Genomic DNA, 72,089 nt, shown 5'->3' with positions numbered 1-72,089 from the left:
AAATAACTGCCCATGAACTGAGAAAAGTCAAGCGTGCAGCTGCCAAGATGCCACTTGCCACCAGTTTGGCCATATTTCAGAGCTGCAACATCACTGGAGTGCCCAAAAGCACAAGGTGGGCAATACTCAAAGACATGGCCACGGTAAGAAAGGCTGAAAGACGACCACCACTGGACAAGACACACAAGCTGAAACGTCAAGACTGGGCCAAGAAATATCTCAAGACTGATTTTTCTAAGGTTTTATGGACTGATGAAATGAGAGTGAGTCTTGATGGGCCAGATGGATGGGCCCCTGGCTGGATTGGTAAAGGGCAGAGAGCTCCAGTCCGACTCAGGTGCCAGCAAGGTGGAGGTGGAGTACTGGTTTGGGCTGGTATCATCAAAGATGAGCTTGTGGGGCCTTTTCGGGTTGAGGATGGAGTCAAGCTCAACTCCCAGTCCTACTGCCAGTTTCTGGAAGACACCTTCTTCAAGCAATGGTACAGGAAGAAGTCTGCATCCTTCAAGAAAAACATGATTTTCATGCAGGACAATGCTCCACCACACGCGTCCAAGTACTCCACAGCGTGGCTGGCAAGAAAGGGTATAAAAGAAGAAAATCTAATGACATGGCCTCCTTGTTCACCTGATCTGAACCCCATTGAGAACCTGTGGTCCATCATCAAATGTGAGATTTACAAGAAGGGAAAACAGTACACCTCTCTGAACAGTGTCTGGGAGGCTGTGGTTGCTGCTGCACGCAATGTTGATGGTGAACAGATCAAAACACTGACAGAATCCATGGATGGCAGGCTTTTGAGTGTCCTTGCAAAGAAAGGTGGCTATATTGGTCACTGATTTGTTTTTGTTTTGTTTTTGAATGTCAGAAATGTATATTTGTGAATGTTGAGATGTTATATTGGTTTCACTGGTAAAAATAAATAATTGAAATGGGTATATATTTGTTTTTTGTTAAGTTGCCTAATAATTATGCACAGTAATAGTCACCTGCACAAACAGATATCCCCCTAAAATAGCTATAACTAAAAACAAACTAAAAACTACTTCCAAAACTATTCAGCTCTGATATTAATGAGTTTTTTGGGTTCATTGAGAACATGGTTGTTGTTCAATAATAAAATTAATCCTCAAAAATACAACTTGCCTAATAATTCTGCACTCCCTGTATATATAATAATTGCCTTAGTCTGTATATATATAATATAATTGCCTTAGTCTGTATATATATAATAATTGCCTTAGTCTGTATATATATATATAATAATTGCCTTAGTCTGTATATATATAATATAATTGCCTTAGTCTGTATATATATAATATAATTGCCTTAGTCTGTATATATATAATTATTGCCTTAGTCTGTATATATATAATAATTGCCTTAGTCTGTATATATATAATAATTGTCTTAGTCTGTATATATATAATAATTGCCTTAGTCTGTATATATATAATATAATTGCCTTAGTCTGTATATATATATAATAATTGCCTTAGTCTGTATATATATAATAATTGCCTTAGTCTGTATATATATAATATAATTGCCTTAGTCTGTATATATATATAATTATTGCCTTAGTCTGTATATATATAATTATTGCCTTAGTCTGTATATATATAATTATTGCCTTAGTCTGTATATATATAATAATAATTGTCTTAGTCTGTATATATATAATAATTGTCTTAGTCTGTGTATATATATATAATAATTGTCTTAGTCTGTATATATATATAATAATTGTCTTAGTCTGTATATATATAATAATTGCCTTAGTCTGTATATATATAATAATAATTGTCTTAGTCTGTATATATATAATAATTGCCTTAGTCTGTATATATATATAATAATTGCCTTAGTCTGTATATATATAATAATTGCCTTAGTCTGTATATATATAATATAATTGCCTTAGTCTGTATATATATAATAATTGCCTTAGTCTGTATATATATATAATAGGGCAGATATAAGTCGCAAGCAAACTGTCATTCAGCTCATTTTAAATTAATCTGTATTTCTGACACTTACTTAAAGGGATATGAAAACAAAATAGTTTTTTTTTCATGATCAGATAGAACAGGCATTTTAAGCTAAGATAAATGGAGCCACCAATCAGCAAGTGCTACCCAGATTCTGAACAAAAAATGGGCCGGCTCCTAAGCTTTACATTCCTGTTTTTCAAATAAAGATATCAAGAGAACAATGAAAATTTGAGATAAGGAGTAAATGAGAAATTTGCTTAAAATTGCTGCTCTATCTGAATCATGAAAAAAAAAAATGAGTTCCATGCCCCTTTAACCCTTTCCTGTAGTTTACCCAAAGTTTTGTTGTTTGGTCATTTATTTCAGAAGATGTGCTCTGTAGCTGTCCCCTTAAGCTATGTAACTCTCTCCCAGGCAGAAGCTATACATCTTTATATGTATACAGTATACTGGGTGCCCCTTATGCTATGTAACTCTCTCCCAGGCAGAAGCTATACATCTTTATATGTATACAGTATATTGGGTGCCCCTTAAGCTATGTAACTCTCTCCCAGGCAGAAGCTATACATCTTTATATGTATACAGTATATTGGGTGCCCCTTAAGCTATGTAACTCTCTCCCAGGCAGAAGATATACATCTTTATATGTATACAGTATATTGGGTGTCCCTTAAGCTATGTAACTCTCTCCCAGGCAGAAGCTATACATCTTTATATGTATACAGTATATTGGGTGCCCCTTAAGCTATGTAACTCTCTCCCAGGCAGAAGATATATATCTTTATATGTATACAGTATATTGGGTGCCCCTTAAGCTATGTAACTCTCTCCCAGGCACAAGCTATACATCTTTATATGTATACAGTATATTGGGTGCCCCTTAAGCTATGTAACTCTCTCCCAGGCAGAAGCTTTACATCTTTATATGTATACAGTATACTGGGTGCCCCTTAAGCTTTGTAAATCTCTCCCAGGCAGAAGATATACATCTTTATATGTATACAGTATACTGGGTGCCCCTTAAGCTAGGCTGACCATATTGCCGCTTTAAGAAGGAACACATATGAAAAATACATATGTGAGGGTTCTTATACAAAACCATTTCTTTAAACAGCCCTGAAAACAGCCCTGACATATGTATTTTTCATATGTGTCCCTTTTTAAAGCGGCAATATGGTCAGCCTACCTTAAGCTATGTAACTCTCTCCCAGGCAGAAGCTATACATCTTTATATGTATACAGTATACTGGGTGCCCCTTAAGCTATGTAACTCTCTCCCAGCCAGAAGATATACATCTTTATATGTATACAGTATACTGGGTGCCCCTTAAGCTATGTAACTCTCTCCCAGGCAGAAGCTATACATCTTTATATGTATACAGTAGATTGGGTGCCCCTTAAGCTATGTAACTCTCTCCCAGGCAGAAGCTATACATCTTTATATGTATACAGTATATTGGGTGCCCCTTAAGCTATGTAACTCTCTCCCAGGCAGAAGCTATACATCTTTATATGTATACAGTATATTAGGTGCCCCTTAAGCTATGTAACTCTCTCCCAGGCAGAAGCTATACATCTTTATATGTATGCAGTATATTGGGTGCTCCTTAAGCTATGTAACTCTCTCCCAGGCAGAAGATATACATCTTTATATGTATACAGTATATTGGGTGCCCCTTAAGCTATGTAACTCTCTCCCAGGCAGAAGATATACATCTTTATATGTATACAGTATATTGGGTGCCCCTTAAGCTATGTAACTCTCTCCCAGGCAGAAGATATACATCTTTATATGTATACAGTATATTGGGTGTCCCTTCATCTTTATATGTATACAGTATATTGGGTGCCCCTTAAGCTATGTAACTCTCTCCCAGGCAGAAGATATACATCTTTATATGTATACAGTATACTGGGTGCCCCTTAAGCTATGTGACTCCCTCCAAGGCAGAAGCTATACATCTTTATATGTATACAGTATACTGGGTGCCCCTTAAGCTATGTAACTCTCTCCCAGGCAGAAGATATACATCTTTATATGTATACAGTATACTGGGTGCCCCTTAAGCTATGTAACTCTCTCCCAGGCAGAAGATATACATCTTTATATGTATACAGTATATTGGGTGCCCCTTAAGCTATGTAACTCTCTCCCAGGCAGAAGCTATACATCTTTATATGTATACAGTATATTGGGTGCCCCTTAAGCTATGTAACTCTCTCCCAGGCAGAAGCTATACATCTTTATATGTATACAGTATATTGGGTGCCCCTTAAGCTATGTAACTATCTCCCAGGCAGAAGATATACATCTTTATATGTGTACAGTATATTGGGTGCCCCTTAAGCTATGTAACTCTCTCCCAGGCACAAGCTATACATCTTTATATGTATACAGTATATTGGGTGCCCCTTAAGCTATGTAACTATCTCCCAGGCAGAAGCTATACATCTTTATATGTATACAGTATATTGGGTGCCCCTTAAGCTATGTAACTCTCTCCCAGACAGAAGCTATACATCTTTATATGTATACAGTATATTGGGTGCCCCTTAAGCTATGTAACTCTCTCCCAGGCACAAGCTATACATCTTTATATGTATACAGTATATTGGGTGCCCCTTATGCTATGTAACTCTCTCCCAGACAGAAGCTATACATCTTTATATGTATACAGTATATTGGGTGCCCCTTAAGCTATGTAACTCTCTCCCAGGCAGAAGCTATACATCTTTATATGTATACAGTATATTGGGTGCCCCTTAAGCTATGTAACTATCTCCCAGGCAGAAGCTATACATCTTTATATGTATACAGTATATTGGGTGCCCCTTAAGCTATGTAACTCTCTCCCAGACAGAAGCTATACATCTTTATATGTATACAGTATATTGGGTGCCCCTTAAGCTATGTAACTCTCTCCCAGGCACAAGCTATACATCTTTATATGTATACAGTATATTGGGTGCCCCTTATGCTATGTAACTCTCTCCCAGACAGAAGCTATACATCTTTATATGTATACAGTATATTGGGTGCCCCTTAAGCTATGTAACTCTCTCCCAGGCAGAAGCTATACATCTTTATATGTATACAGTATATTGGGTGCCCCTTCATCTTTATATGTATACTGTATATTGGGTGCCCCTTAAGCTATGTAACTCTCTCCCAGGCAGAAGCTATACATCTTTATATGTATACAGTATATTGGGTGCCCCTTCAGCTTTGCACACTGTTCCTTTTTTATGTTTATATAAATAAAAAAACATAACAATATTTTACATGAGCTCATTTTTATTATTGCAAACGTATTATGCCTGCTGGAAAATGCATAATATCTACCGTACATGTTCAGAAATATGCTCGTATTAAAGATTAATCAAGATCACATAAACCAGGTAATTGTTATGGCAGAAAAAGAAGCCTCTAAAGTATAATTATGAGTTTGACTTCTTAATAGCTCTCAAAGAGTTTCTTTAGAATTATTTCTGAGCACAGAACATGACAAGCTGCCATCCAGATAATCTTTGTGATACGCGTTAACAGTTCCCCTGCTCTAAAACACAGTTATTATGCAGTGACAGCATTAATTAAATTAAGCAGGGGAAGCGTTACGGTGGTTACATTGAATGGAAACACCAAGTTGGGAAAGTGAGTGAAATATTAAGTTATTTGGAAGGTAACTGGTTTGCCCAGTGAAAAGTGGTTTCTAAGGCGAATTCTGGGATATCTCACAATAATGTTACTAGGTGTGCGCTCTGTCCGCGAGTCTGTATACACAGCTATCATCTTCATTAGATTTTAACCTTTTTTTTTTTTCCTTTTATATAAATGTTTTTATTATATATTAGTACTCAGATTCCCTATTAGTAATATGTGACCATTTCTGGCTAGATTACAAGATATAATTTTTTGTTTGCACGAGTGGCAATAAACAATATAGTGACTGCGGCCCAGGGGTCAAGTCTTGCAGGAACGCATGGGAACGGAGTTCCTGCACTTTTTTTCCAGGATTAACTAAGTTCCCCCTGGACAGAGAATATAAACACTTCAGTAAACACTGCTGCTGCTGGCGGGAGGAGATATAGTGAGATCCTCTAGTAATGGGCAGTAACACTTCCTACAATACACTAAATGCAACCCTGTCAGCAGTCCTACTGTGTGATCATCCCGCACTGTGTGGAACACATGGTGCTTACATTTATGTTAGGCTTGATGTGGGGTTATTTAGCTCCCCCTAGCAGAAATAGGACTATTGCACCTTAAATGGGTGAGATTCTCAGGCCCAAAAGCAACCATTCAACCCTTCATTGGTTTCAATTTGCTTTCATTAACTAAAGTGTATAGATTGTATACATATAAATATAGTGTGTGTGTGTGTGTGTGTATATATATATATATATATATATATATATATAAACAATATTAATTGTGAGGGGATGGATGTCGTTGTAAGTTCCCACACTTTTCTTTGTAGGACTTTACACCTTATTCGCGCTAACTTGCACGCATATTGTAAGTTTAAAGTAACACGCTTGCTCAAGAGCAAACAAAATTTGCACTTTTCTAGTTAGCGTGACTGAAGACCTAGGGGCCGAATTATCAAGCTCCGGATGGAGCTTAATGCCCCTGTTTCCGCGCAAGCCTTTAGGCTCCCCGGAAACAGTAGTTATGAAGCAGCGGTCTAAAGACCACTGCTACATAACATGTCCGTCTGCTCTCAAGCTGCGGACATCAATCTGCCCGATCATATATGATTGGGCTGATTGACACCCCCTGCTGGCGGTCGATTGCCCGCAAATCTGCATGGGGCTGCATTGCACCATGTGAGAGATGAACAAGTGGCTGGGCCCAGTGGCAGCCAGCATAGAGCTTCACAGTCCGGGAAACAGAGGCTCACATCACAGGGGAAAGCCAAGCTGACTAGGGAGGCGAGATATACTAGGGAGGAGAAGGAGGAGGCCCTCATAGAGGCTTATATGGAGAGGGCTAGGAGGCTGCAGGCTCAGAAGGTCACCCCTAGGGAGAAGAGGAAGCTATGGCTGGAGATCACGGATGCCGTTAATGCAGTGGGGGTCCATAACAGGGATGTCAAGTCCATACAGCATCGCTACCAGGACTGCAAAATGGAACTCAAAAGAAAGCTCTCGAGGGAGAACTAATATATATCAGGGACAGGTGGCGGTCCACAAATGATTGTGGAGTATTCCCGATGGCAGGAAATGTTGCATCCCAGCTTCTCCGAGGTGGCCATAGTCAGTATCGGAGGAGTCGATACAGGGAACCTGCCACATCTCATCATTTAATAATCTCTTAACCATTGTGCTGGGACAGACATACTGATTTGCTGCTTAGAATAGAAGTCCTTTACTGTAACATATGAGCTTCAGGTAAACTCTTACAATTACTTTAGGGAGATTTGCGCCTAGATTTAGAGCTTTGTCGGTAAAGACCCACGTAGCTAACGCTGCTTTTTTCCCAGCGCACCCTTAAGACAACGCTGGTATTTAGAGTTGTCTGAGTGGCTGCGTTAGGCTCAGAAAAGGGAGCATTGAGCCTAACTTAGCTCCACTTCAACCCTCAATACCAGCATTGCCTACGGTAGCGGTAAGCTGGAAAAACGTGCTCATGCACGATATCCCCATAGGAAACAATGGGGCTGAGCTGGCTGAAAAAAAACCTAACACCTGCAAAAAAACAGCGTTCAACTCCTAACGCAGCCCCATTGTTTCCTATGGGGAAACACTCTCTAAGTCTGCACCTAACACCCTAACATGAACCCCGAGTCTAAACACCCCTAACCTTACACTTATTAACCCCTAATCTGCTGACCCCAACATCGCCGACCCCTGCATTATATTATTAACCCCTAATCTGCCTCTCTGGACACTGCCGCCACCTACATTATATTTAACCCCTAATCTGCCCCCCCCCAACGTCACCGCTACCTACACTTATTAACCTCTAATCTGCCGACCGGACCTCGCTGCCACTATAATAAATGTATTAACCCCTATACCGCCGCATTCCCGCGTCTCAAACACTATATAAAAAATTATTAACCCCTAATCTGCCGTCCCTAACATCGCCGCCACCTACCTACAATTATTAACCCCTAATCTCCCGCCCGCAACGTCGCCGCTACTTTAATAAATGTATTAACCCCTAAACCTAAGTCTAACCCTAACCCTAAACCCCCCCTAACATAAATATAATTTAAATAAAACGAAATAATATTCCTATAATTAAATAAATTATTCCTATTTAAAACTAAATACCTAGAAAATAAACCCTATTATATCTACAATATAAATAATAATTACATTGTATCTATTTTAGGATTTATATTTATTTTACAGGCAACTTTGTATTTATTTTAACTAGGTACAATAGCTATTAAATAGTTATTAACTATTTAATAGCTACCTAGTTAAAATAATTACAAAATTACATGTAAAATAAATCCTAACCTAAGTTACAATTAAACCTAACACTACACTATCATTAAATTAATTAAATAAATTAACTACAATTACCTACAATTACATTTAATTAATGTAATTGTAGGTAATTACATTAATTCTATTGGCTGATTGGAACAGCCAATAGAATGCGAGCTCAATCCAACTGGCTGATTGGATCAGCCAATCAGATTAAACTTCATTCTGATTGGCTGATTGAATCAGCCAATCAGATCTTTCCTACCTTAATTCCGATTGGCTGATAGTATCCTATCAGCCAATCGGAATTTGAGGGACGCTATCTAGGATGACGTCCCTTAAAGGAACCGTCGTTCGTCGTTAGTCCGTCGGGGAAGGTGGATGTTCCGCATCAGCAGTCTGAAGATGGAGCCGGAAGAAAGAAGATAGAAGATGCCACTTGGAGGAAGACATCGCCGGATGGAGGACCACATCGCCCAGATTGGATGAAGAATCCGGCTCGGCTGGGTGAAGAAGGCTGAAGGTAGGGAGATGTTCAGGGGGTTAGTGTTAGGTTTTTTCAAGGGGGGATTGGGTGGGTTAGAATAGGGGTATGTGGGTGGTGGGTTTTAATGTTGGGGGGTTGTATTTTTTTTTTACAGGTAAAAGAGCGGATTACTTTGGGGCAATGCCCCGCAAAAAAACCCTTTTAAGGGCTGGTAAAAGAGCTGATTACTTTGTAATTTAGAATAGGGTAGGGAATCTTTTTATTTTGGGGGGCTTTATTATTTTATTAAGGGGCTTAGATTAGGTGTAATTAGTTTAAACTTCTTGTAATATTTTTTTATTTTCTGTAATTTAGTGGGGTTTTTTTATTATAGATTAATTTATTTAATTAAATGTAACTGTAGGTAATTGTAGTTAATTTATTTAATTAATTTAATGATAGTGTAGTGTTAGGTTTAATTGTAACTTAGGTTAGGATTTATTTTACAGGTAATTTTGTCATTATTTTAACTAGGTAGCTATTAAATAGTTAATAACTATTTAATAGCTATTGTACCTAGTTAAAATAATGACAAAGTTGCCTGTAAAATAAATATAAATCCTAAAATAGCTACAATGTAATTATTATTTATATTGTAGCTATATTAGGGTTTATTTTCTAGATAAGTATTTAGTTTTAAATAGAATTAATTTATTTAGTTATAGGAATATTATTTTGTTTTATTTACATTATATTTATGTTAGGGGGGTGTTAGGGTAAGGGTTAGACTTAGGTTTAGGGGTTAATACATTTATTATAGTAGGGGCGACGTTGCGGGCGGGAGATTAGGGGTTAATAATTGTAGGTAGGTTGCGGCGATGTTTGGGACTGCAGATTAGCGGTTAATCATTTTTTATATAGTGTTTGCGAGGCGGGAGTGCGGCGGTTTAGAGGTTAATACATTTATTATGGTGGCGGCGAGGTCCGGTCGGCAGATTAGGGGTTAATAATTGTAGTTAGGTAGCGGCGACATTGGGGGGCAGATTAGGGGTTAATAAATATAATGTAGTTGTCGGCGATGTTAGGGGCAGCAGATTAGGGGTTCATAGCTATAATGTAGGTGGCGGCGGTGTCCGGTCGGCAGATTAGGGGTTAAAAATTTTTATTAGAGGGTTTGCAATGTGGGGGGGCCTTGGTTTAGGGGTTCATAGGTAGTTTATGGGTGTTAGTGTACTTTATAGCACAGTAGTTAAGAGCTTTATGTTGCAGCGTTAGCCCATAAAGCTCTTAACTACTGACTTTTTTTGGCGGTCGGAGTCTTGTCGGTAGAGGCTCTACCGCTCACTTGTTCCAAGACTCCAAATACCAGCGTTAGGCAAATCCCATTGAAAAGATAGTATACGCAATTGATGTAAGGGAATCTGGGGTAGCCTGGAGTCGAGGAAAGGAAGTGAGCGGTAGACCCTTTCCTGTCTGACTCTAAATACCAGTGGGCGGTAAAAATCAGCATTAGGACCCCTTAACGCTGCTTTTGACAGCTAACGCCAAACTCTAAATCTAGCCGATATTTTGGTAAACTAACTTAAGTTTCATATTTAATAGGGTGTAATACCTCTTTAAGAAAATAGGTTTGTTGTATCATTAATAGATATAGATAAAAACTAAGGTTACTGAATTTATCCATACCTAAACATGAATTAATTTATAAGTAGACAGTGATTTGTGCAAAGGTGAAGTGGTTAACATAGTAAGTGAATACATGGCAAAACCGGAACAGACTACTTATTTATTTACTGCAGTAAACTGAAAACCGGGTGGTATGTATTTAACTTAGTAAGTTGCAAAGCTTACCGTAGATGCTGAGGGAAAAAGTTAGAGATCTGGTCCTAATACACAGCAAGCCGGAGATGAGTGGGGAGTTCAAGGAGAGCAGCTCTCACAAACAACAAGCCGGAATGCTGATTAGACAAGCTGCTGGTCTGGCTGGCTCGGTTATGTGATGTCATACTTGCGGCGAGCTGGAAGCCGGTTCCGGTAGTAGTAGAGAGGAGATGGTGCTGGTGAACCAGGATGTCAGGTAATTAGTCCTTGGAATAAGCAACAGATACTCTGGCTGTAAAAAGGAAGGTTGTAGGAGCGAGGTGAGCAAGCTGGATAAGTGTAAACTCTATTCAGAGGAGGTAGGCTTAGGGAGAAGCTGGATACTTCAATACCAAAGCAATAGTGATGTCGCGAACATAAAAATTTGGGTCCGCGAACGGCGAACGTGAACTTCCACAACTGTCCGCGAACGGGCGAACTGCCATAGACTTCAATAGGCAGGCAAATTTTAAAACCCACAGGGACTCTTTCTGGCCACAATAGTGATGGAAAAGTTGTTTCAAGGGGACTAACACCTGGTCTGTGGCATGCCGGAGGGGGATCCATGGCAAAACTCTCATGGAAAATTACATAGTTGATGCAGAGTCTGATTTTAAGCCATAAAGGGCATAAATCACCTAACATTCCTAAATTGTTTGGAATAACGTGCTTTAAAACATCAGGTATGATGTTGTATCGATCAGGTAGTGTAAGGGTTACGGCAGCTTCACAGTGACAGACCAAACTCCCCGTTTAACGCACCGCAAACAACAGCAAACAGTCCATTTGCACAACCGCAAACTCTCCATTTGCACAAGGTTGGATACCAAGCTAGCCATGTCCCGTTCCTTGTCCTCACTGATGTCATTGAAGGTCTCTTCCTCCACCCAGCCACGTACAACACCAAGGGTCCCCGAAAGGTGACAACAAGCCCCCTGGGATGCCTGCTGTGTTTAGTCTTCCACCTCCTCAAAGCCACCTTCCTCCTCTGACTCCTCTTCTTCAGACTCCTCTCTCTGCGTTGCCTCTCTCTGCATTATTATAAGGTGTGTTAAGTAGTACTATTCCTATCAGTTTAATCCCTGTTACGTCCCCTATCAGGGGACGTGTATATGGCATCGATTTTAGGAACCGGGAGAAGGAAAAAGATGCTTGGTCGGTCCTCCTACTTCAAATTTGGGGCACTGCACGTGCAATCTAATGTGCCACCAGATAGAAGTGGTGTGTTAAGTAGTACTATTCTTATCAGTTTAATCCCTGTTACGTCCCCTATCAGGGACGTGTATATGGCATCGATTTTAGGAACCGGGAGAAGGAAAAAGATGCTTGGTCGGTCCTCCTACTTCAAATTTGGGGCACTGCACGTGCAATCTAATGTGCCACCAGATAGAAGTGGTGTGTTAAGTAGTACTATTCTTATCAGTTTAATCCCTGTTACGTCCCCTATCAGGGGACGTGTATATGGCATCGATTTTAGGAACCGGGAGAAGGAAAAAGATGCTTGGTCGGTCCTCCTACTTCAAATTTGGGGCACTGCGCGTGCAATCTAATGTGCCACCAGATAGGAGTGGTGTGTTAAGTAGTTCTATTCTTATCAGTTTAATCCCTGTTACGTCCATGTGTGTAATGCTGTCTGACTGAGACATATCATTGTTATCTACATCCTCTGGCAATAATGGTTGCGCATCACTATCACTCATTTCTTCCAACTGATGTGTAAATAACTCCTCTGACAGATCAAGTGAAGCGGGTGTGGTGCCAGTGTTGGTGGTGGCGGCAGGCGGGCGAGTGGTAACTTGAGAGGTGCCCGAAGCTAAGCTGGAGGAGGATGGTGCGTTAAGTTTCCGAGCGGAAGCTGTAGAAGATTGGGTGTCCTGTGTTAGCCAGTCAACTATGTCCTCAGAACTGTTCGAGTTCGGGGTACGTGGCCTCTGAACATTGGGCATTATTCTAGGGCCAAAGGGAATCACAGCACCACAAACATGACGGCCCCTGTGGGGTGGCCTGCCTCTGCCTGCCATTTTTTTTTTTCGATTAGTGGTACTATGCGTGCAAGCTACTGTGACAACAGATATGAGTGGCACTGTGCACTGGCAGACGTTGGCAGAGTAGGCCTGACACACACACTTGCAGACAACTAACTGCTATTCAATCTATTACAGTCAAAATTGTATTTTTTTTTTAAATGTACACTACTGTACAGATATGAGTTGCACTGGGGTGACACTGTGCCCTGTCAGGCAGGCACTGAGACACACACGTGTGATGGAAACTGACTGCTATTATTTCACAGTCAAAAAGTGTTTTTTTTTTTAAATCTACACTACTTTAGTAGTAGATCAGTCTGTGAATATGACAATCCCTTAATATCTCAAGAAAGGGATGACTTAAGAAATGTCACATTAGAAAGTATAGAGGAAAGCACACCGAGTAGCAGCAGAAAGCACATGAAAATTAAATGTATGACAACAAATGCAAGAAGCATGACAGGTAAAATGGGGGAGCTGACGCTCTTAGTTGCAGAAGAGGACTATGATGTTATCAGTATAACTGAAACTTGGTGGGATGATTCACATGACTGGGCAGTTAACTTAGAGGGGTATACATTATTTAGGAGGGACAGGAATAATAAAAGGGGTGGAGGAATCTGCATGTATATTAAACCTGACCTTAAACCTACAATAAGGGAAGATATTTATGATACAAGTGACAATGTAGAGACCCTGTGGGTTGAAATAAAGAGTGGGGGGAAAAATCCTAAAAAAATATTACTAGGAACATGCTACAGGCCCCCCAACATTAGTGACCCGGAGGAAACTCAACTACTTATCCAAATAGGTAAGGCTGCTAATAACAGTGCTGTAATTATGGGAGATTTTAACTACCCTGATATAAACTGGGCCAATGAAACTAGTAATTCAGCTAAGGGGGATAGATTTTTAAATGTTCTCAGGGATAACTTCTTGTCACAATTAATAGAGGAGCCAACTAGGAGTAAAGCTATATTGGATTTAGTGCTATCAAACAATACAGATATAATATCAAACATAGAAGTTAAAGAACATTTGGGTAACAGTGATCATAACATGGTCACATTTGAAATCTATTTTCAAATGCAGTGTTTTAAAGGCTTAACTAAGACTTTTAATTTCAAGAAAGCAAAATTCAACGATTTAAGGAAATCATTAAATAATATAAATTGGGACAAAGTATTTTCTAATAAAAATACAGAGAATAAATGGATAATATTTAAAAATGTGTTAAATAAATATACATATCAACACATACCATATGGTTATAAAAGTAAAAATAAAAAAACAAAGCCATTATGGCTTAATAAAAATGTGTTAAGAGAAATTAGGAAAAAATGTAGGGCATTTAAATTATTAAAAGAAAATAGTACAGACTCAGCATACAATATTTATAAGGAATGTAACAAAGCATGCAAAAAAGCAATCAAATTAGCCAAAATTGAAAATGAAAAATTAATTGCTAAGGATTCTAAGTCTAACCCTAAAAGGTTCTTTAAGTACATAAATAGCAAAAAATCTAAGAAGGATAATATAGGTACATTAAAATGTGTGGAGGGTAGCATGATAAATAATGACAGGGAGAAGGCTGAGGTACTGAACCAGTTTTTTTCTTCAGTATACACAAGAGAAGAACCATTGAATGATACTTTTGAACATAATAGAACATGCCAGTCCATACCACTAACTGGGTTTTGTTTAGAGGATATCAGGAAAAAACTGGAAAATATTAAGGTAAATAAAACTCCAGGCCCAGATGGAATACACCCAAGGGTGTTGAGGGAATTTAGCACTGTTATAGACAAACCTTTACTCTTAATTTTTCAAGACTCATTATCCTCAGGCATGGTACCCCAGGATTGGCGTAAAGCTGATGTGGTGCCACTCTTCAAAAAGGGAAGCAGGGATGATCCAGGAAGCTATAGACCAGTTAGTCTGACATCAATAGTGGGGAAGATATTTGAAGGGATTATAAGGGATTATATTGATGAGCATATTCGTGTAAACAAGATTATGAGTTCTAATCAGCATGGCTTTAGGAGAAATAGATCATGTCAAACTAATCTGATTAGATTCTACGAGGAAGTAAGTCAAAATATAGATAAAGGGGAATCAGTGGATGTGATATACTTAGATTTTGCAAAGGCATTTGATACAGTGCCACATGAGAGATTAATGCACAAAATTAAGGGACTGGGAATAGCTGAAAATGTTAGCTCATGGATAAATAACTGGATAAAAGATAGGGAGCAACGAGTAGTAGTAAATGGATCATACTCAGATTGGACAAAGGTAATCAGTGGCGTCCCCAAGGGATCAGTACTGGGCCCTGTTCTTTTTAATATTTTTATAAATGACTTGGAGCAAGGATTAAATAGCGACATCTCTATTTTTGCAGATGATACTAAGTTAAGTAAGGTCATAAGGTCAGAGCAGGACGAACTGTCTTTACAAAGGGATTTGCTAAAATTAGAACTATGGGCAAGTGAATGGAAAATGAGATTTAATACGGAAAAATGCAAGGTTCTACATTTTGGAAGTAAAAATAAGCAGGCTACGTATTTTTCAAATGGGACAAGACTTAGCCAAACACAGGAGGAAAGGGATTTGGGAGTAGTAATAGATAACAAGCTAAAGATGGGTGCACAATGCAGGGCAGCGGCTTCAAAGGCTAATAAGATACTAGCATGTATTAAAAGAGGTATTGATTCAAGGGAGGAAAGCATAATTCTGTCATTATATAAAGCCCTGGTAAGACCTCACCTTGAGTTTGGAGTGCAGTTCTGGGGACCAATTGCTAAAAAAGATATTGCAGAACTAGAAAAAGTTCAGAGAAGGGCCACAAAGCTAATAAGGGGATTGGAGAAATTAACCTATGAGGAGAGGCTAGCCAAACTGGGTCTGTTTTCTTTAGAAAAAAGGCGCTTGAGAGGTGACATGATTACTTTATATAAATATATTCAAGGCCCATATACAGAGATGGCAGAAGCACTGTTTATTCCAAGAAAATTGTTTCTGACAAGAGGTCATAATTTAAGGTTGGAGGAAAGGAGATTTAATCTCCTGCAACGGAAACGTGTTTTCACTGTGAGAGCAATAAAATTGTGGAACTCATTACCAAAGGAGGTAGTGAATGCCAATACCATAGATACATTTAAAAATAGTCTGGATAAGTTTCTGTATACTAACAAAATTCATGGATATGATTGCTAGTATTAAATGGGTCACATTTTAATGGGGTTATTTAAGCTTAACTGGAGCTTTTTGTAAGTATTTTAGATTTGTATAGGTTGAACTCGATGGACTTCAGTCTTTTTTTCAACCTTATCTACTATGTTACTATGTTACTATGTTACTGTTACACCAGATATGAGTGGTGGCACTGGGCAAGTGGGCACAGTATATGCTGTGAGCCTGACACACACGCTGGCAGGCAGGCAACTGCAATTAGATTACACAGGGAAAAAAAAAAGCAGACTGATGTTCTAGCCCTAAAAAGGGCTTTTTGGGGTGCTGTCCTTACAGCAGAAATCAGATGAGTCCATCAGGACTGTAGTGGACACTCAATACACTAGCCTAGCTATTGATTTCCCTATTAAATCAGCAGCAGCTACACTGTCCCTCCTCTCACTAAGAATGCAGCTTCCGAATGAATCTAAAATGGATGCTGTCCAGGAGGTAGGAGGGTCTGGGAGGGAGGGTCTGCTGCTGATTGGCTGGAATGTGTCTGCTGACTGTGAGGTACAGGGTCAAAGTTTTACTCAATGATGAGGAATAGGGGGCAGATCAAACATCGCATATGTTCGCCCGCCACGGCGAACGCGAACATGCTATGTTTGCCGGGAACTATTCGCCGGCGAACTATTTGCGACATCACTACCAAGCAATGATTTGAAGTATCCAGCAAAAAAGGAGCTACTTAATAGGAAATGCCTCTCCATAAAGGAACAGCATGTTACATGGCTCCCCCTTTAAGGAACCACTCGGTGGTTCACAGTCTAGGACGTTCGGGGTTCCTCCTATGAAAAAGAGATACCAATCTAGGGGCAGAAAGGTTAGCCGAGGGCTCCCAGGAATCCTCCTCGGAAGGGAATCCCTTTCAATGTATGAGATACTGTAAACACCCAGAAACCTTCCTGGAGTTGAGGACTGCCTCTACTTCATATTCCACTCCTGGTGTAATCGGTAATGTCTCCGAAGGAGGGGTGTGAAGATTGCGTAGTGATTTATACGGTTTCTGCAGGGCAACATGAAAGGTGGGATGGATCCTATAGTGGGAAGGCAGTTCAAGTGTAACGGCATTGTCATTTACAATTTTGGAAATAGGGAATGTACCAATGAAGAGTCTATTAAACTTTTTGCAGGGGACTGTGAGACGTAGATTCCTAGTTGACAACCAGACAAGATCTCCAACTGTATATGAGGGAGGTGCCCTATGTCTCAGGTCATAATATCTTTTCTGTCGATGTTGTGCAGTCTGGATATTGTCTGCTAATAGGGAGAAGGTCTCAGACATCATGTTGGTGACAGGGCAATCACTATGAATATCTGGATATAAGTGGAAAGTTGGATGGTATCCATAATTCGCAAAGAAGGGGATTGTTTTAATGGTTGAGTGATAAGTGTTATTGTAAGCAAACTCAGCAAGTGAGAGCAAGGATGTCCGATTGTTATGTTGTTGAGTAGTGAAGCATCTGAGATATTCTTCAAGCCAGTGGTTAGTGCGTTCCGTTTGTCCATTGGTTTGGGGGTGGAAGGCTGTAGATAATCTTTGGTCGATTTTGACAGACAAACACAGTTGTTTCCAAACCCTGGAAGTAAATTGAGTACCTCTGTCAAAGGTTATAAGGTTGGTACACCATGAAGTTTGATAACGTGATCAATTAATAAGTTAGCAGTTTCAATGGAAGTTGGTAGTTTGTGATATGGCAGGAAGTGAACCATTTTAGAGAATACATCTACGATAACCATTATAGTGTTATTTTTTCCAGAGAGGGGTAAGTCAACAATGAAGTCAACTGCGATGTCCTTTCACGGTCTTTCAGAAATGGGTAAGGACAGGAGATATCCCGGTGGCTTCATGCGATCTGTCTTACAAGTAGTACAAATCTCACATGACTCTACGTATGAACGTATCTCTTTGGACATGTTTGGCCACCAATAAGATCTTTTAATCAATTCAGATGTTTTGTTTATATCAGGATTACCAGATAACTGAGAGTCATGACAGACGGATAGAATTTGTTCCATCAGAGTAGGGGGAATGTACAGTTTGGTTTGATAGTATAGTAATCCATCATCTTTCTTTTGTAGGTTAAACTGAGTAGCGGTAACATCGGTGTATTGTATATCTTGTAAGATATGTTTTGTTAGGAAAAATGTTCCTAGGATGTTCTCTATAGGAACAAGGTTTTCCTTCTGGTGTTGCATGTGTGGAATGTTTGGAATGTTTATTCCATTTAAAAGGTAGGACAGTTTTGGTAAGAGTAGTTAATGGTTTGGCAATTAAAGAAAAGTTTTTAATAAACTTTTTATAAAGTTAGCAAAACCCAGAAATTTTTGCATTTGTTTTCTAGTTCTTGGTATGGGCCAATCTAAAATAGTTTGAATCTTAGAATTCTCCATGAATATACCCTTAGCGGAAATATGATATCCTAAAAAGGTGATCTCAGAGGAGTGGAATGTGCATTTCTCTGGTTTGACAAACAACTGGTGAGCCTGTAGTCTAGACAAAACAGTCCTAACATGCTTAATATGTTCGGTTAAGTTTGATGTAAATATTAAAATGTCATCAAGATAAATAATTAGGAATGTGTCCAAAAGGTCTCGGAACACATCATTGATGAACCTTTGGAACGTGGCGGGGGCATTACACAGTCCAAAGGGCATCACTGTGTATTCGAATATACCGTATCTAGTACGGAAGGCAGTGAGACACTCATCTCCAGAACGGATACGAATCAGGTTATAAGCTCCTCTTAGATCAAGTTTCGTATAAATAGTGGAGCCATGTAACCTTTCAATCAACTCTGGGATGAGTGGCAAAGGGTATCTGTCTTTCTTAGTGATTTTATTTAACTCACAATAATCAACAATCAGATGTATAGTTTTATCTTTATTGGTGACAAAAAAGATACCGGCTCCTGCGGGGGAGGTAGAGGGTCTAATAAAACCTTTCCTGAGGTTTTCGTTAATATAGTCCTTTAGTCTCTCTAGTTCTGGTTTTGAGAGTGGGAAAATATGCCCATATGGGGGTGTTGTTCCTGGTAATAACTCGATAGGGCAATCATGATCCCTATGGGGTGGTAATGTTTCTGCCTCTTTTATGTAAATAACTTGTTTGAAGTCATCATATACATGAGGTACGTGAGATTCTGACAAATGTGAAAATGGATGTGATGGGAAACAAGTGGTAGTACAATATGGTGAGTTGAATTCTAATGTTTTTTTTTTTTCCAATGAATATGTGGCTGATGTTTGCTTAACCAGTGTAGGCCTAACACCATTGGAAAAATGGGAGAACTTATAATGTCAAAAGAAATAAATTCTTGGTGAGAGTTGTGAATGGATACCAGCAAAGGGACAGTTTGGGGCGTAATAGGTCCTGACTCTAAATGCACACCATCAATTAAACGGACAGAGATAGGTTTTTGCTTTTCAACTATAGGAATTTTATTTTGTTTAACAACATTCAAATCAATATAACTGGCGTAAGCCCCAGAATCCAGAACAGCATCAAGGCTGTGATGGTGTCGCCCCCACTGTAACGAAACAGCAATAAGAAAATAAGTGGGATTCTGGTTTGTTAAAGAAATCACTGTTTCTAAGGGTAATGGCTTACCTAATTTCTGTCTTTTTAGGGAGGGACAATCTTGTACTGCATGCTCCTTGGATGCACAGTAAAGACAAAAACCATTTTCTTTCCTTCTAAGCTTCTCTTCTGGAGGTAATGGTCCTCTTATAAAGCCAATCTCCATAGCTCTTCTGACTGTTTTGTATTGGTGGTATATGGTTTGCGAGAGGATGTCTTTGTATAGGGATCCAAGTTACCCTTTTCCTGTTTCCTTTCTCTGATACGTCTATCAATCTTAATGGATAAGGACATTAGAGCCTCTAGTGTTTCGGGGGGTGTCTAACCTAGCTAGCTCATCCTTAATTGTGTCAGATAAGCCAATTCTAAATTGTTTTTTTTTAGTGATATTTGATTCCATTGGGAATCTTGTTGCCAAATCTTAAACTCTGAAATGTACTGCTCAACTGGCCTTTTCTGTTGCTTTAAACCTCTTAGTCTAGTGTCAGCAGTAAGCTGTCTATGTGGATCATCATAAAGATCAGACATAGCTTGAAATAAATTATCAATAGAATTAAGGTTAGGGTCGTTAGTTTCCAAAAACATGTCTGCCAATAGTCAGGGCTCGCCTCTTAGAAAATAAATTACTGTGAGGACTTTTACACGATCATTGGGAAATGTTCTGGGTTTAAGAGTAAGGAAAAGTTTACATGCGTTATGAAATTGTCAAAATTGTTTCCTATCACCACAGAATTTATCAGGTGGTGATATAGGAGGGTCTGGAACAACATTGTCAGTGGATTTTACAGCACTTAAACCTTCTTTTATAATGTTCCTCAGTGTGATATTTTCTACTTGAAGGTCTCTTAGTCCCTGTGATAACTGATCTACTTTGTTGGACAAGTCCATAACATGAGCAGTGATATCCTCTGGCATCATCATGTTGTTCTTTTTTCCAGTGGGCTTGGTATTCTGTAACATATGAGCTTCAGGTAAACTCTTACAATTACTTTAGGGAGATATATATTGGTAAACTAACTTAAGTTTCATATTTAATAGGGTGTAATACCTCTTTAAGAAAATAGGTTTGTTGTATCATTAATAGATATAGATAAAAACTAAGGTTACTGAATTTATCCATACCTAAACATGAATTAATTTATAAGTAGACGGAGTGATTTGTGCAAAGGTGAAGTGGTTAACATAGTAAGTGAATACATGGCAAAACCGGAACAGACTACTTATTTATTTACTGCAGTAAACTGAAAACCGGGTGGTATGTATTTAACTTAGTAAGTTGCAAAGCTTACCGTAGATGCTGAGGGAAAAAGTTAGAGATCTGGTCCTAACACACAGCAAGCCGGAGATGAGTGGGGAGTTCAAGGAGCGCAGCTCTCACAAACAACAAGCTGGAATGCTGAGGAGACACGTTGCTGGTCTGGCTGGCTCGGTTATGTGACGTCACACTTGCGGCGAGCTGGAAGCCGGTTCCGGTAGTAGTTGAGACGAGATGGTGCTGGTGAACCAGGATGTCAGGTAAGCAGTCCTTGGAATAAGCAACAGATACTCTGGCTGTAATAAGTTCTTAACCCCCTATTCCATCTTACGACTTGCCTTATAACCTTATACTTATAAGAAATAAACAGACCAGACACATAGTTGGGAGAAAAAACAAAGACCAGTCACGGTCACGTTTATTTAACATAAACGGTTAACTTGTGCCTGCGATGATATTTAATACCATTGCAGGCACTCAAATAATTTAACTTCCAAACTTGGTAACAAGTTCGTTAAACAATCCATTGGCGGCATCTCACCCTAACCTAACCCCTATCAGCAGCTGGTTAAGGCCCCTTTCGGTGTTTGCAGCGTGACACCGGCTGTTCACGCCCAATGGCACAAAAAGAGAGCTGTGGAAATAAGAGATTTTCAGCCTGTACTCGCAAGGGAGGGGACCCCCAAGCCGGCGCCTAGGCGGGCATAACCCCTCCCATTTTTTTGACCGTCACTCTTCTCCTTCTGTGCCCGCTCCCCAGGGCCTTGACCACCCGCCAGCTAGGGCATCTCCACCCAACCCAGTAAGGCACCCCCCATCAAGCGAATCGTACAACCCTCCTGATGTGGGTGGGTGGCTATCTTAACAACCCAGGCTTACAAAAGGCTAGCTCAATTAAACCTACCCCAGCCGGGTTCACTCATCCTCATGCTGCCGCATCGTTGCCACCACTCTCTTCTTCTTCCCAGGGGCCGGGTGGGCGGGGAAAATACTCTCCTCGAAGTCTGGAACAGAAAGAGGCCGGATACACTGCTGCAGGACCCTATAAAGGTAAGCACAAACACTGCCTCCTCTCCTGCAACATTGTAACAAAAACACCCTAGCATTCTCCAGACTTCAAGTTGGTAATCCCTTAATGTTGTTACTGGCCCACTAGAGGGCCCTCCACTCTCAAAAGGAAGGTTGTAGGAGCGAGGTGAGCAAGCTGAATAAGTGTAAATTATTCAGAAGAGGTAGGCTTAGGGAGAAGCTGGATACTTCAATACCAAGCAATGATTTGAAGTATCCAGCAAAATATGAGCTGCTTAATAGGAAATGCCTCTCCTTAAAGGAACAGCATGTTACATTTACAATTGGATGTGGCTACTGAGGAACTTTTGAGGTAAAATATCTTTCTTTTTTTACATAGAGATGTTCAGGTGATATTTTCTAGTCAGCTTCTTGCAGCTATGCTGCATCACTTTCAAGTGTTTCAACATTTGTGTATCATGGCCCTTTAAGTGATGTATAGCACTGAGAATCCTTCCATTCTTTCCCATTAAACACAAAATTAATATATACAGTTTTGTGTGTTTATAAAACATATCGGGCTAGATTACGAGTGGAAAGCAATATTGTGCTTACTCAATCACGATATTTGTGTTCTACTCAGTAATACCATTGCATATTTATCGTGACCTCCAGCTCGCATTGCCCAAAGACAAGCATTCACAAGAGCTTCCATAGGCTCCAATGGGAGCCTTGTTTTCATGCTGAAAACCATGGCATACCATCTAGGGCAGTGCAGGTGGCAATTCACGCAGCATTGGGCAGCAGTAAATCACTTTAACCCCTTATAAGTGTTTTGTGCAGTTTAATACAAAAAAAATGCTCATATTTATAATTTATTTTAATGTAGTATTCTCTTTAATTTGGGGACAATTGGAGCGACTTTTTACATTTAACCAGAGGTCTGACCTCAATAACTGAGATAAGAATCTCCACAAGGGCAATAGAATCTTTATAAGTTCCACTTGCTGAGCCAAAGTGTAGATAAAAAATCCCAGCTGCACCTCTAGATTACTGTAGAATACCTACAGCCAATCCCAGCGGCACATCTAGAGTACTGTAGAATAACCACAGCCAATCCCAGTGGCACATCTAGAGTACTGTATAATACCCACAGCCAATCCCAGCGGCACATCTAGAGTACTGTAGAATACCCACAGCCAATACCAGCGGCACATTTACAGTGCTGTAGAATACCCACAGCCAGTCCCAGCTGCACCTTGAGAGTACTGTAGAATACCCACAGCCAAGAGTAGCGGCACATCTAGAGTACTGTAGAATACCCACAGACAGTCCCAGCTGCACCTTGAGAGTACTGTAGAATACCCACAGCCAAGAGTAGGGGCACATCTAGAGTACTGTAGAATACCCACAGTCAGTCCCAGCGGCACCTCTAGAGTACTGTAGAATACCCACAGCCAATCCCAGCGGCACATCTAGAGTACTGTATAATACCAACAGCCTAGAGTAGCGGCACATCTAGAGTACTGTAGAATACCCACAGACAGTCCCAGCTGCACCTCGAGAGTACTGTAGAATACCCACAGCCAAGAGTAGGGGCACATCTAGAGTACTGTAGAATACCAACAGCCTAGAGTAGCGGCACATCTAGAGTACTGTAGAATACCCACAGACAGTCCCAGCTGCACCTTGAGAGTACTGTAGAATACCCACAGCCAAGAGTAGGGGCACATCTAGAGTACTGTAGAATACCCACAGCCAGTCCCAGCTGCACCTTGAGAGTACTGTAGAATACCCACAGCCTAGAGTAGCGGCACATCTAGAGTACTGTAGAATTCCAAAATCTCTCAGGAAAATTTTATAATAGATGTATTTCAAGTTTTCTTTCTAACTAAGGAAACTACCATAACATTTTCTAAGACGATCGATACATTAATTTTATTGGGTCGTAATTTAATTTGAACAACTAAACAGTGACCCTCTATCTTCAAGTCAGATTCAATGCTTTTTTGATAAATGGCTTACTTTTACAATATTCATTAACAAAGTGTTTTCATAAATCAGACTTTTTTGGTACATTGATTCTCAAGAATATATTCCCAGTATCTTGGTATTAATAAATTATCTATATTTACATATCTATCTTTTGGCCTCCATATAGAAAAACTGGCATCTAAACTTTATCCAAAACTAGGTGCCCTGTACAGAAACAAATCCTGCCAGCAAATGCTGATGCCAATCGTGGATTATGGGGACGTAGTATATGCACCAGCACCGCAAACTCACCTTAATAAACTTAATACATTGTATAACTTGTTCTGCCGCTTTGTGCTACAATGTAACTACAGGACCCACCACTGTGACATGCTAAAAGAACTAAACTGGCTGTCGCTGGAGTCCAGACGCACCCTCCATCTTTCCTGCCTTGTGTTTAAGAGCCTTTCTGGGAAGCTCCCACCCTACCTGAGCAGAATGCTCTCCCTGGCTATTCCCACCTCCTATAACCTCCGATCCAATAACAGCACATTATTTAGCTTGCCTCAATACAAAAAGAAAGCAGCTCGATCCTCCTTTTCCTACAGAGCGCCACAGTTATGGAATGACCTCCCTCACACTTTAAAAACTTCCCCAAGCCTAATATCCTTTAAGAGATCCCTCTATACATATCTCAAAACAGAATGCACCTGTCATTGTTGATTATATATTTCCTACCTGTTCTATGTTACATGTTTGTGCATCTATTGTGTATTATTATTGTTTTTGTATTTTATTGTACCCATTGTATCAATGCAATGTTTTGTGGACCCAGGACATACTTGAAAACGAGAGAAATCTCAATGTATCCTTCCTGGTAAAATATTTTATAAATACATTTAGGAGTCCCCTTCCTTCCTTCCCCCTTTCCCCCTCTTTTTTTTTTCTTTTCTTTTCTTTTTTCTTCTCTTCTTCTTTTTTTTATTTTTAGGTAAATAAGAAATAATCGCACAACTGTATGACAATGGAAGTTCAGGATTTTAGAACTTAATATTAAGTTAAGAATGTCATGATATTTCAAGTAGTTACTGCACAGTAATTATGATTAGTGCAGGATTTAATCATTGTTTTTGTTTCTCCTAGTTAGGAGAGGAAGTTCTTTTTTATCTTTACATACAAGATATAAATGAGCAATATGCTTCCTGTTTTTGTGTTACCTGTGCTATGTACAAGGAATTTTGTGTATTTGTGACAAACATTTGTTTATTGAAATGTATTCTGTGCTTGAAGATAAATAAAAATATAAAAAAAAAAGAAAAAAAAAAAAAAAAAGAGTACTGTAGAATACCCACAGTCAGTCCCAGCGGCACCTCTAGAGTACTGTAGAATACCCACAGCCAATACCAGCGGCACATTTACAGTGCTATAGAATACCCACAGCCAGTCCAGCTGCACCTCGAGAGTACTGTAGAATACCCACAGCCAAGAGTAGCGGCACATCTAGAGTACTGTAGAATACCCACAGACAGTCCCAGCTGCACCTCGAGAGTACTGTAGAATACCCACAGCCAAGAGTAGGGGCACCTCTAGAGTACTGTAGAATACCCCCAGCCAATACCAGTGGCACCTCTAGAGTACTGTAGAATACCCACAGCCAATATCAGCAGCACCTCGAGAGTACTGTAGAATACCCACAGCCAAGAGTAGCGGCACATCTAGAGTACTGTAGAATACCCACAGCCAATACCAGCTTCACATCTAGAGTACTGTAGAATACCCACAGCCAGTCCCCGTGGCACCTCTAGAGTACTGTAGAATACCCACAGCCAATACCAGTGGCACCTCTAGAGTACAGTAGAATACCCACAGCCAATACCAACAGCACCTCTTAAAGTATTGTAGAATTCCCACAGCCAATACCAGCGGCACCTCTAGAATACTGTAGAATACCCAAAGCCAGTCCCAGTGGCACCTCTAGAGTACTGTAGAATACTCACAGCCAATACCAGTGGCACCTCTTGAATTCTGTAGAATACCCACAGCCAGTCCCAGCGGCACCTCTAGAGTACTGAAGAATACCCACAGCCAATCCCAGTGCACCTCTAGAGTACTGTAGAATATCCACAGACAATCCTAGTGGCACCTCTAGAGTACTGTAGAATACCCACAGCCAATCCCAACAGCACCTCTAGAGAACTGTAGAATACCCACAGCCAATCCCAGTGGCAACACTAGAGTACTCTAGAATACCCGCAGCCAATCCCAAATACTTTTGAAAGAATGTTTTGTAAGTTTTGCTAATACTACTATTGCTTTTCCGTGCTGCTAGTGGTTCCTGTCTGATGTGCAAGATTGCTGCTAGTGCCTCTTGTCTGATGTGCCAGGTGTCTGCTAGTGGTTCTTGTCTGATGTGCAAGATGGCTGCTAGCGGTTCTTGTCTGATGTGTTAAATGGCTGCTAGCGGTTCTTGTCTGATGTGTAAGATGGCTGCTAGTGGTTCTTGTCTGATGTTCAAGATGGCTGCTAGCTGTTCTTGTCTGATGTGCAAGATGGCTGCTAGCGTTTTTTGTCTGATATGTCAGATGGCTGCTAGGGGTTCTTGTGTGATGTGCAAGATGGCTGCTTGCGGTTCTTATTTGATGTGCAAGATGGCTGCTAGTGGTTCTTGTCTGATGTGCAAGATGGCTGCTAGTGGTTCTTGTTTGATGTGCAAGATGGCTGCTAGCAGTTTTTGTCTGATGTGCAAGATGGCTGCTAGTGGTTCTTGTCTGATGTGCAAGATGGTTGCTAGCAGTTCTTGTTTGATTTGCAAGATGGCTGCTAGCGGTTCTTGTCTGATGTGCAAGATGGCTGCTAGTGGTTCTTGTTTGATGTGCAAGATGGCTGCTAGCGGTTCTTGTTTGGTGTGCAAGATGGCTGCTAGCGGTTCTTGTTTGATGTGCAAGATGGCTGCTAGCGGTTCTTGTGTGATGTGCAAGATGGCTGCTAGCGGATCTTATTTGGTGTGCAAGATGGCTACTAGCGGTTTTTGTCTGATGTGCAAGGTGGCTGCTAGCGTTTCTTGTCTGATGTGCAAGATGGTTGCTAGCAGTTCTTGTTTGATTTGCAAGATGGCTGCTAGCGGTTCTTGTGTGATGTGCAAGATGGCTGCTAGTGGTTCTTGTTTGATGTGCAAGATGGCTGCTAGCGGTTCTTGTTTGATGTGCAAGATGGCTGCTAGCGGTTCTTGTTTGATGTGCAAGATGGCTGCTAGCGGTTCTTGTGTGATGTGCAAGATGGCTGCTAGCGGTTCTTGTCTGATGTGCAAGATGGCTGCTAGCGGTTCTTGTGTGATGTGCAAGATGGCTGCTAGCGGTTCTTGTGTGATGTGCAAGATGGCTGCTAGTGGTTCTTGTTTGATGTGCAAGATGGCTGCTAGCGGTCTTGTTTGGTGTGCAAGATGGCTGCTAGCGGTTCTTGTTTGATGTGCAAGATGGCTGCTAGCAGTTCTTGTGTGATGTGCAAGATGGCTGCTAGCGGTTCTTATTTGATGTGCAAGATGTCTGCTAGCGGTTCTTGTTTGATGTGCAAGATGGCTGCTAGTGGTTCTTTTTTGATGGGCAAGATGTTGGGCCACATTTATTAAGCTTTGGGGCCTCAGAGCTTCAGACTTGCGTGAGCTGGCCTCTAACACTAGTTAAGTAGCTGAAGTCTTTAGTGTGACAGAGTTAAATCTTCCCGATCAGGGTAACAGCCCTTGCTTGAGAGTTATTTGCCATGAGAGCAGCATTTTGTTGGGTTATAGATTTTGCTTTTGGTTTCTACACAAAGGCAAGACGTGTTTAGTAAATTACTGACTGAGTTTTCAGTCCTATTATGTATAAAAAGCAGAAGATGATTTGCATAAGTGTGTTCTGTGCTGTGGCATTAGGCTCATCACGCTATAGAGCGCACATAGCGCAGCTCACATTCTTTAATCTGCCGTGGAATTTGCCTAGATGAGTCTTGAAAGGGAATCTGTGCCACTGCTTTGAATAAGATCACAGATATAGCAGCAGAAGAGCAAGGAACATTAACTCATCTCTTTCCTTTAATCTACCATGTTAGGATTTTCAAGGAATAATCAGCTTTTCTTTGATATCTAAAGAAGGAAAAGAGAATGAGATGACAATGTGCATTACAATAAATAATAATAATAACAATGAAGCAGACTGACATTTATACGGAGATTAGCCTGAGAGTAATATGCAGATGTATGTTATTTATTATTTAGTATTTAAATGTAATATATATTGAAAAAAATAAGTCTAAATGTCTCCATAAAGCAGTGGGTCCCATGTTATAACCTAAGTTTCCTTATCTTCTAAGGCCAGTTAGCAACAGTTATAAATGGAACAGTAGAGTGTGCAAGCAGTTTGGAATATAACAGCATCAAGTCTGGCACCTGCACTTCTAACAGGAATTGGAAAACTCACAATTTGTACTTTTAATTTCAGAATTAAATTAAATTAAAGAGGACAAAATAAGTAATGAAATTATATTGCAAATTCTTTACTACTTATAATTAAACATTTTATAGTATACTCTCAGCGTGTGTAATGATACCAAGGAATGGCATGTGACATTACATACATATGTTGTCCAGTGATTCTGTAGAGGACATATGGCAAGCCTTTTCTAAAGAAGATTTTGTAAATGGGACAATTAATGAGAACCTAAGTCTCACTATGCAAAGTTCTAATGGACCTAAGCAGCTATTTAAAGGGACAGTCTAGACCCAATACATCATTTTGATTACTTAATGTTACCAGAGAAGCCTCACATGAAACATTTAAAGGTTTACCATTTGTTGGGAGCCGAAAATGGTCACCAAGCTCTACCTATTGCGTGAATATTTTGGTATGTTAAGTTCCTCCAATCCGGATTGACTTGTGAATATGTTTTCCTACTTGTTGCACTGATTTGTGCAGGTTGCTAACTAAATATTAAATGTGCACTGCTAAAACTGTCATGCAAGAAAACCGCTAACCGGACAAAGAGAACTGTGGGTGGAGCGTGGCGGCCATTTTCATCTGCTAGCAAACAATGATTAAATAAACATTTCATGTATTTCTTACAGCTTATAGATGTGCAACCCATTGCAAGATGCTTGTCTGGTGTAACAATAACTAATAAAGAATAAGTATTGGGTCTAGACTTGACCTTCTAAGTCATCAAGTACCGGCCCTCTGACCTTACTTATCCTATTTTACAAGCACACACATAATAAATAAGCCGAGACATAACTTTGTTATAAAATTGGCTGCAGTCCTTTTATTAAATATAAACTTTTAAATCACTTATAAATAACACTTATATAATAGCCATCACTATATTGTGATTAATAACTTTGTCATCATCAAATTTCATTATATCATAACAGTACCATCAAGTGGTGCTAGTTACCTTACTGGTAACATGGCTGTAATTCCACTGGACCCAACTAATTAATTGCTGAGCCCGTCAAAATCTTATTTCCATTTTTTCCCTAGGGGACCCCATGCCCCTATAAATATATACTACGTGCACTCTCATCCTATGGAGAGGCAATTGGTAAACACACCACTCACTTGGCCATATTCCTTTTTCTACTATGAAGGAACTAGCACCCCCGCAACTTCTGCGACAAAGAAAAGTACTAGACAAAAAGAAAAAAACAAACCAAGCCAGCTAAAGGTTGGGCGGGAGGGAGCTGCTATCACCAGACAAAATTCTGTCGAGTAATTTCCCTCTTCTTTCCCGCTCAGCCCCTCAAACCCGGCTTTCAAAAAAAAAAATCCTCCCCCTTCACCAAATCCCACAACCAATCCCGGGCCTCTTCCTCCACCAGGTCAAAAGTCCCCTCCCCTCGATTACGCATGCTGCGGAGACCTCCTTGACCTCCCACCTTACTTATCCTTATTTTGCAGCACTTGTATTAAATATAAACATTTAAATCACTTATAAATAACACTTATATAAATAACCATCACTATATTGTGATTAATAACTTTGTCATCATCAAATTTCATTATATCATAACTGTACCATCAAGTGGTGCTAGTTCCCTTACTGGTAACATGGCCGTAATTCCACTGGACCCAACTAATTCATTGCTGAGCACGTCAAAATCGTATTTCCATTTTTTCAGGAACTAGCACCCCGCCAACGACTGGCCTGATTCATCAGCCCAGTCCCACCACCCCCACCAGTTCTTTCAGAACTTCCTTAAAATCTAACAAAAACAGATGCAGGCCAAACTCATTAAGGTGAACTCCATCCATCAGATAAAACTCCCCTTGACCCGCTTCATCCAAAATCTATGTGACGTGCTACAGTACCCCAAACCCACCTGATAAAAGACCCAATCAACTTATTAATCTTCCTCCTGCTTCTTTCCAACCTAACCAAGTCCCATGCCACTCTCCAAACCATTCTCGGCAGAATATTAGACCAAACAATTGTAATTGTCGAATACAGGTCCCTTATCCCTCACAGATTATCCTTCACAACCGCATTTACAATCAATATCCCCGTAGGCTTAAATCAAAATGCTTCATGTTTCTTGTCCATTGCAGCAGAGGATAAATCAATACTCCTCCACTGCCGCAACATTCCAAAAGGGGGCCTTTTAAATCACCCACCCCTTCTAGGATTCTCTGGCGCCCACTATTTCCAAACTCTGACATAGGATGACCATGTGCCTTCCGCCAAGGAATCCGTCACTAGTCCAGCCAATCCTCCACCCCAAGCTTTCATAGCTGTTCAGGAAACTTGTACCCCACCTCGTCTGCTTGCGGAGCCAATTCTCAAAACCGTGTCCACTGGAAACGAGATAAAGCGTCAGCAATACAGTTACTTGTCCCAGGGATATGCCTCACCCTAACAGATACATTCATGTGCAGGCATCTCAGAACCAACACTCTCAGAAGCCTTAACAATGGGGGGGGGGGGGGAGAAGAAGATAAGCTATTCAAGGCAGGTACAACCCCCATGTTATCAGTGTAAAATATGACAGATTTGTTACTCAAATCCTGGTCTCACACAAACAATGTCACTATGATGAGGAACAATTCCAGAAAGACCAGGTTGTGAACCAAATCCATCGCAAACCAAGACTCCAGCAATGCCGCTGTATACCAGTGGCCCTGAAAATAAATCCCAAAACCATGCCTCCCAGCCGCATCAGTCACCAGACTTAACTCAACATTCAACACTCTATCCTCCTGCAACAGAGCAGAACCATTTAAATTCCCCAGGAATTTTTCGCATACCCACAAATCATCCTTAATTCCTCAGGATAACCGCACAAAATGAAGCGGCTTAACGACCTTAGCCATTGCCAAAGATAGCCTCCTGCAGAAAACCCTCCAAATTGGGATGATCCTGCATGCAAAATTCAATTTGCCTAACAGAGACTGTATTTCTCTCAAAGTCACCTTGGGCATCCTCAAAAAACTGGGAATAACATCCAACATATAACAAATCTTGTCCATCGGAAGCCATCACTCCATTCTCTAGAAATCAATGGTAATTCCAAGGAAATTAAGGGCCATAACAAAATCATTGGCCACTCAGTAACAAGTATCCCTCAACTGGACACAACCATCCATTCCTGCCGAGCCCAGAAACAAAAAATTGTCAAGGTAGTGATATACCGACGTGTACCCCAACAGGCCCTGATCAGCCATTCCAAAAAGGTACTAAAAACCTCAAACAGTGAACACAAGATGGAACACCACATCAGGAGGCAGAGGTCCACATAAAAAGAATCACTGAAACGACATCCCAATAAATAGTGAGATGTAGGGTGAACAGACAGCAACCGAAAAGCAGCCTCAATATCAATTTTAGCTAGGCATGCCTTGTGCCCTGCCTCTTTTACGAGTTTGGTGGCCAAATCAAACGAAGCATAAGACACCGATGCAAGTTTCTCTGGGATGCCATTGTTCACCGAATCCCCTTTTGGAAACGACAGATGGCGGATCATGCAGAACTTGCCAGGGTCCTTTTTAGGATCCACTCCGAGAGGTGAAATACGCAAGTTAGGGATAGGAGGTCCCCTGAAAGGACCCCCTCCATTCTACCCAATGCCACTTCCTTGTCAAGTTTTTCCTGGACAACCCCCGGCCACTCCTTAGCCGATTTTAAATTACCCTTAAAATGAACCACCCCTTTATTAGATGGAATCCTGAAACCAAACTCAAACCCTTGCCACAATAATAAAGCTTTTTCCCTACACCCTTTTTTTAGCGTATTGGGCAAGCCACCGCTCCATCGCACTTACCTTCACCGGGGTTGCCCCCCTTTTCAGGCAACTCAGAGTTCCCTCCTAGAGAAGGCATGGGCCCCCCACACCCCGAGCACTCATGTCGGAATTTGCATGAGGCTCCCCATTTGCACACTTTTTCATTGTAAGCAAAACAAAATCCTTTTTTAATGCTTGACAACAACCCTCCTTGAAGTTGGATGCCAGCTCCAGCCTGAAAGGGCTGTGCATTCCGGAGAGGGGTCATAATTTTTAACCACAACCCCATGTCCCTATCATCCCAGCGCATGTCTGGTGCGCATGTCTAGTTTAACCGATAGTCACTGCTGGAATTGTTCATCATAGGCCCACCAGGCAATCCATCCCTCCGTCCGTCCGTTGCGCAGCAGCAATCTCATCTAAGTAGCAAAAGAGCGCTGCATCCTGGTCAGGTAATTTGCCCGCCAACACGCTCGCATAGATGAGGAACGCCTGAAACCAATTACTGAATGTTTTTGGTAACTTTCTGTAACGTTTCTTCTGCTCCTCCTCCTTTTCAGCCGAATCCTTCTTAGAATCCTCAGGGATTTCAAAGGATTGATCTAAAGGTAACAGGGAGAACAACTCGATGAACTCTCTTTTGTATATTTTTTCCCTTATCTCTACCATCAAGTGCATGCCCAAAGGGCCAATGGAGCAAAGGCAGGATTGCGCCAATGCAGTATCCGCTATTTTAATCTCTGAATCCCTGAGTACTTTAACAGGGGGACCCCCTGTGGCAACTGATGGTACCCCAGGGGCCTTATCCCCTGTCACAATAACCTCCTTGGGACCTTGAGTCAAAAGCAATTCCCCAGGCCCAGCCCCCTTCAAAGAAGCGGCAGGGGAAACCCAAGCGCTAGCAATTGAAGGAGGCCCCCTTTTCTCGGCTTCTTCAATCTTAGCCAACAGTTCCCTTAGCCCAGCTACTATTGTTCCTGACACAGAATCCCCCACATATTCAGACACCTTCCCTTGACCCCTAGAATCCACAGCAACCCCCGCATACCCACTCTCACCTGTCCATGTTTCTCCATCCTGCCTGGGCTGAACCGGTCTGGCCTCAGTGGTTGTGCTCAGCATACTCAGGATCCCACCGCTACTAGGTTCCATATCTATCCCTTGTTGCCTTTTGAGTGTGTGATCCTGTAATAAAGAAAATTGAGACAAAATCCCCACCCGTGCAGACCCAACAACATTTTTATTTACAGCAGACAGGCCGCGAACCGGGGACATTACCCTTCCCCGTCTTCTCTTAGGTGCTGACGCACCCACACCCAGCATCCCTACATCCTCTGATACATATTTCCTACATTACCTGCCCCTTGCAGCCTGTCCACCTCTACCAGGCCTCACTGGCCATCCCCTATTACTGAAATCTTCTTTCTGACAATGCGTATTTCTCCCCTCACCCCTAAATTGCTGGCCTGGACCAAAGTCTCTGGCCGTACTCACCGCCCTCAAGGCCGCCCCTTCTGTACGTTCATCCTGCTGAACGCTGTCCTCTATTAGTGATGTCGCAAACATAAAAATTTGGGTTCACGAACGGCGAACACGAACTTCCGTAAATGTTCGCGAACGGGCGAACCGGGCGAACCGCCATAGACTTCAATAGGCAGGCGAATTTTAAAACCCACAGGGACTCTTTCTGGCCACAATAGTGATGGAAAAGTTGTTTCAAGGGACTAACACCTGGACTGTGGCATGCTGGAGGGGGATCCATGGCAAAACTCCCATGGAAAATTACATAGTTGATGCAGAGTCTGGTTTTAATCCATAAAGGGCATAAATCACCTAACATTCCTAAATTTTTTGGAATAACGTGCTTTAAAACATCAGGTATGATGTTGTATCGATCAGGTAGTGTAAGGTTTATGCCCGCTTCACAGTGTGCAGTGTAGGTGATATACCTGCCCTGACCATGCTTTGCAGATCAGGTATCAGTGGTCAGATGGACCCTTGCCCCAACACTGTGTGCCAGACATGCCAATATTGCAGACTTATATGGCTTTGGTGTTGCTTTTTGGTAATTAGAAGGCTGCTAAATGCCACTGCGCACCACACGTGTTTTATGCCCAGCAGTGAAGGGGTTAATTAGGGAGCATGTAGGGAGCTTGTAGAGTTAATTTTAGCTTAAGTGTAGTGTAGTAGACAACCCAAAGTATTGATCTAGGCCCATTTTGGTATATTTAATGCCACCATTTCACCGCCAAATGCGATCAAATTAAAAAAAATTGTTCACTTTTTCACAAACTTTAGGTTTCTCACAGAAATTATTTACAAACAACTTATGCAATTATGGCATAAATGGTTGTAAATGCAATCTTTGCTAAAATATTAGCTCACAGACTAAACAAAATTTTACCTAACATCATACACCCGGACCAAGTTGGCTTCATCCCAGGTCGTGAAGCTAAAGACAATACGGTCAGAGCCTTACATTTAATACACTATGCCAAAAAAACCAATATACCTGTTACAGAAGCATTAGTTATTTTGTTGTGAAGAAACTTATTTCCCAGCAGCAATGCCTGAACCAGCCAAGCCAGCGCCTAAGAAGGGCTCCAAGAAAACTGTAACAAGTATCATTTCATAAAGGGTTAACTCTGTTCAGTTTTGAGAAAACTATTTTCTGAGGCAGGTTTCCTAGCATATTGTGTACTGTAATTAAGTTTGTGATAAGCATTCACTGCTAGGTGATAAGAAGGACTCAATTGTTTTCTTGTGTGTACTTGTTATCTGCGGTGGCCTGTCCAAGGGCTTTGTCTAAATGTGTGATGGGGGATTTTATGCTTCCCCCCCTGGGAGTGCCCTGTGTGCATGTAACCTAAATAAAAAGCAGGCTGGGCATCCCAGTCCTGAGTTCTTGGTTGTCCCTCAATCGCAGCGTTGACTCGTTTTTGTGGGCAGAAGGGTATCCTAGCTGTACTACAGCTAAGGGGGATTATTCTACATTTGCGAGACTCATATAGAATACTATGGAAAGCAGTTTCTCCCCTCTTCAGCAATAGGAATCCAGGCTACTAAGCGGTCCATCTCTCAGCGAGACTAAGGGTAACCGTAACATTTGGCGGCAGCGGTGGGATTTTTCCTGGATTTCCTAGGAGAGGTACAGAACGGATGGAGAGCGCTTACGAAAAATTGAAGCGTACAACCCTAAAGGATTTACTTGAAAGCAGAGGGGGGTACGCCAGCAACCGGCCGAGGAGAGAGCTGATCGCAGAATTGACCGAACTGGATCAGAGCTTCACAATGGCGGAAACACCGACCACGATTAGTGACGAAAAAACCAGGATTGTTCGGGAGAGGCTCTCACTGTACGGGCCGAACCCCTCCATGGAATTGGTACAGCAGTTGATGGCAGAAGCGGACAAGGATATACGAGAGACTCGAGCCCACGAACTCAACCTAGCGAACGCACACCACAATGCTGAAGCCCCGCAGGTAATCATCCCTGTCGAAAATGCTGGGAGGCCCAAGATACCCTATGCGGCATTTCGACCCTTCCTAGAGAGCGAGACAGGGATTGATGAATATTTGGCGGACTTCGAAAGGCAATGTGCCCTGCACCAGATTCCCAACAGGGAGTGGCCCACGATATTGTCTGGGAAACTATCCGGGCGAGCCCTGGAAGCCTTTCGTACTCTGGGTGCTGAGGAAGTGACACAGTATGAGCTAGTTAAGGAGACACTGTTGCGACGGTACGCAGTAACTCCGGACGCGTATCGCCGACAGTTTCGGGGCACGAAAAAGAAGCCTAACGATACCCATATGGAATGGGTGCACCGAATGCGGAGAGCGGCAAATCACTGGATGAGCGGAAGTAAAGCGGTGACTGGTGAGGAAATTTTACAATTGTTTCTCTTAGAACATTTTTATAATGGCATGGAACAGCAAGGGAAGGAATGGCTGCGAGACAGGCGACCTTCTACCTTAGAAGAAGCAGCCAAATTGGCCGATGAACATTATGACTCCCGTCTTCACGAACCCAGAGAGGTTTACCGTGCACCCCCTCGTGCTGAATTCCGAGCCCCGGTGCCCGCAGGGCCCGCCCGACACTCAGGACCACCCAATAACAGCTCTGAGCGTCCCAGACCGACTTGCCACCGATGCAAGCAACCAGGGCATTTCATGGCTAGCTGCCCCCTTAATACGCACCAGACACCCAGGAATTACAATTACCCCTCTGGGGCATATCGTCCGGCCCGGACCCTCTGTGTTAACCAAGAGGCCCCTATGGAGGAATATTTGGGGCCGCTTCACGAGGCGGACCCTGTATATGCTGCCTCAGATAACCGCCAGCACCATCGGCAGAAGGTATGGCTCGAGGGGCGATCTACAGAGGGATTGAGAGACACAGGGGCTACTATCACGCTGGTACAGAGTCATTTGGTGCCGGAGCACAAGCGATCTGGACAGACTGTGGCCGTTAGAGTGGCGGGGGGGGATGTGTACAAAATTCCAACAGCTAAAGTGCATCTTGATTGGGGAGCGGGAAAGGGGGCTGTGAACGTGGGCATAATGGATAATTTACCTGCCGAAGTACTACTGGGCAATGATTTGGGCCCCATGACTTCTGCCTATGCTCCAGTATGCAACAACGAGGCGGACCCAGTGACTACACGGGCCCAAGCCCGGACGGAGCGAGAACTCTCACCAGTGCGGGAGACACAGGTAAGACCTACCCCGACATTGCCTGACATGTTAGGCCCCATACCCTTGGACACCCCAGATGCTTTCGAGACAGAGTCTAAGACTGACCCGACCTTACAAAAGTACCGGGAACGAGCAGAGACCGGAGGGGGCGGGGCAGATAATGAAACATTCTTATGGGAAAAAGGGAAACTATACCGCTGGACAGAGAAAAGGGGACAGCGTAGGCGACAGCTGGTAGTGCCCCACAAATACCGTCAAGAAATCCTCAAGATAGGCCATGACATCCCCTTAGCAGGCCACCTAGCTGTAACCCGTACCCTACACCGCATTACTCACACGTTCTTTTGGCCAGGGGTACACGCCGACGTTAGAACTTACTGTAACACCTGCGATGTGTGTCAACGAGTAGGAAGGCGAGGCGATCACCCTAAAGCCCATCTAGTAAATATGCCCATTGTAGAGGAACCCTTCAGCCGGGTTGCTATTGACCTAGTGGGACCACTGGCTACCCCTAGTCCCTCCGGTAAGCGCTACATTCTTACCGTAGTGGACTACGCTACCAGGTACCCAGAGGCTGTCGCCCTATCCAACATACAAGCGGATACGGTAGCGAATGCACTAGTACAGGTGTTCTCCCGGGTAGGATTTCCAAAAGAAATCCTATCCGACCGAGGCACCCAATTTACGGCTGAATTGACCCAACAACTCTGGCAGGTTTGCAAAATTAAGTCCCTCCTGAGCTCCCCATACCACCCCCAGACGAACGGGCTGTGTGAGAGGTTCAATGGGACCCTCAAGCAAATGCTCAAGACGTTCACTCAGGAATACCGAGACTGGGAACGCTTCCTGCCGCACCTCCTTTTTGCTTATCGGGAGGTGCCCCAGGAAACGACAGGGTTCTCTCCCTTCGAGTTGCTCTACGGAAGAAAGGTACGGGGACCCCTAAACCTGATCCGGGAGCACTGGGAGGGAGAGATGGAGACTGACGGTGTCCCCATTGTGCCATACGTGCTGGAACTCAGGGACCGAATGGAGCAATTAGCCAAATCCGTGCGGGCTAATCTCCAGTCGGCCCAGAGAAGACAGAAAGTATGGTACGATCGGGGGGCCCGAAAGAGAATCTTTACCATAGGACAAAAGGTGTTAGTACTTAAGCCGGTGAAGACAGACAAATTGCAGGCGTCCTGGCAGGGCCCCTACCAGATCGTAGAGAAAAGGGGAGACACCACTTATGTGATAGCTAGCTGCCACGACAACAATCTTAGAAAGACATTCCATGTAAACATGCTCAAGGAATATTTTGAGCGACCAGAGAACGTGACGGCCGTATGTTGTTCCCCTCAGGAAGGCCCCGACAGTCTACCCATTCCAGACCTATTAGAAAAGAGTCTCCCCCCAGGTATAGTGGCTCAGGTTCAGATAGGAGACCGACTTAGCCCCACTGAAAGGGAGCAGCTCAACCAACTCCTACAGTCCAAACACCTCACCTTCTCCCCGAAGCCAGGGTACACTACTTTAACCACCCACCAGGTAGATACTCCGGGACAAGCTCCCTTGCGCCAGGCTCCGTACCGAATCCCCGAAGCAGTTAGGATAGGAATGAAGAAGGAGATCGATGAGATGCTCCAACTCGGGGTAATTGAGCCCTCCGATAGTCCCTGGGCCTCCCCAGTTGTCTTGGTGCCCAAGAAAGATGGGACCACCCGGTTCTGCGTAGACTATCGGAGGCTCAATGAAAAGACCGTGACGGACGCTTACCCTATGCCCAGGGTAGACGAGCTACTCGATCGTATAGCCAGGGGAAATTACCTGACCACTATTGACCTCTGCAAAGGTTACTGGCAGATTCCCCTGGCCCCGGAGGCTATCCCCAAGTCGGCATTCGTCACCCCATTCGGCTTATATCAGTTTAGGGTAATGCCGTTTGGGATGAAGAATGCCCCAGCTACATTCCAGCGCTTGGTGGATAGGCTCCTGGATGGCTTCCAGAGTTTTGCTTGCGCCTACCTGGACGACATAGCGATCCACAGTGAGTCATGGGAGGACCACTTAGCTCACATAGGAATGGTTCTGGATCAGATCCGGGCTGCTGGCCTGACTCTGAAGCCAGAAAAATGCCACTTTGGGATGGCCGAGGTACAGTACCTGGGTCACCGGGTGGGGTGTGGAAAGCAGCGACCAGAGCCGGCCAAGATAGAAGCTGTCGCCAATTGGCCCACCCCCATCACTAAGACTCAGGTCCTAGCCTTCCTGGGCACGGCAGGGTACTATAGACGGTTCGTACCAGACTACAGCACACTTGCCAAACCCCTGACTGACTTGACCAAGAAGAACTTACCTCGACAGGTCCTGTGGTCTCCCCACTGTGAAACGGCTTTCCAGGCTCTCAAAAATGCTCTAATTAACGCTCCTGTCTTGGCGGCTCCAGCCCTTAACAAACGTTTTATCGTCCACACAGATGCTTCCATGTTCGGGCTGGGAGCCGTCCTCAGCCAAGTAGGCGAAGATGGAGGGGAGCATCCAGTTGCCTACATCAGCCGGAAGCTCCTGCCCCGCGAAGTCAGCTATGCAGCGGTCGAAAAGGAGTGTTTGGCTTTGGTGTGGGCATTAAAGAAATTGACTCCCTATTTATATGGGCAGGAGTTCACTCTGGTCACCGACCATAACCCGTTGGTGTGGCTGAACCGGGTCTCTGGAGATAATGGCAGGCTATTACGTTGGAGTTTATCGTTGCAACCCTTCAATTTCACCATTACTTACAGACCTGGGAAACAGAATGGCAACGCCGACGGGTTGTCCAGACAAACCGACCTCAGCCCCGCATAACCAGCGGTCTGGACAGCCTTAGTCTGCCCCGAAAAGGGGTCAGACCGTGTCTGCCAGAGTGTTCCACAGAAAGGGAGCACTGTTACAGAAGCATTAGTTATTTTGTTGTGAAGAAACTTATTTCCCAGCAGCAATGCCTGAACCAGCCAAGCCAGCGCCTAAGAAGGGCTCCAAGAAAACTGTAACAAGTATCATTTCATAAAGGGTTAACTCTGTTCAGTTTTGAGAAAACTATTTTCTGAGGCAGGTTTCCTAGCATATTGTGTACTGTAATTAAGTTTGTGATAAGCATTCACTGCTAGGTGATAAGAAGGACTCAATTGTTTTCTTGTGTGTACTTGTTATCTGCGGTGGCCTGTCCAAGGGCTTTGTCTAAATGTGTGATGGGGGATTTTATGCTTCCCCCCCTGGGAGTGCCCTGTGTGCATGTAACCTAAATAAAAAGCAGGCTGGGCATCCCAGTCCTGAGTTCTTGGTTGTCCCTCAATCGCAGCGTTGACTCGTTTTTGTGGGCAGAAGGGTATCCTAGCTGTACTACAGCTAAGGGGGATTATTCTACATTTGCGAGACTCATATAGAATACTATGGAAAGCAGTTTCTCCCCTCTTCAGCAATAGGAATCCAGGCTACTAAGCGGTCCATCTCTCAGCGAGACTAAGGGTAACCGTAACAATACCATCTATACTTTTATCAACAGATGCCGAAAAGGCTTTTGACCGTGTTGCCTGGGATTATTTAAAAGCCACTCTGACTCATTTTGGTTTTGGCCCACAAATACTAAATAGGATATTCTCTTTATACTCCCAACCCAGTGCACGAATAATGATAAATGGATGCTTATCCAATCCCTTCCTGATAATGAATGGGACACGTCAAGGATGTCCCCTATCACCCCTCTTGTTCACATGTGTAATAGAGACGTTGGCTACGAGCATTAGACACAACCCACAGATACACGGTATTAATCTAGGCCCTCAAAAATATACGTCTCCCTTTTTGCTGACGACATGCTTTTCTCCCTTACAAAACTCGAGGAATCCATACCACACTTAAATGGTGAGTTTGAGAAATTCCGACTACTCTCCAACTTTGTCATAAATAAAAACAAATCAGAAATTCTGAATATAAATCTGAATGACACTGACAGACGATCCATCAAACAACACACCACATTCACATGGTGCCACTCAGCATTAAACTATCTGGGAATTAAACTTGCTCCAACATTTACAGATATGTATACCCTAAACTACATCCCAATTAAGCGTGCAATCATTAATGATCTATCATCGTGGAGATCTAAACAAATTTCCTGGTTAGGCCGCATAGAAGTAATTAAAATGAATGTTTTCCCAAGAATACTCTACTACCTTCAAACTTTACCTATTCCACTCCCGACAAACTACTTACACAATATACAAAAAGCATTTAGTGATTATATTTGGAACAAGAAACCCCCAAGAATCAATCGCCAAATAATGCAATCCCCCAAATCTCAGGGAGGGTTGGGAGTTCCAAACCTTGAATTATATATGCAGGCCATATTTTTACAACGGATTGTGGACTGGAATATTCACTATCACCACAAATGTTGGATACCTCTAGAACATCTTATAGCACAAAAACCACATCTTGGTCGAATGTGTTGGAGTAACACAAATACACACAAAACAACAACATATGATAACCCAGTAACACAAGAAACATATCAGGTGTGGAGGAAGACCATCAACACGTCACTGTTTATCTCCTCTTTCCCTTCTCCCCTGACATCTTTGATAGAGAATGGGGAATATACACTGAGGCCTTACTCTCATTTGTCAACTACAGACACGGTCAATAGAGACTTTGGAGTTCACTCTATAGTAGCAAATGAAGCTATACGCACACAATCAGAACTAATAGATGAAGGATATGAGTGTTTTGTCAATTGGTTTACATACAGACAGGCGAGAAACTACATACTCAAGCACAAACAATCTAACAACATGACTAGACCAATGACAAATTTTGAAAGTTTATGCGTACAAGCGCCTCCACTTAGACACACACTGTCGAGAATATATAAACTATTACTCCAAAAACCAACAATATATATACCCCCATACTTAGAGAGATGGGAAACTGATCTCGGAATTATAATCACCCCTCAGACGGGTCAATCTATACTCCAGGCCACCATGAAATCCTCCATCTCCTCCTCCATTTTGGAAGTCAATTTCAAATTGTTACATAGATGGTACTTTACTCCTCAGAAAATACATAGACTATTTCGCACACAATCCAACAAATGTTGGGGATGTGGACATGTAAACAGTAATGCCGCACACATGTGGTGGTGGTGTACCACCGTTCAAAACTATTGGAGACAAATAATCACCGAAATAGAATCAATATTAAGTATCGAGTTTCCACTAGACCCATTGATATGGCTATTAAGTAGACCCCCCCACATTAAATACAAACCCTATCTCCGTTTATTTAAGATCATGACTAATGGGATCAAATCGCTGATCGCAAAAAACTGGAAGAATGGAGAAGTCCCCTCCTTAGATATGTGGGTCAGAAAGGTTACAGATTTAATTGAATTGGAAGAATGTTATTATCTTAAAACCGAACGAATGGAGATTTATGCCGAGATTTCCTGCACGTGGGATGCATATATACAGACATATAAGAAACAATATATTAAAAAAGAATAAAAAATGAATATATGATCTGAACACTGTGGGACACTGGGTTAGGACAGGACCACCCCCCCCCTCCCCCTCTTTACCTTCCCTTCTTCCCATACCTCCTCACTCCGGAATACTTACCCCCTTTACAACTCTTTTTTCTTCTTCTCTTCTTATATACATCTTCACTTTCTATGATTAAAGTATAATACTAAGACCCTTAATTAAGGGCTGCAAAATCGTTTTTCCTTAATCTTTTGCTTTATTAATTAGTTAACAATGATAATAAGAACTGGTTATGTGAACCTGTAAAAATAACAGCTGTTGAAATTAAACAACTGAGGAGCTGCGCCTCCTACTATCTGTATTGTTCTATTTAACTTTCAATAAAGTTGTTTGAAAAAAAAAAAATGGTTGTAAATGCTTCTCTGGGATCCCCTTTGTTCAGAAATAGCAGACATATATGGCTTTGGCGTTGCTTTTTGGTAATTAGAAGGCCGCTAAATGCTAGCAGTGTATTATGGCTAGCAGTGAAGGGGTTAATTAGGGAGCATGTAGGAAGCTTGTAGATTTAATTTTATCTCAAGTGTAGTGTAGTAGACAACCCAAAGTATTGATCTAGGCCCATTTTGGTATATTTAATGCCACCATTTCACCGCCAAATGCGATCAAATTTAAAAAAAACTTAAATTTTTTCGCAATTTTAGGTTTCTCACTGAAATTATTTACAAACAGCTTGTGCAATTATGGCTCAAATGGTTGTAAATGCTTCTCTGGGATCCCCTTTGTTCAGAAATAGCAGACATATATGACTTTGGCATTGCTTTCTGGTAATTAGAAGGCCGCTAAATGCTGCTGCGCATCACACGTGTATTATGGCTAGCAGTGAAGGGGTTAATTAGGTAGTTTGTAGGGAGCTTGCAGGGTTAATTTTAGCTTTAGTGTAGAGATCAGCCTCCCACCTGACACATCAGACCCCCTGATCCCCCCCAAATAGCTCCCTTCCCTCCCCCACCCCACAATTGTCCCTGCCATCTTAAGTACTGGCAGAAAGTCTGCCAGTACTAAAATAAAAGGTTTTTACATTTTTTTTTTTTATCATATTTACATATGCTGTGGTGTAGCATCCCCCCTTAGCCCCCAACCTCCATGATCCCCCCAAAACAGCTCTCTAACCCTCCCCATCTGCCTTATTGGTGGCCATCTTGGGTACTGGCAGCTGTCTGCTATTATTTCACAGTCAAAAAAGTGTTGTTTTTTTTAAATGTACACTACTGTTACACCAGATATGAGTGGTGGCACTGGGCAAGTGGGCACAGTATACGCTGTGAGCTTGACACACACGCTGGCAGGCAGGCAACTGCAATTAGATTACACAGGAAAAAAAAAAGCAGACTGATGTTCTAGCCCTTAAAAAGGGCTTTTTGGGGTGCTGTCCTTACAGCAGAGATCAGATGAGTCCTTCAGGACTGTAGTGGACACTGAATACACTAGCCTAGCTATCGATTTCCCTATTAAATCATCATCAGCTACACTGTCCCTCCTCTCACTAAGAATACAGTTTCCGAATGAATCTAAAATGGATGCTGTCCAGGAGGTGGGAGGGTCTGCCGCTGATTGGCTGGAATTTGTCTGCTGACTGTGAGGTACAGGGTCAAAGTTTACTCAATGGGGCGGACCAACACAAGCTATGTTCGCTGGGAACTATTCGCTGGCGAACTATTTGCGACATCACTATCCTCTATGTCTAACCTTATGGTTTCTGTCCAGGACTCCTGCAGGCCAGAGGATTCGCCCCCCTGGCCGTCTATTCTCCAATTACTCAGGCCACTTGAAATAAGGGACTGTGGCTCCACTCTTATGTCATCTGCGATACAGTGTCCCAAAAGTGAAGGATTAACTGAAATACCCCTATCACCCTTGGACCAAAATGACCCAACCACCCTAGAATTACCAGGATCGTGGCCCCTGATATATGGGACTGCCCCTTCTAAGAAACTTCCCAGCTGATCCTGGGGCCTAATTTGAATGGGAGTAGGGGGGACCATCTCCTCCTCAGAGAATTCTAAACCCCAAGGACAAATCGCTTAATTCCTCCCAATCATCATCCCCATTACCTGGTGATCGTGGGTGATATCCTTCCCCCTCCTCACCTAAATACTCTGGGGGAGAACCAGGGTAAGCCAATCCCTCCACTAGGCCCACTAAAGCCCCTAACTGCAGTTCCCCACTCAAGACCACCCTAACCTGAGGGCATAACTGCTCCCTGGGGACCCTGACCCCTGATGAGGGAACCGGCTGTGTAACCAGCAAAGTAGGGAGCAATCACCTAAGTCCCGCCTCAGTTGAAAACTGTGGAGAAGTTCAGCACTTTCAGGCCCCAACAGACCGTGTTCTAGCCTCTTACCTATTGTCACACTCTCACCAACTGACTTCGGTAAGGGCCTCTGCTCCTGCACTATGCTGCTCTGCCACTGGGACAAGACTGGGACCTCCGAAATCTCCTTCACAGCAGGTCGGCTTCTTTGAACTCCGTTGCTGGGAGGGATGCAAACTGCGGCACCTTCTTCCCCCAGCACTCCTGACATCATCCGGACTCAATCTGACAGGGGGCCTTGACCTGCGAAATGGACGTGAACGAGACTCCACCTGTTCTCCCACATCCTCTTCACCTCCATCTAACAACGACTGGAGCCTGCTTTCAAACCAAGCTGGACCACAGGACTCAGCCGTCTCTTTAAGGTGGGCCATCATCTCTTCTAATGATGCCATCCTCCGAGCGGGAAAAAGCTGCTATCACCAGACAAAGTTTTGTCAAGTGATTTCCCGCTTCTTTCCCGCTCAGTCCCTCAAACCCTGCTTTTAAAAAAAACTCCTCCCCCTTCACTAAATCCCACAACCAATCCCGGGCCTCTTCCTCCCCCAGGTCAAAAGTCCCCTCCCCTCGACTACACGTGCTCCGGAGACCTCCTATCCCTTTAATGTACACAACATAATCTGTAATTACTGCTTCTGCACTGGCAGGAAGGAGCTGCTTGCTTAGACAAATAAAAAGGGGTTTAAAGGGACAGTAAAGCCAGATTTAAACTTTCATGGTTCAGATAGTGCATGCATAAAATATTGCAAATCAACTTCCAGTATGAAATTGTGCACATTTTTTTACATTCATACTCTCTGAGGCACCAGCTCCAGTAGAGAGGAAAAATGAAAGAAAAGTGTGACTATGCGCATCTACTGAATACAATAGTTCTATATGTTTGATCTTCAAAAAACTGAGGATGCTACTCACTGTTCTGTCTGTTATAGGCAAAGCAAGATTAATGTTTGCTCTTTCTATCATTGGCAGACAGGTTTTAATCATTGCCACATGTTACTTTTATGAAAATAGTTAATAACATTAGTTTAAAAAGGTTTACTGTATAAACGGATTAGTCATAGGAAATTTATGGTGATTATGAGGAAGACCTAGAGTGGATTTCTAAGCAGATACCATAACGGACACCCATAAGCTAATGTTCCTGTGTTTTTCAGCCTAGGAATGTGCTAGACCCTTACCATTTTGTTTAACACTATACCTAACCCTAACCCTTTATATGCCCACCCTATTATTCCCTTCTAACATGCCCTCATACTCTGCACTACAAACACGCCCTCCTACTCTGCACTACAGGCACCCCTCCTTCTCTGCACTACAAACACGCCCTCCTACTCTGCACTACAGGAACCTCCTCCTTCTCTGCACTACAAACACACCCTTATACTCTGCACTACAAACATGCCCTCCTTCTCTTCACTACAAACACGCCCTTATACTCTGCACTACTTGCACTCCCTCCTTGTCTACACTACAGGCACTCCCTCCTTCTTTGCAATACAAACACGCCATCCTCCTCTGCACTTAAAACACTCCTTCTCTGCTCTACAAACAAGCCCTTCTCCTCTGCACTACAAACACATCCTCCTTCTCTGCACTACAAACAAGCCTTTCTCCTCTGCACTACATACATTCTCTCCTCCTCTGCACTATAAACACGCCCTCCTCCTCTGCACTACATGCACGCCCTGCTCCTCTGCACTACATGCACGCCCTGCTCCTCTTCACTACAGGCACGCCCTCCTCCTCTGCACTACAGGCACACACTCCTCCTCTGCACTACAGGCATGTACTCCTCCTCTGCACTACAGGCATGTACTCCTCCTCTGCACTACAAACACTCCCTCCTCTGCACTACAGACATGCCCTTCTACTATGCTCTACAGACACGCCCTCATCTGCCCTACAGGCATGCCCTCCTTTGCACTACAGACATGGCTTCCTCCATTGTAGTACAAACAAGCCCTCCTCCGCACTACAGGCACACACTCCTTATCTGCACTACAAACAAGCCCTCCTCCTCTGCACTACAGACATGCCCGCTTCCTCTGCACTACAGGCACGCCCTCTTTATCTGCAATACAAACAGACCCTTTTCCTCTGCAATACAAACACACCCTCCCCTCTACACTACAGGAATGCCCTCTTCCTCTGCACTACAAACACGCTCTCCTCATCTACACTACAAAATGCCATCCTACTCCTCTGCTTTACAAACCCTACTCCCCTGCTCTACTAACACGCCCTCCTCCTCTGCACTACAAACATGCCATCCTCCTCTGCACTACAAACACGCCCTACTCCCCTGCTCTACAGACACACTCTCTTCATCTACTCTACAGACGAACACATTCTCCTCCTCTGCACTACAGACACACCCTACTCCACCTGCACTACAGAAACACCCTACTCCCCTGCTCTACACACACGCCCTCCTCCTCTTAACTACAAACACACCCTACTCCCTTGCTCGACAAACACTCCGTAATCCCCTGCTCTAAAGACACATCCTCCTCCCCTGCACTACAGACAAATATGCCTTTCTCCTCTACTATACAAACACAATTCCCTCCTCTGCTCTAAAAACACACCCTTTTCTATACACACCCTACTCTTCTGTTCTGTATACCCACCATACTCTTCTGTATACCCACACTACTATTCTGTATACGCACCCTACTCTTCTGTATACGCACCCTACTCTTCTGTATACGCACCCTACTCTTCTGTATATGCACCCAACTCTTCTGTATATGCACCCTACTTTTCTGTAAACGCACCCTACTCTTCTGTAAACGCACCCTACTCCTCTGTATGCGCACCTTACTCTTCTGTATACGCACCCTACTCCTCTGTTCTGTATATGCATCCTACTCCTCTGTTCTGTTTGCACACCCTACTCTTCTGTATACGCACCCTTCTCCTCTGTTCTGTATACGCACTCTACTCCTCTGTTCTGTATACGCACCCTACTCCTCTGTTCTGTATATGCATCCTACTCCTCTGTTTTGTATGCGCACCCTACTCTTCTGTATATGCACCCTTCTCCTCTGTTCTGTATACGCACTCTACTCCTCTGTTCTGTATACGCACCCTTCTCCTCTGTTCTGTATATGCACTCTACTCCTCTGATCTGTATACGCACCCTTCTCCTCTGTTCTGTATATGCATCCTACTCCTCTGTTCTGTATACGCACCCTACTCTTCTGTATACGCACCCTTCTCCTCTGTTCTGTATATGCATCCTACTCCTCTGTTCTGTATCCGCACCCTTCTCCTCTGTTCTGTATATGTATCCTACTCCTCTGTTCTGTATACGCACCCTACTCTTCTGTATACGCACCCTACTCCTCTGTTCTGTATATGCATCCTACTCCTCTGTTCTGTATGCGCACCCTACTCTTCTGTATACGCACCCTTCTCCTCTGTTCTGTATACGCACTCTACTCCTCTGATCTGTATACGCACCCTACTCCTCTGTTCTGTATACACACCCTACTCTTCTGATCTGTATACACACCCTACTCTTCTGATCTGTATACACACCCTACTCCTCTGTTCTGTATACACACCCTACTCTTCTGATCTGTATACACACCCTACTCTTCTGATCTGTATACACACCCTACTCCTCTGTTCTGTATACACACCCTACTCCTCTGTTCTGTATACACACCCTACTCTTCTGATCTGTATACACACCCTACTCTTCTAATCTGTATACACACCCTACTCTTCTGATCTGTATACACACCCTACTCTTCTGATTTGTATACACACCCTACTCCTCTGTTCTGTATACACACCCTACTCTTCTGATCTGTATACACACCCTACTCTTCTGATCTGTATACACACCCTACTCTTCTGATCTGTATACACACCCTACTCCTCTGTTCTGTATACACACCCTACTCTTCTGATCTGTATACACACCCTACTCTTCTGATCTGTATACACACCCTACTCTTCTCTGTATACACACCCTACTCTTCTGATCTGTATACACACCCTACTCATCTGTTCTGTATACACACCCTACTCTTCTGATCTGTATACACACCCTACTCCTCTGTTCTGTATACACACCCTACTCTTCTGATCTGTATACACACCCTACTCTTCTGATCTGTATACACACCCTACTCTTCTGATCTGTATACACACCCTACTCCTCTGTTCTGTATACACACCCTACTCTTCTGATCTGTATACACACCCTACTCTTCTGATCTGTATACACACCCTACTCCTCTGTTCTGTATACACACCCTACTCTTCTGATCTGTATACACACCCTACTCTTCTGATCTGTATACACACCCTACTCCTCTGTTCTGTATACACACCCTACTCCTCTGTTCTGTATACACACCCTACTCTTCTGATCTGTATACACACCCTACTCTTCTAATCTGTATACACACCCTACTCTTCTGATCTGTATACACACCCTACTCTTCTGATTTGTATACACACCCTACTCCTCTGTTCTGTATACACACCCTACTCTTCTGATCTGTATACACACCCTACTCTTCTGATCTGTATACACACCCTACTCTTCTGATCTGTATACACACCCTACTCCTCTGTTCTGTATACACACCCTACTCTTCTGATCTGTATACACACCCTACTCTTCTGATCTGTATACACACCCTACTCTTCTCTGTATACACACCCTACTCTTCTGATCTGTATACACACCCTACTCATCTGTTCTGTATACACACCCTACTCTTCTGATCTGTATACACACCCTACTCCTCTGTTCTGTATACACACCCTACTCTTCTGATCTGTATACACACCCTACTCTTCTGATCTGTATACACACCCTACTCTTCTGATCTGTATACACACCCTACTCTTCTGATCTGTATACACACTCTATACTCTTTAATCACACCTTACTCAATTTGCATTCCTATACAGTTTCTAAGCTTTCTCAATGCACCATTGATCTGCAGGAACTTGCATTTCCAACTGAGGGCTAGTTTCCATTGAGGTGATAAAGTTTGGAAACTGGTGGTAATATAAAAATTCTACATAGAATTTAATGACAATAGATGTTTTTACCAACAGTTTCCAAACTTTACCACCTCGATGGAAACAAGGCCTGAGTTTCTCCCATCTACATCTCAAATCCCTCATTGCACTTTTGTTTACTCCCCCAACCCCCCACCACCAACAACCTTTGGACCTTTATTCTAATGCTCTTGCTCTACTCATTGACTGCTCCCTGCAAAATCTGCTGCTACCAGAATCTTTTAGCCACTTACTTAGAGACACAAATGCCCTCTGCAGTATTCTACCCATTAAAGATTCATTAATGATGTTCTTGGAAATTCAGCCACCAGGCTAAATATGTTATCTTGTCCCGCATACATAAATATTTCAGAAGCATTTTTAAAGCATCTCTTGCTTCAGTGTTGCAGCTGTTTTCCTACAGAGACAGAAGGTAAACGCAGGCACAGCTTTTATTACGTGCAGCCCCTTCACTAAACGCTATAGCAGGCTTTTATCTCCCCCTTTTCTTAGCACAACGTGCTCATCTGGGTTAACTCATTAGTTGTTTTTTTACAAACTGAAATAATGGTGAACAAATAAAACACTTTCATGTGAAGTGATTTGAACAAGTCTCACTGGGGATGATTAATATTCTAGACACTATTTAAAAGCTACTGAACATTAGATTATGAGCAATAACTCACTGGGGTGAAGAAAAGAATTTGTTCTTTATCCTTTGTGAAAGGTTTTGTGTAACACAGTAACGTATTGGTTAGTTAAGCAGGAACGTAAGATGTAAACACCTATACCATGGCGTTAAATTATTGTTTCTTAAATAATAACATTAAAAGCATTAAAAAAAGCATTCTACAAAAAATATTCAGCCAGTAATGATTCAATTGGGCAGAAGATTTATTCTGCTGAATAATTCAAAGGTCCAAAATAAGGGCTGGATAAACAACTGGAGCAGTAATGTTAATGTGATGTTGCAATATTGTAGTTGCATTAACTTACGCTCCTATAATTGAAATTAAATGCAATCGCATTTTACACTCAAACTTTTAAAGCAACTTTAAAGATCATATAAAGGTTTTGGGCTTTAAAAAAAAGATGTAAAAAAAAATTTCAACATGAAAATAAAGTATTACAAACTAAACTATTAACCCCATACACTATTTAACCCCTAATCTGCCACACCCACATCACAATTAACCACAATACACAATTCAACCCATAATCCAAAACAGCAAATTGATGCCTTATTTGAAAGTGACAACAAGAAGAGAGCAAGAGATACAAATGACAACAGGAAGAGAGCAAGAGATACAAATGACAACAGGAAGAGAGCAAGAGATACAAATGACAACAGGAAGAGAGCAAGAGATACAAATGACAACAGGAAGCGAGCAAGAGATACAAATGACAATAGAAAAAGAGCAAGAGATACAAATGACAACAGGAAGAGAGCAAAGAGATACAAATGAGAACAGGAAGAGAGCAAAGAGATACAAAAGACAACAGGAAGAGAGCAAGTAATACAAATGACAACAGGAAGAGAGCAAGAGATACAAATGAGAACAGGAAGAGAGCAAAGTGATACAAATGACAACAGGAAGTGAGCAAGAGATGCAAATGACAACAGGAAGAGAGCAAGAGATACAAATGACAACAGGAAGAGAGCAAGAGATACAATTGACAACAGCAAGAGAGCAATGGATACAAATGACAACAGGAAGAGGGTAAGAGATACAAATGACAACAGGAAGAGGGTAAGAGATACAAATGACAACAAGAAGAGAGCAAGAGATACAAATGACAACAATAAGAGAGAAAGAGATACAAATGACAACAGGAAGAGAGCAAAGAGATACAAATGACAGCAGGAAGAGAGCAAAGAGATACAAACGACAACAGGAAGAGAGCAAAGAGATACAAGTGACAACAAGAAAAGAGCAAGAGATAAAAACCACAACAGGAAGAGAGCAAGAGATACAAATTACAACAGGAAGAGAGCAAGAGATAAAAATGACAAAAGGAAGAGAGCAAGAGATAAAAATGACAACAGGAAGAGAGCAAGAGATACAAATGACAATAGAAAGAGAGCAAGAGATACAAATGACAACAGGAAGAGAGCAAAGAGATACAAATGAGAACAGGAAGAGAGCAAAGAGATACAAAAGACAACAGGAAGAGAGCAAGAGATACAGATGACAACAGGAAGAGAGCAAGGGATACAAATGACAACAGGAAGAGAGGAAGAGATACAAATGACAACAGGAAGAGAGCAAAGAGATACAAATGACAACAGGAAGAATGCAAGTGATACAAATGACAACAGGAAGTGAGCAAGAGATACAAATGACAACAGGAAGAGAGCAAAGAGATACAAATGAGAACAGGAAGAGAGCAAAGAGATACAAAAGACAACAGGAAGAGAGCAAGAGATACAAATGACAACAGGAAGAGAGCAAAGAGATACAAATGAGAACAGGAAGAGAGCAAAGAGATACAAAAGACAACAGGAAGAGAGCAAGAGATACAAATGAGAACAGGAAGAGAGCAAAGTGATACAAATGACAACAGGAAGTGAGCAAGAGATGCAAATGACAACAGGAAGAGAGCAAGAGATACAAATGACAACAGGAAGAGAGCAAGAGATACAAATGACAACAGCAAGAGAGCAATGGATACAAATGACAACAGGAAGAGGGTAAGAGATACAAATGACAACAGGAAGAGGGTAAGAGATACAAATGACAACAAGAAGAGAGCAAGAGATACAAATGACAACAATAAGAGAGCAAGAGATACAAATGAAAACAGGAAGAGAGCAAAGAGATACAAATGACAGCAGGAAGAGAGCAAAGAGATACAAATGACAACAGGAAGAGAGCAAAGAGATACAAGTGACAACAAGAAGAGAGCAAGAGATAAAAAACACAACAGGAAGAGAGCAAGAGATACAAATGACAACAGGAAGAGAGCGAGAAATAAAAATGACAACAGGAAGAGAGCAAGAGATAAAAATGACAACAGGAAGAGAGCAAGAGATACAAATGACAATAGAAAGAGAGCAAGAGATACAAATGACAACAGGAAGAGAGCGAAGAGATACAAATGAGAAGAGGAAGAGAGCAAAGAGATACAAAAGACAACAGGAAGAGAGCAAGAGATACAAATGACAACAGGAAGAGAGCAAGAGATACAAATGACAACAGGAAGAGAGGAAGATATACAAATGACAACAGGAAGAGAGCAAAGAGATACAAATGACAACAGGAAGAAAGCAAGTTATACAAATGACAACAGGAAGTGAGCAAGAGATACAAATGACAACAGGAAGTGAGCAAGAGATACAAATGACAACAGGAAGAGAGCAAGTAATACAAATGACAACAGGAAGAGAGCAAGTGATACAAATGACAACAGGAAGAGAGCAAGTGATACAAATGACAACAGGAAGAGAGCAAAGAGATACAAATGACAACAGGAAGAGAGCAAAGAGATACAAATGAGAACAGGAAGAGAGAAAAGAGATACAAAAGACAACAGGAAGAGAGCAAGAGATACAAATGACAACAGGAAGAGAGCAAAGAGATACAAATGACAACAGGAAGAGAGAAAGAGATACAAATGACAACAGGAAGAGAGAAAGAGATACAAATGACAACAGGAAGAGAGAAAGAGATACAAATGACAACAAGAAGAGAGCAAGAGATACAAATGACAACAAGAAGAGAGCAAGAGATACAAATGACAACAGGAAGTGAGCAAGAGATACAAATGACAACAGGAAGAGAGCAAGTAATACAAATGACAACAGGAAGTGAGCAAGAGATACGACCCCCTCTGAGGAAGCGTTTGTGAAACGCGCGTCAGGGGTCCGACAGGGGTAGCTCAGTCTCTCCTGTTCATTTTTTAACTTGCTTACTCTTGTTGAAAATATGCCTTATTGAACTTACTATAGCCCTCCCAGCCTCTGTTCTTTAATAGTGTAATGATACAAATAATTAGCCCTCGGATTGTAAGGGCTTAGTCTATATTTAAACACTTTAAATTTTGACAGAGGACTGGGTGATACTCTAAATATTGGTTCTTATACTTTATTGCCATAGTGCAATCAACAGAGTTTAAGTGCTTTTATTCTTTCAGCTCTGTTATTTGAGTGTGTGTGAGTTCCTTGTTGATTTAATAAAGTTAATTGTATGAAGGGAATGGAACTATTTTAATTTAAATATACTTTCGCATCAGCAGAGTTAACTAGTACTATACTATTGCAGTATTGGTTTTCTTTTCTTAAACTGGATTGTATCCTCTATTACAATTAGTTTAACTAGTTGTTGAATGTTTGTTGTAACCATTCACTGCATCAGATGTCTCTTTAAGATAAGTTAGAGGCTGAGTCCCACATATATAGATACAAGAGACACCTGAGATCTAATACCAGACTCTGCAATCCCCCACCCCAATATTTCTAAAGAGATACAAATGACAACAGGAAGAGAGCAAAGAGATACAAATGACAACAGAAAGAGAGCAAGTGATACAAATGACAACAAGAAGAGAGCAAGTGATACAAATGACAACAGGAAGAGAACAAGAGATACAAATGACAACAGGAAGAGAGCAAAGAGATACAAAAGACAACAGGAAGAGAGCAAGAGATACAAATGACAACAGGAAGAGAGCAAGAGATACAAATAACAGGAAGAGAGCAAGAGATACAAATGACAACAGGAAGAGAGCAAGAGATACAAATGACAACAGGAAGAGAGCAAGAGATACAAATAACAGGAAGAGAGCAAGAGATACAAATGGCAACAGGAAGAGAGCAAGAGATACAAATGACAACAGGAAGAGAGCAAGAGATACAAATGACAACAGGAAGAGAGCAAGAGATACAAATGACTACAGGAAGAGAGCAAGAGATACAAATGACAACAGGAAGAGAGCAAGAGATACAAATAACAGGAAGAGAGCAAGAGATACAAATGACAACAGGAAGAGAGCAAGAGATACAAATGACAACAGGAAGAGAGCAAAGAGATACAAATGACAACTGGAAGAGAGCAAGAGATACAAATGACAACTGGAAGAGAGCAAGAGATACAAATGACAACAGAAAGAGAGCAAAGAGATACAAATGACAACAGGAAGAGAGCAAGAGATACAAATGACAACTGGAAGAGAGCAAGAGATACAAATGACAACTGGAAGAGAGCAAGAGATACAAATGACAACTGGAAGAGAGCAAGAGATACAAATGACAACAGAAAGAGAGCAAAGAGATACAAATGACAACAGGAAGAGAGCAAGAGATACAAATGACAACAGGAAGAGAGCAAGAGATACAAATGACAACAGAAAGAGAGCAAGAGTTACAAATGAAAACAGAAAGAGAGCAAAGAGATACAAATGACAATAGAAAGAGAGCAAGAGATACAAATGACAACAGGAAGAGAGCAAAGAGATACAAATGAGAACAGGAAGAGAGCAAGTAATACACATGACAACAGGAAGAGAGCAAGTAATACAAATGACAACAGGAAGAGAGCAAGTGATACAAATGACAACAGGAAGAGAGCAAAGAGATACAAATGACAACAGGAAGAGAGCAAGAGATACAAATGACAACAGGAAGAGAGCAAGAGATACAAATGACAACAGGAAGAGAGCAAGTGATACAAATGACAACAGGAAGAGAGCAAGAGATACAAATGACAACAGGAAGAGAGCAAGAGATACAAATGACCACAGGAAGAAAGCAAGTGATACAAATGACAACAGGAAGAGAGCAAGTGATACAAATGACAACAGGAAGAGAGCAAGTGATGCAAATGACAACAGGAAGAGAGCAAGAGATACAAATGACAACAAGAAGAGAGCAAGTGATACAAATGACAACAGGAAGTGAGCAAGAGATACAAATGACAACAGGAAGAGAGCAAGTGATACAAATGACAACAGGCAGAGAGCAAGTGATACAAATGACAACAGGAAGAGAACAAGCGATACAAATGACAACAGGAAGAGAGCAAATAGATACAAATGACAACAGGAAGAGAGCAAGAGATACAAATGACAACAGGAAGAGAGCAAGAGATACAAATAACAGGAAGAGAGCAAGAGATACAAATGACAAAAGGAAGAGAGCAAAAGATACAAATGACAACAGGAAGAGAGCAAGAGATACAAATAACAGGAAGAGAGCAAGAGATACAAATGACAACAGGAAGAGAGCAAGAGATACAAATGACAACAGGAAGAGAGCAAAGAGATACAAATGACAACAGGAAGAGAGCAAGAGATACAAATGACAACAGGAAGAGAGCAAGAGATACAAATGACAATAGAAAGAGAGCAAGAGATACAAATGACAACAGGAAGAGAGCAAAGAGATACAAGTGACAACAAGAAGAGAGCAAGAGATAAAAACCACAACAGGAAGAGAGCAAGAGATACAAATGACAACAGGAAGAGAGCAAGAGATAAAAATGACAACAGGAAGAGAGCAAGAGATACAAATGACAACAGGAAGAGAGCAAGAGATTAAAATGACAACAGGAAGAGAGCAAGAGATACAAATGACAACAGGAAGAGAGCAAGAGATACAAATGACAATGGAAAGAGAGCAAGAGATACAAATGACAACAGGAAGAGAGCAAAGAGATACAAATGAGAAGAGGAAGAGAGCAAAGAGATACAAAAGACAACAGGAAGAGAGCAAAGAGATACAAAAGACAACAGGAAGAGAGCAAAGAGATACAAATGACAACAGGAAGAGAGCAAAGAGATACAAATGACAACATGAAGAGAGCAAGAGATACAAATGACAACAGGAAGAGAGCAAGAGATACAAATGACAACAGAAAGAGAGCAAGAGATACAAATGACAACAGGAAGAGAGCAAGTAATACAAATGACAACAGGAAGAGAGCAAGTGATACAAATGGCAACAGGAAGAGAGCAAGAGATACAAATGGCAACAGGAAGAGAGCAAGAGATACAAATGACAACAGGAAGAGAGCAAAGAGATACAAATGACAACAGGAAGAGAGCAAAGAGATACAAATGAGAAGAGGAAGAGAGCAAAGAGATACAAAAGACAACAGGAAGAGAGCAAAGAGATACAAAAGACAACAGGAAGAGAGCAAAGAGATACAAATGACAACAGGAAGAGAGCAAAGAGATACAAATGACAACATGAAGAGAGCAAGAGATACAAATGACAACAGGAAGAGAGCAAGAGATACAAATGACAACAGAAAGAGAGCAAGAGATACAAATGACAACAGGAAGAGAGCAAGTAATACAAATGACAACAGGAAGAGAGCAAGTGATACAAATAACAGGAAGAGAGCAAGAGATACAAATGGCAACAGGAAGAGAGCAAGAGATACAAATGACAACAGGAAGAGAGCAAAGAGATACAAATGACAACAGGAAGAGAGCAAGAGATACAAATGACAACAGGAAGAGAGCAAGAGATACAAATGACAACAGGAAGAGAGCAAGAGATACAAATAACAGGAAGAGAGCAAGAGATACAAATGACAACAGGAAGAGAGCAAGAGATACAAATGACAACAGGAAGAGAGCAAGAGATACATATGACAACAGGAAGAGAGCAAGACATACAAATGACAATTGGAAGAGAGCAAGAGATACAAATGACAACAGAAAGAGAGCAAAGAGATACAAATGACAACAGGTAGAGAGCAAGAGATACAAATGACAACAGGAAGAGAGCAAGAGATACAAATGACAACAGGAAGAGAGCAAGAGATACAAATGACAACAGGAAGAGAGCAAGAGATACAAATAACAGGAAGAGAGCAAGAGATACAAATGACAACAGGAAGAGAACAAGAGATACAAATGACAACAGGAAGAGAGCAAGAGATGCAAATGACAACAGGAAGAGAGCAAGAGATAAAAAATAACAGGAAGAGAGCAAGAGATACAAATGACAATAGAAAGAGAGCAAGAGATACAAATGACAACAGGAAGAGAGAAAAGAGATACAAATGAGAAGAGGAAGAGAGCAAAGAGATACAAAAGACAACAGGAAGAGAGCTAGAGATACAAATGACAACAGGAAGAGAGAAAAGAGATACAAATGACAACAGGAAGATAGCAAGAGATACAAATGACAACAGGAAGAGAGCAAGAGATACAAATGACAACAGGAAGAGAGCAAGAGATACAAATGACAACAGGAAGAGAGCAAGAGATACAAATGACAACAGAAAGAGAGCAAGAGATACAAATGACAACAGGAAGAGAGCAAGAGATACAAATGACAATAGAAAGAGAGCAAGAGATACAAATGACAACAGGTAGAGAGCAAAGAGATACAAATGAGAACAGGAAGAGAGCAAGTAATACAAATGACAACAGGAAGAGAGCAAGTAATACAAATAACAACAGGAAGAGAGCAAGTGATATAAATGACAACAGGAAGAGAGCAAAGAGATACAAATGACAACAGGAAGAGAGCAATAGATACAAATGACAACAGGAAGAGAGCAAGAGATACATATGACAACAGGAAGAGAGCAAGATATACAAATGACAACTGGAAGAGAGCAAGAGATACAAATGACAACAGAAAGAGAGCAAGAGATACAAATGACAACAGGAAGAGAGCAAGAGATACAAATGACAACAGGAAGAGAGCAAGAGATACAAATGACAACAGGAAGAGAGCAAGAGATACAAATAACAGGAAGAGAGCAAGAGATACAAATGACAACAGGAAGAGAACAAGAGATACAAATGACAACAGGAAGAGAGCAAGAGATGCAAATGACAACAGGAAGAGAGCAAGAGATAAAAAATAACAGGAAGAGAGCAAGAGATACAAATGACAATAGAAAGAGAGCAAGAGATACAAATGACAACAGGAAGAGAGAAAAGAGATACAAATGAGAAGAGGAAGAGAGCAAAGAGATACAAAAGACAACAGGAAGAGAGCTAGAGATACAAATGACAACAGGAAGAGAGAAAAGAGATACAAATGACAACAGGAAGATAGCAAGAGATACAAATGACAACAGGAAGAGAGCAAGAGATACAAATGACAACAGGAAGAGAGCAAGAGATACAAATGACAACAGGAAGAGAGCAAGAGATACAAATGACAACAGAAAGAGAGCAAGAGATACAAATGACAACAGGAAGAGAGCAAGAGATACAAATGACAATAGAAAGAGAGCAAGAGATACAAATGACAACAGGTAGAGAGCAAAGAGATACAAATGACAACAGGAAGAGAGCAAGTAATACAAATGACAACAGGAAGAGAGCAAGTAATACAAATAACAACAGGAAGAGAGCAAGTGATATAAATGACAACAGGAAGAGAGCAAAGAGATACAAATGACAACAGGAAGAGAGCAATAGATACAAATGACAACAGGAAGAGAGCAAGAGATACAAATGACAACAGGAAGAGAGCAAGTGATACAAATGACAACAGGAAGAGAGCAAGAGATACAAATGACAACAGGAAGAAAGCAAGTGATACAAATGACAACAGGAAGAGAGCAAGTGATACAAATGACAACAGGAAGAGAGCAAGTGATACAAATGACAACAGGAAGAGAGCAAGAGATACAAATGACAACAAGAAGAGAGCAAGTGATACAAATGACAACAGGAAGTGAGCAAGAGATACAAATGACAACAGGAAGAGAGCAAGTGATACAAATGACAACAGGCAGAGAGCAAGTGATACAAATGACAACAGGAAGAGAGCAAGAGATACAAATGACAACAGGAAGAGAGCAAGAGATACAAATGACAACAGGAAGAGAGCAAGAGATACAAATAACAGGAAGAGAGCAAGAGATACAAATGACAACAGGAAGAGAGCAAGAGATACAAATGACAACAGGAAGAGAGCAAGAGATACAAATAACAGGAAGAGAGCAAGAGATACAAATGACAACAGGAAGAGAGCAAGAGATACAAATGACAACAGGAAGAGAGCAAAGAGATACAAATGGCAACAGGAAGAGAGCAAGAGCTACAAATGACAACAGGAAGAGAGCAAGAGATACAAATGACAACAGGAAGAGAGCAAGAGATACAAATGACAATAGAAAGAGAGCAAGAGATACAAATGTCAACAGGAAGAGAGCAAAGAGATACAAGTGACAACAAGAAGAGAGCAAGAGATAAAAACCACAACAGGAAGAGAGCAAGAGATACAAATGACAACAGGAAGAGAGCAAGAGCTAAAAATGACAACAGGAAGAGAGCAAGAGATACAAATGACAACAGGAAGAGAGCAAGAGATTAAAATGACAACAGGAAGAGAGCAAGAGATACAAATGACAACAGGAAGAGAGCAAGATATACAAATGACAATAGAAAGAGAGCAAGAGATACAAATGACAACAGGAAGAGAGCAAATAGATACAAATGAGAAGAGGAAGAGAGCAAAGAGATACAAAAGACAACAGGAAGAGAGCAAAGAGATACAAAAGACAACAGGAAGAGAGCAAAGAGATACAAATGACAACAGGAAGAGAGCAAAGAGATACAAATGACAACAGGAAGAGAGCAAGAGATAAAAATGACAACATGAAGAGAGCAAGAGATACAAATGACAACAGAAAGAGAGCAAGAGATACACATGAAAACAGGAAGAGAGCAAGAGATACAAATGACAACAGGAAGAGAGCAAGAGATACAAATGACAACAGAAAGAGAGCAAGAGATACAAATGACAACAGGAAGAGTGCAAGAGATACAAATGACAACAGAAAGAAAGCAAGAGTTACAAATGACAACAGGAAGAGAGCAAGAGATACAAATGACAATAGAAAGAGAGCAAAAGATACAAATGACAACAGGAAGAGAGCAAAGAGATACAAATGAGAACAGGAAGAGAGCAAGTAATACAAATGACAGTAGGAAGAGAGCAAGTAATACAAATGACAACAGGAAGAGAGCAAGTGATACAAATGACAACAGGAAGAGAGCAAAGAGATACAAATGACGACAGGAAGAGAGCAAGAGATACAAATGACAACAGGAAGAGAGCAAGAGATACAAATGACAACAGGAAGAGAGCAAGTGATACAAATGACAACAGGAAGAGAGCAAGAGATACAAATGACAACAGGAAGAGAGCAAGAGATACAAATGACAACAGTAAGAAAGAAAGTGATACAAATGACAACAGGAAGAGAGCAAGAGATACAAATGACAACAAGAAGAGAGCAAGTGATACAAATGACAACAAGAAGTGAGCAAGAGATACAAATGACAACAGGAAGAGAGCAAGTGATACAAATGACAACAGGAAGAGAGCAAGTGATACAAATGACAACAGGAAGAGAGCAAGTGATACAAATGACAACAGGAAGAGAACAAGAGATACAAATGACAACAGGAAGAGAGCAAAGAGATACAAATGACAACAGGAAGAGAGCAAGAGATACAAATGACAACAGGAAGAGAGCAAGAGATACAAATGACAACAGGAAGAGAGCAAGAGATACAAATAACAGGAAGAGAGTAAGAGATACAAATGACAACAGGAAGAGAGCAAGAGATACAAATGACAACAGGAAGAGAGCAAAGAGATACAAATGACAACAGGAAGAGAGCAAGAGATACATATGACAACAGGAAGAGAGCAAGAGATACAAATGACAACAGGAAGAGAGCAAGAGATACAAATGACAACAGGAAGAGAGCAAGAGATACAAATAACAGGAAGAGAGCAAGAGATACAAATGACAACAGGAAGAGAGCAAGAGATACAAATGACAACAGGAAGAGAGCAAGAGATACAAATGACAACTGGAAGAGAGCAAGAGATACAAATGACAACTGGAAGAGAGCAAGAGATACAAATGACAACAGAAAGAGAGCAAAGAGATACAAATGACAACAGGAAGAGAACAAGAGATACAAATGACAACAGGAAGAGAGCAAGAGATACAAATGACAACAGGAAGAGAGCAAGAGATACAAATGACAACAGGAAGAGAGCAAGAGATACAAATAACAGGAAGAGAGCAAGAGATACAAATAACAGGAAGAGAGCAAGAGATACAAATGACAACAGGAAAAGAACAAGAGATACAAATGACAACAGGAAGAGAGCAAGTGATACAAATGACAACAGGAAGTGAGCAAGAGATACAAATGACAACAGGAAGAGAGCAAGTAATACAAATGACAACAGGAAGAGAGCAAGAGATACAAATGACAACAGGAAGAGAGCAAAGTGATACAAATGACAACAGAAAGTGAGCAAGCGATGCAAATGACAACAGGAAGAGAGCAAGAGATACAAATGACAACAGCATGAGAGCAAGAGATACAAATGACAACAGCAAGAGAGCAATGGATAGAAATGACAACAGGAAGAGGGTAAGAGATACAAATGACAACAGGAAGAGAGCAAAGAGATACAAATGAGAACAGGAAGAGAGCAAAGAGATACAAAAGACAACAGGAAGAGAACAAGAGATACAAATGACAACAGGAAGAGAGCAAAGAGATACAAATGACAACAGGAAGAGAGCAAGTGATACAAATGACAACAGGAAGAGAGCAAGAGATACAAATAACAGGAAGAGAGCAAGAGATACAAATGGCAACAGGAAGAGAGCAAGAGATACAAATGACAACAGGAAGAGAGCAAGAGATACAAATGACAACAGAAAGAGAGCAAGAGATACAAATGACAACATGAAGAGAGCAAGAGATACAAATGACAATAGAAAGAGAGCAAGAGATACAAATGACAACAGGAAGAGAGCAAAGAGATACAAGTGACAACAAGAAGAGAGCAAGAGATAAAAACCACAACAGGAAGAGAGCAAGAGATACAAATGACAACAGGAAGAGAGCAAGAGATAAAAATGACAACAGGAAGAGAGCAAGAGATACCAATGACATCATGAAGAGAGCTAGAGATAAAAATGACAACAGGAAGAGAGCAAGAGATACAAATGACAACAGGAAGAGAGCAAGAGATACAAATGACAATAGAAAGAGAGCAAGAGATACAAATGACAACAGGAAGAGAGCAAAGAGATACAAATGAGAAGAGGAAGAGAGCAAAGAGATACAAAAGACAACAGGAAGAGAGCTAGAGATACAAATGACAACAGGAAGAGAGCAAAGAGATACAAATGACAACAGGAAGAGAGCAAGAGATACAAATGACAACAGGAAGAGAGCAAGAGATACAAATGACAACAGGAAGAGAGCAAGAGATACAAATGACAACAGGAAGAGAGCAAGAGATACAAATGACAACAGGAAGAGAGCAAGAGATACAAATGACAACAGAAAGAGAGCAAGAGATACAAATGACAACAGGAAGAGAGCAAGAGATACAAATGACAACAGAAAGAGAGCAAGAGATACAAATGACAACAGGAATAGAGCAAGAGATACAAATGACAATAGAAAGAGAGCAAGAGATACAAATGACAACAGGAAGAGAGCAAAGAGATACAAATGAGAACAGGAAGAGAGCAAGTAATACAAATGACAAAAGGAAGAGAGCAAGTAATACAAATGACAACAGGAAGAGAGCAAGTGATACAAATGACAACAGGAAGAGAGCAAAGAGATACAAATGACAACAGGAAGAGAGCAAGAGATACAAATGACAACAGGAAGAGAGCAAGAGATACAAATGACAACAGGAAGAGAGCAAGTGATACAAATGACAATAGGAAGAGAGCAAGAGATACAAATGACAACAGGAAGAGAGCAAGAGATACAAATAACAGGAAGAGAGCAAGAGATACAAATGACAACAGGAAGAGAGCAAGAGATACAAATGACAACAGGAAGAGAGCAAGAGATACAAATAACAGGAAGAGAGCAAGATATACAAATGACAACAGGAAGAGAGCAAGAGCTACAAATGACAACAGGAAGAGAGCAAGAGATACAAATGACAACAGGAAGAGAGCAAGAGATACAAATGACAATAGAAAGAGAGCAAGAGATACAAATGACAACAGGAAGAGAGCAAGGGATTAAAATGACAACAGGAAGAGAGCAAGAGATACAAATGACAACAGGAAGAGAGCAAAGAGATACAAATGACAACAGGAAGAGAGCAAAGAAATACAAGTGACAACAAGAAGAGAGCAAGAGATAAAAACCACAACAGGAAGAGAGCAAGAGATACAAATGACAACAGGAAGAGAGCAAGAGATAAAAATGACAACAGGAAGAGAGCAAGAGATACAAATGACAACAGGAAGAGAGCAAGGGATTAAAATGACAACAGGAAGAGAGCAAGAGATACAAATGACAACAGGAAGAGAGCAAGAGATACAAATGACAATAGAAAGAGAGCAAGAGATACAAATGACAACAGGAAGAGAGCAAAGAGATACAAATGAGAAGAGGAAGAGAGCAAAGAGATACAAAAGACAACAGGAAGAGAGCAAAGAGATACAAAAGACAACAGGAAGAGAGCAAAGAGATACAAATGACAACAGGAAGTGGGCAAAGAGATACAAATGACAACAGGAAGAGAGCAAGAGATACAAATGACAACATGAAGAGAGCAAGAGATACAAATGACAACTGGAAGAGAGCAAGAGATACAAATGACAACAGAAAGAGAGCAAAGAGATACAAATGACAACAGGAAGAGAACAAGAGATACAAATGACAACAGGAAGAGAGCAAGAGATACAAATGACAACAGGAAGAGAGCAAGAGATACAAATAACAGGAAGAGAGCAAGAGATACAAATAACAGGAAGAGAGCAAGAGATACAAATGACAACAGGAAAAGAACAAGAGATACAAATGACAACAGGAAGAGAGCAAGTGATACAAATGACAACAGGAAGTGAGCAAGAGATACAAATGACAACAGGAAGAGAGCAAGTAATACAAATGACAACAGGAAGAGAGCAAGAGATACAAATGACAACAGAAAGAGAGCAAAGTGATTCAAATGACAACAGAAAGTGAGCAAGCGATGCAAATGACAACAGGAAGAGAGCAAGAGATACAAATGACAACAGCATGAGAGCAAGAGATACAAATGACAACAGCAAGAGAGCAATGGATAGAAATGACAACAGGAAGAGGGTAAGAGATACAAATGACAACAGGAAGAGAGCAAAGAGATACAAATGAGAACAGGAAGAGAGCAAAGAGATACAAAAGACAACAGGAAGAGAACAAGAGATACAAATGACAACAGGAAGAGAGCAAAGAGATACAAATGACAACAGGAAGAGAGCAAGTGATACAAATGACAACAGGAAGAGAGCAAGAGATACAAATAACAGGAAGAGAGCAAGAGATACAAATGGCAACAGGAAGAGAGCAAGAGATACAAATGACAACAGGAAGAGAGCAAGAGATACAAATGACAACAGAAAGAGAGCAAGAGATACAAATGACAACATGAAGAGAGCAAGAGATACAAATGACAATAGAAACAGAGCAAGAGATACAAATGACAACAGGAAGAGAGCAAAGAGATACAAGTGACAACAAGAAGAGAGCAAGAGATAAAAACCACAACAGGAAGAGAGCAAGAGATACAAATGACAACAGGAAGAGAGCAAGAGATAAAAATGACAACAGGAAGAGAGCAAGAGATACCAATGACATCATGAAGAGAGCTAGAGATAAAAATGACAACAGGAAGAGAGCAAGAGATACAAATGACAACAGGAAGAGAGCAAGAGATACAAATGACAATAGAAAGAGAGCAAGAGATACAAATGACAACAGGAAGAGAGCAAAGAGATACAAATGAGAAGAGGAAGAGAGCAAAGAGATACAAAAGACAACAGGAAGAGAGCTAGAGATACAAATGACAACAGGAAGAGAGCAAAGAGATACAAATGACAACAGGAAGAGAGCAAGAGATACAAATGACAACAGGAAGAGAGCAAGAGATACAAATGACAACAGGAAGAGAGCAAGAGATACAAATGACAACAGGAAGAGAGCAAGAGATACAAATGACAACAGGAAGAGAGCAAGAGATACAAATGACAACAGAAAGAGAGCAAGAGATACAAATGACAACAGGAAGAGAGCAAGAGATACAAATGACAACAGAAAGAGAGCAAGAGATACAAATGACAACAGGAATAGAGCAAGAGATACAAATGACAATAGAAAGAGAGCAAGAGATACAAATGACAACAGGAAGAGAGCAAAGAGATACAAATGAGAACAGGAAGAGAGCAAGTAATACAAATGACAAAAGGAAGAGAGCAAGTAATACAAATGACAACAGGAAGAGAGCAAGTGATACAAATGACAACAGGAAGAGAGCAAAGAGATACAAATGACAACAGGAAGAGAGCAAGAGATACAAATGACAACAGGAAGAGAGCAAGAGATACAAATGACAACAGGAAGAGAGCAAGTGATACAAATGACAATAGGAAGAGAGCAAGAGATACAAATGACAACAGGAAGAGAGCAAGAGATACAAATAACAGGAAGAGAGCAAGAGATACAAATGACAACAGGAAGAGAGCAAGAGATACAAATGACAACAGGAAGAGAGCAAGAGATACAAATAACAGGAAGAGAGCAAGATATACAAATGACAACAGGAAGAGAGCAAGAGCTACAAATGACAACAGGAAGAGAGCAAGAGATACAAATGACAACAGGAAGAGAGCAAGAGATACAAATGACAATAGAAAGAGAGCAAGAGATACAAATGACAACAGGAAGAGAGCAAGGGATTAAAATGACAACAGGAAGAGAGCAAGAGATACAAATGACAACAGGAAGAGAGCAAAGAGATACAAATGACAACAGGAAGAGAGCAAAGAAATACAAGTGACAACAAGAAGAGAGCAAGAGATAAAAACCACAACAGGAAGAGAGCAAGAGATACAAATGACAACAGGAAGAGAGCAAGAGATAAAAATGACAACAGGAAGAGAGCAAGAGATACAAATGACAACAGGAAGAGAGCAAGGGATTAAAATGACAACAGGAAGAGAGCAAGAGATACAAATGACAACAGGAAGAGAGCAAGAGATACAAATGACAATAGAAAGAGAGCAAGAGATACAAATGACAACAGGAAGAGAGCAAAGAGATACAAATGAGAAGAGGAAGAGAGCAAAGAGATACAAAAGACAACAGGAAGAGAGCAAAGAGATACAAAAGACAACAGGAAGAGAGCAAAGAGATACAAATGACAACAGGAAGTGGGCAAAGAGATACAAATGACAACAGGAAGAGAGCAAGAGATACAAATGACAACATGAAGAGAGCAAGAGATACAAATGACAACAGAAAGAGAGCAAGAGATACAAATGACAACAGGAAGAGAGCAAGAGATACAAATGACAACAGGAAGAGAGCAAGAGATACAAATGACAACAGAAAGAGAGCAAGAGATACAAATGTCAACAGGAAGAGAGCAAGAGATACAAATGACAACAGAAAGAGAGCAAGAGTTACAAATGACAACAGGAAGAGAGCAAGTAATACAAATGACAACAGGAAGAGAGCAAGTAATACAAATGACAACAGGAAGAAAGCAAGTGATACAAATGACAACAGGAAGAGAGCAAGTGATACAAATGACAACAGGAAGAGAGCAAGTGATACAAATGACAACAGGAAGAGAGCAAGAGATACAAATGACAATAGAAAGAGAGCAAGAGATACAAATGACAACAGGAAGAGAGCAAAGAGATACAAATGAGAAGAGGAAGAGAGCAAAGAGATAAAAAAGACAACAGGAAGAGAGCAAAGAGATACAAAAGACAACAGGAAGAGAGCAAAGAGATACAAATGACAACAGGAAGTGAGCAAAGAGATACAAATGACAACAGGAAGAGAGCAAGAGATACAAATGACAACATGAAGAGAGCAAGAGATACAAATGACAACAGAAAGAGAGCAAGAGATACAAATGACAACAGGAAGAGAGCAAGAGATACAAATGACAACAGGAAGAGAGCAAGAGATACAAATGACAACAGGAAGAGAGCAAGAGATACAAATGACAACAGAAAGAGAGCAAGTGTTACAATTAACAACAGGAAGAGAGCAAGTAATACAAATGACAACAGGAAGACAGCAAGTAATACAAATGACAACAGGAAGAAAGCAAGTGATACAAATGACAACAGGAAGAGAGCAAGTGATACAAATGACAACAGGAAGAGAGCAAGTGATACAAATGACAACAGGAAGAGAGCAAGAGATACAAATGACAACAAGAAGAGAGCAAGTGATACAAATGACAACAGGAAGTGAGCAAGATATACAAATGACAACAGGAAGAGAGCAAGTGATACAAATGACAACAGGAAGAGAGCAAGTGATACAAATGACAACAGGAATAGAACAAGAGATACAAATGACAACAGGAAGAGAGCAAAGAGATACAAATGACAACAGGAAGAGAGCAAGAGATACAAATGACAACAGGAAGTGAGCAAGAGATACAAATAACAGGAAGAGAGCAAGAGATACAAATGACAACAGGAAGAGAGCAAGAGATACAAATGACAACAGGAAGAGAGCAAGAGATACAAATAACAGGAAGAGAGCAAGAGATACAAATAACAGGAAGAGAGCAAGAGATACAAATGACAACAGGAAGAGAGCAAGAAATACAAATAACAGGAAGAGAGCAAGAGATACAAATGACAACTGGAAGAGAGCAAGAGATACAAATGACAACAGAAAGAGAGCAAAGAGATACAAATGACAACAGGAAGAGAGCAAGAGATACAAATGACAACAGGAAGAGAGCAAGAGATACAAATGACAACAGGAAGAGAGCAAGAGATACAAATGACAACAGGAAGAGAGCAAGAGATACAAATAACAGGAAGAGAGCAAGAGATACAAATGACAACAGGAAGAGAGCAAGAGATACAAATGACAACAGGAAGAGAGCAAGAGATACAAATAACAGGAAGAGAGCAAGAGATACAAATGACAACAGGAAGAGAACAAGAGATACAAATGACAACAGGAAGAGAGCAAGAGATACAAATGACAACAGGAAGTGAGCAAGAGATACAAATGACAACAGATGCACAGGTAGGTGTATGTGTATAAGTAATACAGGTGCACAGGTAGGTGTATGTGTATAAGTAATACAGGTATACAGGTAGGTTTATGTGTATAAGTAATACAGGTGTACAGGTATGTGTATGTGTATAAGTAATACAGGTGTACAGGTAGGTGTATGTGTATAAGTAATACAGGTGTACAGGTAGGTGTATGTGTATAAGTAATACAGGTGTACAGGTAGGTGTATGTGTATAAGTAATACAGGTGTACAGGTATGCGTATGTGTATAAGTAATACAGGTGTACAGGTAGGTGTTTGCGTATAAGTAATACAGGTGCACAGGTAGGTGTATGTGTATAAGTAATACAGGTGTACAGGTAGGTGTATATGTATAAGTAATACAGGTGCACAGGTAGGTGTATGTGTATAAGTAATACAGGTGTACAGGTAGGTTTATGTGTATAAGTAATGCAGGTGTACAGGTAGGTGTATGTGTATAAGTAATACAGGTGCACAGGTAGGTGTATGTGTATAAGTAATACAGGTGCACAGGTAGGTGTATGTGTATAAGTAATACAGGTGTACAGGTAGGTGTATGTGTATAAGTAATACAGGTGTACAGGTAGGTGTATGTGTATAAGTAATACAGGTGCACAGGTAGGTGTATGTGTATAAGTAATACAGGTGTACAGGTAGGTGTATGTGTATAAGTAATACAGGTGCACAGGTAGGTGTATGTGTATAAGTAATACAGGTGTACAGGTAGGTGTATGTGTATAAGTAATACAGGTGCACAGGTAGGTGTATGTGTATAAGTAATACAGGTGTACAGGTAGGTTTATGTGTATAAGTAATGCAGGTGTACAGGTAGGTGTATGTGTATAAGTAATACAGGTGCACAGGTAGGTGTATGTGTATAAGTAATACAGGTGTACAGGTAGGTGTATGTGTATAAGTAATACAGGTGTACAGGTAGGTGTATGTGTATAAGTAATACAGGTGCACAGGTAGGTGTATGTGTATAAGTAATACAGGTGTACAGGTAGGTGTATGTGTATAAGTAATACAGGTGTACAGGTAGGTGTATGTGTATAAGTAATACAGGTGTACAGGTAGGTGTATGTGTATAAGTAATACAGGTGTACAGGTAGGTGTATGTGTATAAGTAATACAGGTGCACAGGTAGGTGTGTGTGTATAAGTAATACAGGTGTACAGGTAGGTGTATGTGTATAAGTAATACAGGTGTACAGGTAGGTGTATATGTATAAGTAATACAGGTGCACAGGTAGGTGTATGTGTATAAGTAATACAGGTGTACAGGTAGGTGTATGTGTATAAGTAATACAGGTGCACAGGTAGGTGTATGTGTATAAGTAATACAGGTGTACAGGTAGGTGTATGTGTATAAGTAATACAGGTGTACAGGTAGGTGTATGTGTATAAGTAATACAGGTGCACAGGTAGGTGTATGTGTATAAGTAATACAGGTGTACAGGTAGGTGTATGTGTATAAGTAATACAGGTGTACAGGTAGGTGTATGTGTATAAGTAATACAGGTGCACAGGTAGGTGTATGTGTATAAGTAATACAGGTGTACAGGTAGGTGTATGTGTATAAGTAATACAGGTGTACAGGTAGGTGTATGTGTATAAGTAATACAGGTGTACAGGTAGGTGTATGTGTATAAGTAATACAGGTCTACAGGTAGGTGTATGTGTATAAGTAATACAGGTGTACAGGTAGGTGTATGTGTATAAGTAATACAGGTGCACAGGTAGGTGTATGTGTATAAGTAATACAGGTGCACAGGTAGGTGTATGTGTATAAGTAATACAGGTGTACAGGTAGGTGTATGTGTATAAGTAATACAGGTGTACAGGTAGGTGTATGTGTATAAGTAATACAGGTGTACAGGTAGGTGTATGTGTATAAGTAATACAGGTGTACAGGTAGGTGTATGTGTATAAGTAGATAGTAGTAGTAGATGGCGCTGGTCTATTGAGTGATTTTCTCTAGTAAGTGAAGAGAAAAAAGGCTTGATGCATATATTGAAGCCAATTAATATGGGTGCAGTATACTCACTCCATAAGATGAATCTTTACAGCTGAAAGGGAACGTAGCGTCAGATGGCAAGAGTCCACAGGTTCCTGGAGTCAAATACTGAATTTTCAGGTTTATCTAAAAGTGGACTATAAATGAATAGAGACCCAAATGACAAAAGTATCCAGTGTGTAATTGAAAAAAATGTAGTAACTTACTCCATAAATAAGGAGATTCCAGCTCAGCACAGCAAAACAAGATCTTGACAATCGTTCAACAAAATATAAAAGGTTTTATTTTCTCAACGCGTTTCAACGTATTACACGTCTTTATCAAGAGCATACATTAAAACAGGTAAAACAGGTAAGTAAAACCAAGTATTGAGTGTGTTTGCTGTGGCTACAGAGCTGGTTTATATACAGGTGAACAATTAGTTCCAATTTCCTGTTGAACACAGGAAACTGGACTCACAAAAACTTCATAAAATGTTTAATACTATGTATATGCATCAATAGTAAACTATTCCTGAGAGTAAAAATGAAGAAAAATATATTTTAAAGAAAATCATTAAAAAACCATCAAAGTTTAAAAATAGAGGCTTAGTTTAGTATTTTTTTTTTTTATTCATTCATTTTTATTTATTCATTTCATTATTAATAATAATGTATTAGCATAGGGACTTTCTATAGTAAATAAGCACAATTACATTTTCACTATTCAAATGTTGCACATATCTATTTATTTTTATTATTTCTTATGTTAGAGACAATTTTTAAAATTTCCTTAAACAAAATATTTATTTATAATCATGTTACTAGATCTGTGGGCTCACACCATGAAATTTCCTTAAACAAAATATTTATTCACAACCATGTTACTAGATTTGTGGGCTCTCACCATGAAATTTCCTTAAACAAAAAATTTATTTATAATCATGTTACTAGATCTGTGGGCTCTCACCATGAAATTTCCTTAAACAAAATATTTATTTATAATCATGTTACTAGATCTGTGGGCTCTCACCATGAAATTTCCTTAAACAAAATATTTATTCACAACCATGTTACTAGATTTGTGGGCTCTCACCATGAAATTTCCTTAAACAAAATATTTATTTATAATCATGTTACTAGATCTGTGGGCTCTCACCATGAAATTTCCTTAAACAAAATATTTATTTATAATCATGTTACCAGATCTGTGGGCTCTCACCATGAAATTTCCTTAAACAAAATATTTATTTATAATCATGTTACCAGATCTGTGGGCTCTCACCATGAAATTTCCTTAAACAAAATATTTATTTATAATCATGTTACTAGATCTGTGGGCTCTCACCATGAAATTTCCTTA

This window comes from Bombina bombina, chromosome 3, assembly GCF_027579735.1.
Source record: "Bombina bombina isolate aBomBom1 chromosome 3, aBomBom1.pri, whole genome shotgun sequence".
Taxonomy (NCBI): Eukaryota; Metazoa; Chordata; class Amphibia; order Anura; family Bombinatoridae; genus Bombina; species Bombina bombina.
Note: the sequence above shows the minus strand (reverse complement) of the source record.